Source organism: Miscanthus floridulus, chromosome 1, assembly GCF_019320115.1.
Source record: "Miscanthus floridulus cultivar M001 chromosome 1, ASM1932011v1, whole genome shotgun sequence".
Classification (NCBI taxonomy): domain Eukaryota; kingdom Viridiplantae; phylum Streptophyta; class Magnoliopsida; order Poales; family Poaceae; genus Miscanthus; species Miscanthus floridulus.
The window spans coordinates 116,653,963-116,726,051 of record NC_089580.1 but is presented as its reverse complement, the minus strand read 5'-3'; the positions used below and the strand labels follow the sequence as shown (position 1 = coordinate 116,726,051).

Sequence of the window (72,089 nt, the reverse complement as noted above, 5' to 3'; positions counted from 1 at the left end):
ACAAAATGATGAACAAACAGCACGGGAAGACAGCGAAGCTCACCACGTGGTTAGCAGCGACGGTCGTGGCGTCTGGGAAGGGCTCCGAAGGCTGGGTCAACAACGGCAGCGATCTAGAGAGAGAAGAATGGGCATAGTGAGGGCGAATCCGATCAAACCATTACCAAAACCAAGAAATGGCGGTACCTACGGGCGTGGGGAACAAGGCAAAACTTCAGGACACGTCGACGACGGCGGTTAGGCACCGAAGCAGTGGGGCTATGGGCGTCAGTGGCGAGTGCTTGAGCACGGATGGGGAAAAGGGAGAAGAAGGGGGGTCTAGCTCAGGCTTTAAAGGCGGGGCGAGGTGCGGTAGAAGGAAGGGGAGTGGGAGACGGGCGGATTTGTTTGCCTTCCTTGCATGCGCGGAGGACCGGCGGCTTGCCATAGGTGGTGCGCCATTTGTGGGGGCAAGAAAAGGAAGGAAACAGGGAAGAAAGGAAAGGGGACGGCGCTGACGTGCGGGGCCAGCAGGGTAGTGAGGGAGAAGGGGTGAGGCGTGTGCGGCGCTATGGTGAAGACCGAGCGGGGTGGGGCGCCAGCTGGGCCGTGCAATGAGCAGGAGCGCGTGGAAGAGAAGGAAGGCATAGTTGCGGGCCACCGAGTGGGCCGATGCGAGGGAGAAGGGAAAGACGGGAGGCATGCGGGATTGGGCCGCCAGCGGGCCGAGGCCGGAAAGAGGAGTAGAGCAAGCCAGTGCGGGAGGGAGGAAAGAAGCAGGCCGGCGAGAGGAAACGTGGGCCTTTGGGCCAAAATGAGATAGAGGAGGTTTTTCTTCTTTTTATTTTGTTTTCTTTTATTTCAAAGCACTTTTCAAACTCAATTCAAAAGCATTTGAATTTGTTTTGAATTTTGATCAAAACCACACATCATAAAAAATAAAATGCAACAACATGTATGCTCATACATGTTTCTACCTTATGATGAATTTTAATTTAATGAAAATTTTTATTTTCTTATATTTCATGTGCACAAAAATTCATAAATAAATCATTTTAGCTCTATTTTAAAAGAGGTAAATTTTAGGGTATTACAATTCTACCCCCCTTAAGATGAATCTTGTCCTGAGATTCAAGAAAAACTAGGGACAAGGAAGGGAGACAGAACTAGGAATAGAACTCCGATAAACATTCCAACATCTCAACTTGCATTGTAAACCAGCTTAACAAGTTACACATGTCTTATCTCCAAAGCTCAAGAACAAAAAGATTTGGCTACACGGACTACCCCCATCTTGACTTCTAACATGATAGTGTTACACCTCAAAGAGATGAGGAAAATCTATCTTCATTTGATTCTCATTTTCCCAAGTTACATCTTCCTCTAAACTTTACACACATTAAGCACTCTTCCCTTAAGAGTTCCCTGGGCTATTTCTAAGATCCTAACTGGATAATCACCATCTATCAGATGGAGCTCCTCCAAGGGTGTTTGTTCCTCTACACCATCATCTAGAAACTCACAGTCCACTTTACTATCCTCAGTGTTCACACCTTCTATTAGATCATTCCCATTGTCATATTCCTCAGGTGCAAGTTGAATACCCTCATACTCAATTCTTTCTCCTGATGGTGTGGTTAGAAGCATCGAACACTGGGCATACTTGATCACTCCTTTACATGTAGACATCCATCACATTCCAAGAATAACATCAATGTCCACTAACTCTAACACAATAAGGTTTGCTTCAAATTTTACCCCCTTTATGTCAAGATTAACCCTTGGGCATATGCGGTTTGCCTTCATTTCTCCTTCTGGGGACTTAACTATCATTGGTTTCCTCATTGGAAGCATAGTTATCTTATGTTCTTTTACGTATGCACTAGAGATAAACGAATGTGATGCACTAGGATCAAACATCACCATAGCAGTGGCTGAGCTTACTGCAATCAATCCATAAATGACCTCCTTAGCTCCATGAGTGGTAATCATATCCACACTGTTCAATCTTCAAAGGATGTAATTCCATTTTAACTTATTTCCATGCACCTGCTTCCCATGGACATTCTGTTCTAGCTCTTGAGAGCTGACCTATTGCACTTCATCATGGGGTTGCTGATACTAATTCTGATTTATACTCACAAGTAGATTCATAGGATGTGACTGATATTCTAGTTGCGTAGCGTACCGAGGATGAGTGTTTCTTAACTGGCATTGAAGATCACATTTTCTCTTCTTCTCTTCCATCAGCTGAGTCTGTGTCATCAAAGCTTGCTCTATAGTTGGGGATCTTGATGGCGATGGGTTAGAAGTGGGAACATTCCTTCCAACATCTTGTGAAGCACTTCTCCTGGTAGAGGCCATCTGTTTCCAACATTTGTGCATTAGGATTCAGTCATTCATAGCATTCTTTACAGTAGTTTCAAGAGACGATAAGATAGGATTGATAGTATGAAAGACTAGAGAAAACCCCAACCATTGAGATATCCTATTCTTCCACATGAAACACTAGAATGCAAGAAAACTTCATCTTGCAAACCCTTCAACTTGGCTACCCCCCTTAAGATAAGGTAAAGTAGGGGACACCAACGTATAGCTTGCATCGTCTTGTGATTTTTTTCTAACTTTATAACCAAAACAGATATGAGAGCGGTTCTTGTGGTCACAGAATGGTATTGAAGTCCACTATTGTCCAAAATTTTCTCATGATTTATGATCATCCAAAATTAGAGATATAAGCTGAAGAGTACAGACTGCTCCAAAAAGACAGGATAGGGAGAACAGAAGAAACCAAATCCCAACTATTTTTTTATTAATCCTTATACCTTAGACCTATAAACCAAATGAAATTGTGGGAACTCCCAGCAAGATCATTGCAATCATTACAAAGATTCAAAACAATCATAAGCATAATGACAATTCAACAAGCAATAAAGATGCACAATTCAATCATTGACTCAACTTGCGATACTATCATTTTTATTACATAAGGGCAAAACTCCTATTCCTTATCTAAGGATCTTGGGTAGTCTAGCATGACTTCTTCATTCATCACTCCCACCGAATGCTTCTTTCGGGTTGGGTATCACTAACACTTCCTGGTGGCAGTCTGGTAGTGATCTGACTCTGGCTACTTCCATGGTGTAATTGTTGATTCTTCTGTGGGCAAGATTTAACATAATGTCCTTCCTACCAGCAATGATGACACCTTCTCTTAGCTGGGTCTCTTGTGATGTCATACTCAACGGACTTGTTGCTTGGTGTTTTATCAGCTTTCTAACTCTGAAGATTCATCTTGGTTTGACTGATTTGTTTTCTAGCTTGCTGGGTCTTTCAAGGTTGAAACTCCTTGTAGGTGATAGTCCACCCATCTATGCATACCTCATGTGAAGTAGTTTTAGCTTGAGAAGCTTCTAACTCTTTATAGTTTAGATTCATCTGATTAGGGATCAGAGCTAGATGTGACAAATCCAAATATTGATTGCTTCCCAATACTTGCTCTGTTGAGACCTCCTTTCTCTTCTTATCCACATTAGCTTTACAACTCGGGTTCACCTTAACTTCCCTCTTATTAGACTTATACTGAAGACAGGGAAAACCATAATGTTTATAGCACTGACATGGATCCTGACTTCCAAGAGTCTTGCTATGAACACCCTCATTGGACTTCATCTTCTTCCAAGCTTCTGCCACTTGTCACTTCACTGGCCCCTCTGGTATGTTGCTCTGATCTTGCGACAAGCACTACCGAGAACTTCTAGGCTGATTCATTCCTTCTAGTATTTGCTTTTGCACAGCGAATAGCTTTTTCCTTATCAAATTCAATCAAGGGTGGCATAGCTTGGTCCTCCTATTCTCTGATGTTGGCAGTTATCTCATTACGTTCCATCTAATAGACCAAGAGAGTAGATTTCAAATAGAGACAAGGTTTTCATAACAGAACAGAGGCGGAAGTGAGCATAACTTTTCACAAAATAACAAGGTTAGAGAGAAAGCAAGAAGTAAGCAGAGATAAAAGCATGCTAATATGTCTAGTTCTATCTAGGCTTGTGTCCTACAGTTAGCAAGAGGGGCTCCGATGGGTATGATCTCGGCCTGCCAAGTGGGTGCACTTGTTAGTCACTCCTTGGAGGGGAGTTTATGCTTATTGATGGGGAAACCTTAGCAGTCCTAACTTGTTAGACGAACCTTTGAAAGGCTTCATAGTGAACCCTACCGACCTTCCTTGGAAGTGGGTCAAGAGATTAGCTACCTCGGGTGAAAGGGTAAATCACAACTCACAGTGAAAGTGTACAACCCCTACAGAGTGTAAAACTATTATAACAGCCGCGCTCATGGACATGAGCGACCTTGGACCCTTACGAAATAGATTATCATTAATGGCTAATGATGATGCTAATAATCAATTGTTTATGCTATTCATTAATCATGTTTACCTGATCATGTGTTTATGGGAATGATAAATTCTTTGCCACTCAATTGCTTAAAAAGATGACCTATAAAAGCTAATCACAGTTAAACCAGTGTCATCCTTTTGAGCCTCATGAACCCCATGTTATGTTGCTGAGTACGAGATGTACTTACGCTTGCTTTACTTTTCTATACTTTGGATAAAAATCCCGAATGCGTACCAAATTGCTGGTTTGGAGGAGTTAGGCTTGTGGTCAATCAGTCAGTCGTCCCTATGGACTTGGAGTCTTTGCCAGAAGATCGGAGTCGACTTTCTGTTGTCTATACTCTGAGGTTATATTCCTTTTACTAATACATTATGTAATAAGTATTGTCTCTTGATATTACCCTTTTTGTGGCTATATGTGAGATTTGACTTACTGGGCTCACATATAGTGTGTATCTGGTTTTGTCTTTAAAACTAGGTGCTACATTCATGAATTGACTAGAGACATTTGTCGAGATGGCACCCTACCTAGCCCTGTGAGAGATTGCCCATGGCTAGATGATGATAGCCATGCTAAAGAGGAGCCCTCTGAGCTACCTAGCCCTATGAGAGACTGCCCATGGACAAATGATAATAGCCATGCCAAAGAGGATCCCTCTGAGCTACCTAGCCCTATGAGAGACTGCCCACGGCTATATTATCATAGCCATGCCAAAGAGGAGCCCTCTGAGCAAACTCCCGTCTCCACCCACCTGCAGAACAAAGAAAGTTGCCTAGGTTGGTATTACCTTATTGATGGGATGTCTATCAATCAATTCGCACTAGCTATTTGATATATATGTTACTTTTCTAACAATCTGAATGTATAAAAACTTTATAGTACAATTGCCGAGAAGTGCAAGGAAGCAGAGGCCTCAAACTAGTGGAACTTTGCTTGACAAAATGAGCAAATCAATGGGAGGATTAAGGATGCCCATCTCTGTTGCCAAGGGGAATAGAAGGCCAAATGCTCTAGTGCAAGCTACCAAGTTTGCCTTAGAGGCAGGTGTACTAGTCAGGCATCAAATACCAATTTTGACACATTGGAAACATTACAAGAAGCCCTTTGGTGTCGTCCATTATAGGAATTTTGTGGACAGGCTAACTGTATGTATGGGTATCCTCTCTTGACATTCAACTCTACTTTGAGCAACTTTAACGGATTCACTTTTCATTCACACTACTATGTGCAGTTAAGGCTAGACATTGACAAGGCTCACCCACCAACACAAGAAGCTTGCTAGAATGTATTGCGGTGTGGGGTACGGTAGGCATGTCATAGGTTGAAGCAAACCTACTTCAATGGCATCCCTACTGATCAGATCCCTACAACCTTGTTGAGACTTAGTCTAGTGCTAAGAACAAGGTCTGTGTGAACCCATCGATTTCCTGTCTAGTCTTATTATGGTCTACTTGGGTTGCAGTCTAACATAAATGATGCTATAGGAAACATCTGAGACAAACAAGCGAAATCATGCAAAAGTGAAGTACCACCAGTCTACAGGATCTCGCTCCTATGTTGTCTAGCTGCAAACATTTGTAAGTGATGGTTGTGTTTTATTGTTACTCTTCCCTTTGTATAAATATAAACAGAAACTCATGTGCAATGTGAACAGAAGGAGAACAAGAGGAAGGCCACAGAACACAATCAAGGACTTGATGAACAACATGATGATCCAGGACTTGAACAACATGGTTGTCCTAATGAAGAGGTTAATGTTGTAGAAGTCTTCAAGGACTTCCATACCAGTACGGAAAAAGGCCTGAGCGATGCTACAAGAGCAGCAGTTGTAAGTACCTTCATTTGCTTTCCTTGAAATCTACCAAACCCATTGCCATAAAAGAAGGAAACGCAGCAGGAGCCTAATGTGGCAACATCATTTAATTTTGTAGTTGCAATTTTACACCATTCAATATGGTACCTGTACATTGTGCTTATGTAATCTCTACTGGCAGTAGGCTGCAAAAGACCTATGCATTATGCTTATGTAATCTCTATCAGCAGTCATCTGAGGAAGTCCTATGCATTACTTGTTATGAATTAATCTCTTGGGTTTTCAGTTGAAGTCCTCTTCCACTATCTATAACCTAATGTTTTACTGATTGAATTTTGTAGGAAGCTATGGAAGCTATGCAAGCAGAACCTATTGCTGATGGGTAGCAACCAATGACTAGTGTTGATGTTGTTTCCAAGGTTCTCTACCTCTACCGGGGCAAGCGCCCCTCTCAGGCAAGCAGCAAAAATCTTTTTTTGAAGAATACTAGTATCTTGAAAAGCTCCACCAGAGCAGAGACATCAGCAAAGATGACACTTCGAGAGTAGCTTGCTAGTGAATAGGAAAGTACATCTAAGCTCATTGAACTAGTGGATGAACTGAAGGTAAGGATAGAAAAAGCTAAAAGGGAGCTTGAGAAATTCAAGCAACAGCAATAGGAGTACAATAGGCTCAGTGAGCTAGTCTTGTGCTTAAGCTCTCCTAGTAATTAACTCTCTATCTTCAACTCCTATAGCTTGATGCGGTGAACATTTGTGGTCTGTTGTGTGGACGCATGTGATGGTTTGATGTTGTGATACTCTGTCAGTGGTTCAGTGCTGACATGTGAAATGTTAATTGTGGTTATTTGATTGCCAGACTAAATTGTTATGTAGTCAATCTATGTAGTAGTAATGATCTCGAATTACTTCTATGACGAATTGATTGTACTCCACGTGGTAGAACCAGAACAGGCCATGTGATCAAATAAAGATGCGACATGTGGAGGACCAGTGCATGACACATGAAATAGCCAAAGCGCGACACGTGGGCTATTAAAAATATGACATGTTGAAGGATGTCGTCAAGCCACGTGGCCGAATAAAAATGTGAAACATGGACAAACAGTGCCGTGACATGTGGTCGAATAATAAATGACCACATGGGCCAATAAAAATAAGCCACATGGTCCAATGAAGAAGTGACATGTGATCCAACCACAACATGACACATGTGCCCATAGAAAACTGACATGTGGAACAACAGGAACATGACACGTGGTCCAATAAGAACCTAAAACATGCAAGAACTAGAGATGGTCACGTTGTGCAATAAGAAAGTGACACATACCCAAACCGTCTCCAACATAATCGGCTATAGCATGTACATGTGGAAAGCATCTCTAACGGAAGCACCCACCAGCGTGGTAGCCCCCCTGACACGCATGCCAAAACAGTTCTATGACATTCTATTTTTTGTCACAGATCAAGCCACTTTTATGACGATTTGTGAAAATCATCATAGAATTTCAAGTATGACGCGACTTCTATGACGAACCAGTTTTCATCATAAATTCATCATGAAACTGAATTTATGACAAATTTGGCTCCTTCAGTGATGAAATTTGATCATCATAGAAGTGGATATTCCTACTAGTGAACCCTCAAGCTCACAACCTTGGTGTTGGTGGTGTCCTTGAGAAGAGGTGGGAGTTGGAAGAGACTCAAAGCCTTTGTGGCTCCATCAACAACATGGACTTAGGCAAGCCTTGGTGGCGAGCTAACTCACACGATAAATATCTTGTCTCTTGTGTGTTGTGATTGTATTGCCTTCACTTGTGTTTGAATTGCTATTCTAGGGTTTCCACCTGATCTACTTTGTTCACAAGTTCTAGGTGAAACAACTACTTTGAGAAGCTTCACACAACCCCAGGAAGGCTAGTATAACAACATTCATTTCAAAGTTCATTCACTCAAAACTTTTGTGTTTAGATTTGTGCTCTGTTGCGTGGAGGCTCTATGCATCTGTTTGGAACCTCTACGGCATGGAGAATCTGCAAGGATATGTGGAGGCCCCAGGATCTGCTCATAGTTTTGTTTGAGATTGTAAATTTTATAAACCAGGCCTATTCACCCCCTCTAGGTCATTGCTAGTTCCTTTCACATACCTTTTACCATTCAGTGCTTGCACGCACCATTATTGTACATCGAAGGGGCTTTTAGTCTTACGAGACCACACCAACCACATTTGTGGTGTGGCTGCCACTATGTACTAGAGGGAATGAGGCCCAAAGAGGTTTTGTTGGAAGCTCGATAGTGAAGACAACAGGGGTAGTATAGGAGAGGCCATCTGGGAGACCCACTTGCATGTGGGGAAGGCTCAGGTGCTGTCCATGGAGTTACCCAACTAGGAGCTTGGCCCTTGCTAGGGCTTCCTTGAGTGGGGCTCCCAAAAGGATTGGGGGAAGCATGAGCTTCTTAAAACCTCAGTAAAAATACCAAGTTGTCAATGGGAGTTTGCATTCTCTACCCTTAAGTTTCCACATTTATATTGTGTACTTAGGTTGTGTGCTTACATTTCGAGTTTAGCTTGCTAGGCTAGTTGGTAGGATTGAAACATAGGTTGCATAACTCTTTTGTGGTAGAGATAGAAACACACCTAGCTAAACCTTACTTGCACATCTAGATAGCTTACTTTATTGAATAGGTTTTGACTAGGTGGAAATGAGAGGCCATAGTTTAGAGTAGAAGTTTTAAAAAGTCTAATTCACCCCCTCTTAGGCATCACATTTCCTTCTGCAAGCACCAAGAGTAAGAAGAACACCAAGGCCATCACATTTCTCTAGTTCCACGAGATACAAATCAACTATGCAAATGCACTAGAACACTCTCAATCTCACTTGATTGAAATCTTTTGTGATCAAAGTTAGTGTGTTTCTCAAGGTCTTAAGGGTGTTAGCAACATCAAGGGGTTCTAGGAGGGTGACCAAGGCTAAACACAAGGTCTATTTATAGCCCCCACTCAAGTTACAATAGTTACCCACTGGAGATAGCTTCTGCTCTAGCACTAGAGTTCTCTGGTGGGTGCACCGAAGCTTGCACCAAAGAGATCCCAACTGTCAAATTCGAATGGCTCAAAAACTAGTTGTTGTACTATTCATTCTCCGGTGACCTTTCTGGTTTACCACTAGACAATTCTGATGAATGTTAAGGCCCAAACATGCTAGAAAACATGCTCTCTGGAGTATCACTTTGGTGGAGCTTCTGGTGCCACCACTGGACATCCGGTGAGCTTCTAGTACCATCACCGGACATATTCATTGAGCTTACAATGCCACCACCAGACATATCTGGTGCACACTGATAGCTAGAGTTTTGATTTGGCTGTGCATTGTATATACACTTTAGTTCTACATCTTTAGTGAGTACTTGATATTAAGGTGTAGTCCTTGGGTTATTTTCATTCAGTGAACAGTGCCCAACCAAAGCTCTGGTGACCTCATTGGACTTATTTGGTGGCTACTTGTCAGTTGAACCAAGTTACAACAGCACTAGAGTCGAGCTGCGATGAGGCTTCTGGTGCCACCACATGAGGTATCCGGTGAGTGCTAACACATTGCACCACACCACTTTCTCACCCTCTTCGCAAGCGTGCTAACAAGTGTTTCCAAACATTGGGGCACTAAGTTAGCATTTTCTGAAGTGTTTTCAAAAATATTTTCACATGCATCTCACCACACCACTAGGTCTAATGCATATTCAAGTTAATCGACACTAGTGGAACTAGACAACCATAATTGTATTAGAGTTCTCCTCTTAGTAGTATTGCTATCTATCCTAAACCTGACCATGCGATCTATTGCATTTTAGGCGATGAAATGAAAACCCCTAGCTTATACTTTTGCCTTTGGGCTTGTTTTCATCTCCTATTCTCCATGTGTGAGCCTTTGCTTCATATGGCATGATCTCCATCACCACCATCTTCTAGCCTTGCTCATCACAATCATGTGGACACTAGCTCAATCACAACACATTGAAAGCATTAGTCCACTAGTTGTCATTCAATTATCAAAACCAAAATTGGGAATCACGGCCAAATCGCCAGCCCAATTGAAAGTAGGACCCCCTTGTGTATAACCCTTCCACTTTGTAGATCAAGAAGCAGAGAAAACTAATCTAGTGATGGATTGAAGGAATCTACCTTAGGCTCATTGGATCCAAGTGAACTATGGTTAGTTTGGCTTAGAAGGGGATGATAGCACGAGGAACATATTAGGGGTGACAATCCCACCTCACCTGGATTTTTCCACATTAGAAGTAACTAAAGGCCTAGAGCCTAACTTCTACTTCTGATGTCTCTCGATCACTCTTAGGCTCTCTTTGGCAGGGATTCATAGGAGCTTCAACTTTAGTTTCTTTGGCTTCTTGGGTAAAAACTCTATCAAATGCTAGTTTATGAAATAGAGAAGTTGTTTTTTTACTAGAAGGGTGATGCCATCTAAACATGGCTTCTATAGTTTCTTAGGTGAAGCCATTTGACAAAAACAAAATCCACCAAATAGGAACTTATACCAAACAGCAAAAGGCTTGTCATCCTTCGAAAGCTTGGCATGGATTAAGGTATGAAAGAATAATGACCCCCGCATTGTCTCATGAGGCGGCTCGGGGGGGCAACCTGCCGCCGCCATTGAGGACCTCACCACGCAGCTCTTCTAGCCACCATCGTTGCTCCCTCCGGTGAGAGACGACGGTGGGCCACGGCGGCATGCTAAAAAAGGTAGGCCCCCATAGCTAGCTCCCCACCTCTTGCTTCCTTTCTTCCCCCTTCTCTCACCCTCCCCAAGGTTGCCTTCTGTCAGCAGTGGGTTCTGCTTCGGCTTCTGGTTCCGTTCAAGCCTCTGCCCATCCATGAGGTGGGAACTCGTTGACTTCCCTGATCTGCCGTGGCGGGATCCCTGCCTAGATCTGCCGTGGGAGCCACCAGCAAGGGGGTTGGTGGTTGTGGTGCCGCTGTCGTAGGTGAAGGCCATGCTGGTGATGGGCTCGATGCTACATTCTGGTCGTCCCTCATCTGGGCTAGATCCGATGCAGCTGCACTCTCTCGTGGTGGCGCGGCAACGCTCCCATGGTTGACACGGGCGCGGGGACTGTCGCCACCTTCCCTAGGCTCCACTACTTCTCGTTGGTCGCCAGCCCAACCCGTGACCACCCATGCCGGTCTAAGCTCTGGCCTTTCTATATTGCAGCGCCGGTGCACTAGCGCCGGTCATCCTACATACATGTGTCCTCCTGCACTAACTATTGTAGAAGCCCAGGGGCTGCTTTCAAAAGCATTGGGTTCCGAGCGAAAGCTCAACCAGGCTTTGATTGGGCTGACGACGAGGATGCCTTGGGTGCCACATTCCTTCTTGGGGCGTCGTTGAAAAACCACATGCTTCAATCTGGTTTGATGGTGCTAGATTCTAGGTGTAAGCCCCACCTTAGATGCCTCTACGGTCAGCGGCGGTGGTGTCCACAGTGATACCCTTGGGCATCACTACTTTCCTAAAGGCGTCGCTGTAGAATCTCCTATGGCTCATCATTTGCTCCCCTTGGCTCCCCTTGCACACCGATGGCTACCTACCCCCATGTGGTTGCTGCCATCTATGGATCCTGCCATGCTCTTGGTGGAGTTTCTTGTTGTGCCTGCTTGTGCATATGTTCTTCCTCGTAATGGTTTGTCGTGCAGTGCTTGACCTTGCTGCCATCATTTGGCTTTCGTAGTGTATACTTTGCCACCATCCTCTCTCTCAATACGGATGCTTGGCCATCTTTGTTTTCGCTGGTGGATGCTTTACCGCCGTTGTTGTTGGTCTCGTCTCTGGCAGATGCTTTGCTGCTGAGAGTATGATGGCCTTTCCCCTCTACAGATGCTTTGCCGCAATGGGCGTCTTCACTTCTTCCCCCGGCGGATGCTTGGCCGCCGATAGAATCCTTGGCGGATGCTTTGCCACCATTGGCTCTTTGGTCCCTCTCTGGTAGATGCTTTGCTACCGAGAGCGTGCTAGCTACTTCTTGGCTATCATGGTCGCTTGGTCTTTGCTAGCAGATGCTTTGCCGCCGTTGCTGCTGGATGTCAGTCTTCTCTGGTAGATTGCCTACAAAATACACCATTGCGTTGTTGTATCCTATTCTTGCAGGCTCAGTTGGGGTTTTGGGTGTTGAGAGCAGTAGCTCTTTCCTTCCTTTTTTTCTTACATTTATTCCAGATCACTCACACTAGTTTAGTGGTTTGTAATCAATGTTATGCGGGTTCTCTCGTATACATGTCGTGTAATTCTCTTTCTTTTAATAAAAACGAGCTATATTCCCCTATCAAGAAAAACTTATACCAAACAAGCCTTATCTCTGCACTAGCCCTCTAGTAGGATCGCTTTTTTTAGCCTTACTAGGCTCGCTTTTAGTGGTGCATAAACTGAAGTTAGGCCTTGTTTAGTTTCAAGGTTTAAAGTTTTGAGGTGTCACATCGGGTGTTACATGGGGGTGTCGCATGGGGTGTTCGGATACTAATAAAAAAACAAATTATAGAATCTATCAGTAAACCGCGAGACGAATTTATTAAGCCTAATTAATTCATCATTAGCACATGTGTTACTGTAGTACTTTATTGTCAAATTATGGACTAATTAGGCTTAAAAGATTCATCTCGCAAAGTAGTCGCAATCTGTGTAATTAGTTATTTTTTTAGTCTATATTTAATACTCCATGCATGTGTCCAAATATTCGATGAGATAGGATGTAAATTTTTTAGGAGAAACTAAATAAGGCCTCATTATTGAGGATATATACCCAGCTTACCAAATTCTGGCCCGTCAGGTCTCTTGCGAGACTCTTTATTTTGTCTTGCACATAGAGAGAAGGCGAGCAGTAACTGATGGTGAGCCCACCTGCCATGGCCATGCGATGCCGGATGCGGCGTAGGAGTAGGAGTAGGGGTAGGACCATAGGCTAGGCAAGGCAAGTGTTAGGGTAGGGACGCCATGGTAACAAAGATTGTAGCGCCAGTCGGAAACCGTCGAAGATTGAGGACAAGGTACGAGGGTGAGAGCTGGCATGATGGAGAAGGCCACCCAGTCAAGGCTTTTGGGATAGTTCTTAGTTGAGTCAGCGTCCGAGAAAAATATCTTATCTTCCTCGTCCTCGGACCATCCCTCGTGTACAAGTACAATCCATCCCATAGTAGTATCACGTAGTAACTAGGTATAATTTCACCATCTCCAGTACTCCGGCAACTCCAGGCCTGTCTCAAGACATTTACCCCGCCGGTGAAGTATCTGATGTTAATAATGCCGGATCATCCGACAATACATACAATTTAAATCTCCCAAGCTAAGGAAATTAAAATACCCTGTTAATTAACTTAACTGAATATATGCAAGGCGCCTAAACCCCTAGTAGAGCAGCTAAACAGGGGCAGTACTGCATCTGCATGCATGAGGCCCAAGCTCCCCTTTTTAGAAAATTAGGCGGTGGCTTCCTCTAAGTAATGCTCCTTGTCTCCCTTCTTGCTTGCTTGCTTTATTTATGTGGTGTGTGTGCATCCATCCGCTCCTCTGAATAGTAGACACAGCGCGTCCTATCCCCAACATTGCCTTTATTTCTTGCCTCTCACCTGCACTGCACGGCTGCACCATGCATGTGACAATCCTAAGCCGAACCTTTTCCTCTTCGTGAAGGATACATTGGATCACTTTCTTAACTAGCGTTATCTTGTTTGATGATAAGCCGGTTTCGTTTTGATATAGGAAAAAGTCTACTTAACCCCCCATCTATCATACTTGGTCTACTTCACTCCCAAACTATGAAACCGTCTGTTTTACCCCCTGAACTATCTAAAACCGTCTGTTTTACCCCCTGGGCGGGTTTCAGCGGGGGGTTGCTACAGTAACATTGGTCTATTACAGTAACGGAGGGTTTGCTACAGTGCCCGTGTTTTGAATTTTCTTTTTTTTATTTATTTTCGATGATTTTTGAAAAATCATAGTAAATCATAGAAAAATAATAAAATGAAAAATCTAATTTTATTGGACTCCACATGAGTAGATCTACATAGTGAATATATAATACGGTATGCTTTAGTACAAAATTTGTACTGTAGCCTTAGATTAATTAGAAAATCTAATTTTGTATTCAAATTAATTGGAATAATTCATAGCTGCAGCTTCTATTGTCCAATTATGGTGAAATTTTTATGGTACGCTAATTATTGTATGCTTGAACTATAGTAAAAATTTCGTACTCATTGGACTATGTATAACTTAGTTATAGATAAATTCTAATTAATTACAGACAAAATTGGATTTTCCAATTAATCTAAAGGTACAAAAAAAAATTTGTACTAAAGCATACCGTATTATATATTCACTGTGTAGATCTACTCATGTGGAGTCCAATAAAATTAGATTTTTCATTTTATGATTTTTCTATGATTTACTATGATTTTTCAAAAATTCACCGAAAATAAAAAAAAAGAAAATCCGGAATCATGGGTACTGTAGCAACCTATCGTTACTGTAGCGAACCGCCGCTGAAAAACCGCCCAGAGGGTAAAACAGACGGCTTTAGATAGTTCAGGGGGTAAAACAGACGGTTTCATAGTTGGGGGTGAAGTAGACTAGGTGGGGGGTTAAGTAGACTTTTTCCTTTTGATATATATGCTCCAAATTCAGAGCCTGTTTATGTGTCTCTTCACATATTTGCATTTCAACAACACATATCCCCTTCAAGCTATTTATCCAACAAGCTTGTTGCACATTGGAATCGGCTGCAACATGGTTTTCCATGGGTGGTCGTTTATTTTTAGAATTGGATTTCAACAATGTACAGTTCTTTGGTAAACTTTAGTCGTGATGATTGCAGTCAAAACGTTTTTTTCATTATTGAAAAAAGAAGACATGTCCTCCATCTTCATCCATATGGCAACATTCAGGACACCGGGTATCAAAGATAGCAGATCTCCTTTCAAGTCATTGCTTCACACGAACTCTTGTTGCATGGAGGCTTTCGTCTGAGCTACCTACCGTACAAACCCAGAATCTCACAACAAACGTGCATCCAACCAAGTCTAGATTCAAATAGTTGCTCATGCTACTGACATGATAATCTCCATATACTTTGATTGCTCGTTCGATACAAATTAGGAACGATCACGCAAAATCATTGTGGGTTAACACTTTAATTGTCTCTCGAAGCAAAGATGATACAGTCATCACTGTTGCTGAAACACCTACTCTCATATGCATGTGGGTATATGTTGCATTTCGTTGAAGTGGACGTGGCCCACAAAACTAAAATCTTCTCACTGCCCACAAAACATAGAAGTGACCACATGCAACATAATATAAACAACCAAACATAATTTTACCAACCACAGTTTACATGTGGATGACAATCGAACACAAACATATTGCATATATTTATATTAACTTGGGCCGACCTAATGGAAGGGTAAGGCTAATACAAGCAACTAGTTACACATACTGAACACCTTATTAACGAATGCGCGCAAACCTTTGGACCCAAGCACATCATCTACCACATAAAAATAATAATTAGCTACAGATCGTCCTACCATTTGAATAGAAGTTGACTGCAAAATACGAACATGTGTCCTAAGTCAAAAACTTAAACCTAGACATACAGGTTGAAGCAGACTAATTTATATGCTCAAGCTCAATGCCACAATTTAGGGTCATATGATCGTCGCAACGGCTTGTTAAAGTGGAACAAACCTAGTCCCTCATTTTGTTTTTACAAAATACGCATAATTTAAGATTAAATTTATTAATATTTAATTAATATTAGTCCATAAAAGTATCCACTATAAAAATTTACACAGAGTTAAAAACGCTTCTCTTTATCTGATGTTAATTTCCCTGTCATATCAGCAATATATCCCAGAGACCATGCTCGGTCAAACTATATTACTATACCCTACCATTTTGAAAAGGAAGGATCAAGCCATAGCAAGTTTTACACGAGAAGATAGCATATCAAGTCCACGAGAAGATAGCATAGCAAGTCCACGAGAAGATAGCATGTGCTCCTATCCCTTGCCGTATGCCGTAGTAACTAGCAGTCTTATCAATCTTTAATCTGCAGCCATAGCCCATAAGTCAGTCGACTCACCATGTGTCCCTAAAACGACGGAAGAATCCAGCCTGAGAACTCCACGTAAACTCAATGTTAATAACTTTATAAAGTTTTTGTACAAAACTTGACTAAAAAAAAACTGTTTTGTTCCCAATAGAGCACTATATATCTATCAATCAGTGTTATCCGCATCCAAATATCCGTATCCCTTTGATCACCAAAAAGACTGCTTGCCAAAATTCAGCTGCTGCAGATTGCATAGAAGTTGACCATCCATGCTGATGTTAGCACTTTTTTTTAGCGAAGATGTCAGTACCTTTTCTTTTCTTCCTTTTATTAGGAACTTATACGCCCAACAAAAAAAAATCGTATGACATTATTATTCACTGTGATGCTTGTGTTCGTCCAAACTGGGCGGCGACAATGGTGGAACAGCATGATACATCAGTATCCCTGAAGGCAAGATCAACGGATTGCAGTATCTTTCTAGCAGATGCCTTAGAATCAGTAGCTCCAACCACTCTTGTCAAGTCCCCAGGTGTGGTAACATTTTGGCTCTGCTCATTGGTTTTCTTGGGTGAGAGTTTGGCATTCACAGCAGGTTGGCCAGCTGCAATGGCGGAAGTGAAGACACCAGATTCGCGCAGACTCTGAACAATTGACTGGCAGAGAAAAGAGAACTACTGTTAAGCATTAAATAGCACAGAAAATGATAGTGACTTCACACGGCAGCATTGTTGGTACCCACCATTGGGGTGTATATGCGAGTCAGCACTCCTTTCCTCAGAAGCTTTAAGTTCATCTGTTTATCGTTCCACACGACACGTTCATTGTACCTAGCCAAAAAAAGAAACAAGAAACAGTTACAACAACAACAACAACAACAAAGCCTTTAAGTCCCAAACAGTGGTAGGCTAAAACAAGAAACATTACAAGAAAAAAAAATTAGCAAAACAACACTAAAATCCATTTCTATGTAAGAGAAAAAAAATGTAATGCCACAACTTTAATGCATTCAACTGGCACCAAGAGGCAGCTGGAATAGTGTGTGTAAACATTAGATCTTTCCATGAAATAGTCCAGTGTAGTCTGATTGTTCCAGATTCAGGGCAAATGCTGCGGTGTAAGGTTTGAGCCAATGTCTCTAGTCCCAGTCTGATTCACCTTAACGCAATAAATTATGTTTCATGTATTCTGTCATAAAAAAGAAAACAGTATCTATTCAACAACCTAATAAGACCTTGGGCCTTTTGAGTTTTGAGTCAAGCCTTCTCAAGCTGGTCCAGACTTGGGCCATGTTTTCTGGTGAGGCATTTGAGGACTGTCTCGGTCTGAAAACCCCAAGTCCCCAACATGTGATTTCATTGAGGTTACTATCTTGACCCTATAGGTTGCAACTTGGGAATTGTTATGCATCCACTTGTTACCATGTGCTTGAAGTTAGCAAGTTATTTCATTGTTGAATGAGTAACCACCATACCAAATGATGGCTGTACTAGTATAGTATAGGTAGACAGACCATACCTGAGGAAGAAGACACGAGATGGAATAAAAAACTATTTTAACCTTCTAAAACCCTAAATCCTGTTTGATCGGGGAAAAAAATATAGTACAGTGTGATCCCTTTTATAGGAGTGCTTAGAAAACTAGCTATTTACGTGCCTGAACCTTGATTGCTTCTGCTGGGTTTCAACTCTAGCCTACCCCAACTTGTTTGGGACTTAAAGGCTTTGTTGTTGTTGTTGTTGTTGTTGATCCCTTTTATGAGGACATTTTCGATTTGAATAAACCCTTAAGAAATAATCTCTAAAGTTAAGGAAACTCATCTCCAAGACTCCAACACAGATTAAACCTCTTATAAAAAATAATCCAAATACGAAAACTGTTAATATATCTAACTTCCATGTTCCAATCAATCAAGTGCCATTCTGAACTGAGTGAACAGAACTGCAGCGTCTCTAAAGCATTACACAATCACAAAACAATTAAGCAATGAAAATTACCAGCGAAGCATTTCTTCTTCACTAGCAGTCGATGCAATTATAAAAGCCTGCATAGCAAATGTTTAAGTTAGTGGTAGAAGGGACAGTAGCTAGCTGAGTCATCCAGTGGGAAGCACCAAGAACAGCATATATTTCTTGAGCTTCAGAATTACATATAAAAGCATCTTCACTTACTGCTCTGTCAAAATCCAACATGAAACATCTCTTAACATCTTCTTTTGTAGGCTTGCATCCACAGCGATCGCGTCTAGATGTCAAATCTGAAAATTTAGTGTATGTATAGTGCAGAACTGCAGCCTCCTCCAACTTGATCTCACTGTTAGTGATGTGCCAGAATATTGTAAGAATAACTCTTATTCTGAGATGTACTCCCTCCAATCACAAAAAAATTTACATATTGGATATTGACAGGTATCCAGATTGAACTTGTTGAGACAGATAAGATTTTCATGTTCTTGATACCAAATGATGTCTTACTAATAATTTAAGACACAAGAACTTGTGACCAGAGGTAGTACTGATGAACATATATGATAATGTCAAATTGTATGTTGTCAAAATATCCTTACTTTGGGCTCTTTGCATAATTATGCCACCTGTGTGCGCCATTAGGGCGGAGATGGTCTTGAATTCGTGCAGCAGATTTTCCATTACCATAAGTGAGAAAATAATTAGGATTTCCACGCGTCGCTTCCTTATACATGCCAAAGTAAGTATCTTTAGGGAGATGATCATAATTCTTCTTGAACATAGATACCTGGTAAGATATTGCCATGCAAAAAAAAGTTTGTCATGATAAGATCATTATTCAGAGGTACTGCTCGCCTACTACAACTCCGCCTATGTTGGGGTGCCTATGGTGTTCTAGCATAGCAGGTCCTGATAAAAGAGGAGGGTTGTGTTAGGCTTCGCGAGCCAATGTAAAAACTTAGCCACTAGTATGGAGATGAAACCCAAAAGAATCCCGCTAGGGCGTAACCCTCTTAGCGACACTGCCATGCCGGAACCCGGGTATGGTGTTAAATGAGCAAGGGCCGGGCCGTCACCCCTGTGACGCGCCGTGTCGTGATCTGGGCACGGTGTCCTGAACCGTGACTAGGGGCTCTTGGTGGGTTTCAACTCTAGCCTACGCCAACTTATTTGGGACTGACAGGCTTTGTTGTTGTTGTTGTTGTACTGCTCGCCTACTACAATAGCTGATGAAGGTTCACAAGTTGCAACTGGTGCAGTATATGAGATATTTCCCTTGCTAAAAATGATAACAAAAGATATCTTATAGTATAGATAAACACATCTACAGATCCCAACAGAATCTCTTGATCTGCTGTTGTTCTTGGGCATGCTAGGGCATCATGACTTGTTGCCCAGACACTGCATCCTCTATTTTGCCACTTTTCTTTTTCATGACTAGATAACTGAACATGCATTGTAACAGACCTAAGATGATAGTACCAGAAGTTGTAAGCTTCAAAACAAGCTGCATGATTTTGCTGGCAGAAATCTAGTGGGCTCTTGGTGCTTCAAAGAAACTTAAAAGTAGTACTAAAGAAGTGAACAAAGCAACCATGGAAAGTTCAGAGCGCACAAATAATTATCCTTGAATCCAAAAAAAAACCTTATAAAATTGCATCCTATCTGCAGGCCACCTAAAATTGTATCATAACACATGTGTGCACATAGGCATAGATGACCCCAACTTATGCAAAGGTGAAGCCATAGTCGCCAGAACCAACTCATTTTTTCTAAAAATATACAATTTACTGAACTGGCTAAATTCCATATACACTTGTAAAAAAAAAGGGCATACCCTAGTGCAGAGAGCTCCCGCTCTGTGCGGGGTCTAGGGAAAGGTGTTAGTGGCAAGCCTTACCCTCACCTGTGCAATGCGAGGAGACCGCGACTCAAACCCGGGATCTTCCGGTCACAGGCGGTAAGACTCTACCGCTTGCACCAGGCCCGCCCTTCCCATATACACTTATACAGTACATAATTAAAATACCTCAATTTTAATTAGGGATGGCAACTGAAATGGAATTTCAACAGTGTTTGCAAATCTTCCTAAGTGAAAGTCTGAATGAGCAACAAGGAATGCAAGTCCCAATTAATTTTCAAGCAAACGTAGATAGTCACAAAGTACTTGAGTAGGACTCACTTCATGCAGGAATTGTAAGCAAGGAACAACGAAAATCTGAATAAATGCATATAAAATATCCAATAATTTAAAAACAACAAATTGAGCTTCCACTATAGATGCCTTATAAACATGAGCAGAAACTAGTAACTACAGCATGCAATCATTCGCAAACAAAACTAAAATTGCATTGCACAAAATGAACTAGTTAGGTGCCCACAATTAGAGGAATAAGTTGCCCCCAGTTTTGTATGTGATTGTCAAAATGAAAAGAAAATGATTGCATTAACTTCATGGTGTATAAAAGTTTCATGATGAGTAGTGGTGTTATTCTCAGATACACAAAGTTATGTTAACATGTGGTTTGCAAACAATGGTATATAGGTTGGCGCTTAAGGGGCGAAAAGAAATTAAAAAAAAAGGCTTACTTCACTGAATGGATCTTTTATATTGTCACGCTCAACACTGCTTTCCTGAAGACATTTAAGTTAATTAGTCATCGAAATTTTGTGGACAGCCAGACATATGAGTAGCAGGGCAAAACTTGATTCTTGGCTTTTTTTTACTTACATAGTTTGGAAAAATAACCATGTCAACATCACGAGGGACCTCAGCTAACAAACGTCTAACAGAATACTCAGCAGCTCCACCAGGATAGAGTAACTCATCAGTGTCTAGATGTATGATCCAATCCATGCCACCATCCTTCAAAAATTAGCATTGTCCTTAGTGTATGAAATGCCTAAAGAAAAATCTCAAAGAAAAACTAGAAACCTACATTGTTGCATAGCAGTCCCAGTGACTAGCTAAAGCTACAAATGAAAAGCTCAATCATTCATATAACAGAATAAACAGCAGATATAACAGACAAGAGACATACCCGAGCCATTACAATAGCCATCTCCATGTTGAGTGATTGCTTCACAAAGAGTTCATAGTTGCAAGGTTTATAGAAAAATCCTGAAAGCCAAGTCTCGTTCCAGATTCGACTTGAGCCCAAGCAATAAAATACATCAGGAAGGCGACAGAGATGAGCGAAAGAAACTCTATCAAAGAACATGCCAAGCCAGACATTATGCCATGCTATGTCCTAAAAGTGGGTTACTAGTACTAGTAGGCATGGAAAAATTCTCCCTTCATCCATCATTGTCAATGGTTGGGTGCGGTCTGACTTAATTTTGTCTGGCTACACCAGGAACCGTATCCTTTTGATTCTCACTTTCAAAATTGAAACGAAATGCAGAAATCATTATGTGGTTATTCTTTATGGGATTTTTTTTATTTAGAATTCTAGGGCAATTCTTTATGGGATTTATGTGGTTCTTAGCAGAAAGGAAATGGCACACAAAAGTATGTTATCGAAAACAGCGGACTGGGAATACGAAGCTGACCTCCGTGCCTGCCGCTCCTCAAGATCCTTGGTTCTGTACACCACTTTTACCCCCTTCCGTAATCAATCAATCAAGAAGACAAACAAAGGCACTGAAATTAGCGCTGGAACTGCGGAACATGGAAAGGATCAAGAACACAAACGCACAGAGAATTCTGCCACCCACAGGAATTGACTCGAGGACTCCCGCGACATTGGGTTTGGCCGCCTTCCCCTCCACAAAGAGCAGGAACTGCGCGACGCCGACGACCTTGTGGTAGAAGAGCCAGGGCAGGATCTGCTCAAGACCCGCGGAGGTGCTCGTCTGCACGCACACCTTGGGCTGGAGATGTTCCTCTACAGAAGCCATGGTCTGGATGGCAGCGCCCGAGTCGGAGGGGAAGGACCAGCCACGGAGGTAGGGGAAGGCGGGGGCGGAGGATCCCACGAGCACATCGTTGCAGTCGGACGAGGGGAGGGACGGCGCGGTGGGCTCGGCCATGCCGGGGAAGGCGTGGGAGGGCCAGCGCGTGGTCGGGTCATCGACGCCGCCGCCGCGCCACTGGAGCACGAAAGCCAGCGCAGCGAGCGCGAGCGGGAGGACTGTCAGGAGCAGGAGTAGCTGGCGCCACGCGGCGCCGCCGCCGGAGGGCGCCTGCGCCGGCGGCATCGAAGACGCCGATCTCTCGAGGCCGGTTGTGGTGGGTTTTCCGTTCGTTCCGCGTTCCCCACTTTGGGCCGGCCTGTTCGATTTTGGGGGGCTAATAAAAGAAGTGACGTTACCTCACTCAATTTCGTAAAGTTCGTTTTTCCTCCTCCGACTTCAGGACCGAGTAATACACCTCATCCACTTTCTAAACTGTTCATCTTACCCTCGTTATAAACGGTTTTGAAGGTGTTTTTGACTTTTTCTTTTTTATTTATTTTAGCTGAATCTTTAAAAAATCATAGTAAAAATAATAAAATAGAAAATTCAATTTTATTGAACTTACATAAGTAGATCTACACCGTGAACATATAATATGGTATGCTTTACTATAGAGTTTTTGCTATAGCTTTAGATCTATGCTTTTCTGTAATTAAATAGAATAATTCATAGTTGTAGTTTCTATAGGTCAAATTGTGGTGAAATTTTTATGGTGTACTAATTATTATATGCTTAAACTATAGTAAAAATTTCATACTCATTGGATCATGTATAACTTAGTTATAGATTTTATTTAGATTTATGCTTCTTAAATACAAATAAATCTATAACTAAGCTATACATGATCCAATCAGTATAAATTTTTACTACAATTCAAGCATACAATAATTAGCCCACCATAAAAATTTCATCACAATTAGGACCATAGAAACTACAGCTATGAATTATTCCCATTAATTACAGAAAAGCATAGATCTAAAGTTACAACAAAAAGTTTGTACTAAAGCGTATCATATTATATGTTCACTGTGTATATCTACTCATGTGAAGTCCAACAAAATTGAATTTTCTATTTTATGATTTTTCTGTGATTTACTATGATTTTTTTAAGATTCAACCAAAATAAATAAATAAAAAGATAAAACCATCTTCAAAACTGATTATAACAGAGCCAGGGAGGTAAGATGAACGGTTTTAAAAGTTGAACGAGGTGTTTTGCCCGATTTTAGAGTTCAGGAAGGAAAAGCGGACTTTCGCGAAAGTTGAGGAGGTAATGTGGACTTTTTCCGTTAATAAACTTTCGTCTCCCCTCCTCTGCTACAGCTATACATGGCCCATTTTTTCAGAAGGGGTTTCCACCCTCGAATCCGTGATTTTGAGTATTATTTAACTTCCATGAAATTGCATTCAAACATTTCTATATTATGAACAAAAGATACTAATTATTGATCATCCACAAGCAGTAGGAAATAATTATTCCTCTATCCACAGTTGCATCCCGCAAGCTAGAGGAGAGTGAAGGCAGCAAATATTCTCTTTTATCATGGGCTAACAAATATTTTCTTTATCATGCAAGCACGCTAGAGAAGAAAAGGAACTTTCTCAAAAATGGAACAACTAAAGAATTTAGCGTGGACTGTAAAGCCTAGTGTAAAAGAAATAGGAGTTGATCAGATCAGGAAAAGGCAGCTCAAGGTGTTAATTAAGAATATAATAAACCTTGAAGGTATAATTATTTCCCTTTTATTTTCCATAACCGTGAGATTTTGAGTCATTTTTGCGCATGATCTCTCGCTGTCACGACGAGATTGGCATGTGAATTTCCCCAATATATTATAATAACCTTTTTCAGTATTTTTGTCGATAAATTGTTTCCCTTTTATTTTCCATAACCGTGAGATTTTAAGTCCTTTTAACGCATGATCTCGCTGTCACGACGAGATTGCTATGTGAATTGGACCAATATATTATAACCCGATAATACCCACGCGTTGTTGCAGAGATTTTATAAAAATACATTACTATAGTCTATGTAATAAATAAGAGCTATAGACCTTTAGGCACTCAAAATAATTGGCCGATAATACTGCTGTACGGGAGGGTGGGATGAGGTTTTGACACCTGTAACAGTTTGAACTTCAGTAACATTCAGTTAGAACTTGGATAGTACTGAAAATAGAAATTTCAGAATCAGAATAATATATAGGACAACACTTGGACCTAAAGACATAGCAACACAAAATTTGCCTCCGTTCTGATTGTGACAAATTGCTTCCTCTCTCCTGCACATAACAGTGGCGCATGAGCTGATGAGCATGGGAGAAAAAGGATCAGCGAAAGGATGCGTGGTAATTACCTAGCGATAGTAAGCAAGTGAAAGAATGGCGCGCCATTCAGAGCAATAAGTCAATGACGTTAAAATACATTAATTGACACGCTCATTTGTGCTTGATGATGGCCGTGGACGACGCCTGCCGCTGCCGGCCCTGGTATGCGTCGGCGTACTCTTGCGTGACGTACCGTCCTCCTCTGGATCGATCTCTCAGTCTCAGAACGCGAGGCTGCAATTGTCCTTGTGAGGGCATGTAGGCTCGACTGTCCCGCCGAACGCCCCGTGGGCGGCTCAGGCTATGCGGGGGATCCCGCCGAGACGACGCGTGACAGGCCTGATTGCCGTGCCCTGCCCTGGGGCAGCGACGAACGCGAGGAGGTGACAGCGGGCGGGAGGCACGCCATGCTTGCCCGTACGCTGGCTCGGTAGGAAAGATCCACGCTCGCGCCAGAGCAAGTCGAGGTGCACGGGTTATAACCTGACGGATACACCGACGGTTGAGTTCTGGATTGGTAGTGGAAAATCCAAGGCATTCGGAGATGACGATAGAGGAGGAATTGAGGCCCCGCCCCGTTTGGAACCGAGGTTTCTCAAAGGAATTTTACAGGAAAGCGGTTCCTTTGGTTGGCTGACGTCACATACGGTTTGGATCGAAGGAATAAATCCTACTGTTCCGGAGGAAAGGCTGGGTGGCCTTCACACAGCACTGGAACCAGAACATCTACTCCGACTCAAATTATTCGCGGAAGCCTGAGGCAAACGGGTGCGACATAGATGATCAGATGAGCACATGCCTTTTCAGTGGGCCCCACGTGATGCATTTGGTCCATGAGCCGTGTAGGCTGCTTCATTTTTTTTCCTAATAATTCATGGGACCATACGATTAGTAATGTTTAGTCGTGTCATTTCAAGGCTTAGAAGATACTTTGACATTCATTTCCAATTCAATATATAATTTCCTGTTCCGTGCATTCCAAACAACCTCTCTTATGAAGTTCCTTGTGTTTTTTCGATCCTCTATTTTACTCCTACCATACCTTTCTATTTCTATGTTTTCTTCCTTTCCTATGTTTCTCACTCCTGTGTTCGAAACAGGCCTGAGAAAGGGAGAAAAGATCGAGGCACACTAGACTGAAGAAGAGTTTGGACCCATATACATGAAGTGGCTTCATAGAATCACAGGAAAATATGGTAGCGGGGAACTTCCGTTTCCTGGTTACTCTGGAAGTCTGGGTTGCTGATCGACTTACTGTAATTTTTCATGCAATCTTTGTGTCGACTGTCGAACGGAGACACCTCAAATTCCTGCACGTACGGCAGGATGGTACTACGATTTTGTTAAGACTGAAGTTGATGTACGGCAGGATGGCTCACACGACTCTTCCATCCGTACCCAAGTACGTAATAACTGGTCGTACCCATAGCAGGGTTGACCTGATGCACTTAGAACTTTCATGCAATACATGAGAATTGAGATTCAACTCTGCACTTGTCTTTACATTCAAGATCGCCGTACAGACTAGCATAACAAAGCACACAGGGTGGAAGTGGAACCATCGAATTGTACTCCTATTACATCCTCAAGGTTACGGCTGCTCAAAATCACTCCTCTTCTTCGTCCATGTCATTTTCACTAACTAGATGGCCAAGGCAAACTTTGGCTTTTTTTGCTCCCGGCGAACTCGACGCACCAACCCCTTCACTTTTCCTCTTCTCGGCCTGCCCTGCATCCTCCCCATCTTTCATAACCTCGCCTGAAGACTTGCTATCGCCCTCTTTCTCGGCAGAATCATCCTTCTTCTCCGATGGTAGCTCGGCTCCCTTCTTCATGGACTGCTCGCACTCCTTCAGGAACGCACGCACTTCATCATCCTCAGCGACATGTAGAGCTGTCTGGCCACCTTTAGTCTTTGCTGTGACGTCGATACCTTTCTTCACAAGGTACTTCACAAGATCCAGGTGGGAATTCTGCGCAGCAAAGTGCAGTGCCGTGAAGCCTTTCCGATTCTTCGCTTTCACAGAGGCCCCAGATGCCAGCAGCTCACGGACCACTTCTACATGGCCCTTCTGGGAAGCAAAATGAATCGCTGCAGTGTCGTCCATTGCTGCAGCTCCCACATCAGCTTTGTGCTTGCAAAGGCATCTCACAACATCAACATGCCCAGCCCATGCAGCCAGATGGAGTCTGAATGAAGAAATAACTTGTGTCAAGGAGGCAGTAAAATTCAGAGAAAAAGTGACAGAATTCTACTGCAGCAACATCACATCCTGCTCACCGAGAAACTACTCTGCCTCTATCTTTGAGACCATTAATTCAGCAAGAATGATATGATACACCAAGAAAGTTAAAAATTTACTTGAATGAATGCTAACAGAATGTTCAAGCAAGCTCAACATCATATACTGTATTTTCACATAATTGTCCAGTCAACCCCTTTCCAAAAAATAAAGCCACGAGTAAAGACAGCGACCTGTTGCCCTGGATTAGCAAAAAAAAAATTCAGGAACTATATCTAGTAGATAAACGAGTTTGTTGCAGGCTAGTTTGAGAAGGAAGAGTTTATCAGTCCCATAGTACTGATAGATACTTATCAGAATACATGCTACAAGAAAGGGGCAAAAAAAAAATCAATGGTACATGACAAAGCACACCATCTGTCAGCATATAAAATTATGGGTGTAAATATGTTCCAATAAAGCAAGATTATATCTATACTGTGCCATATCACTATTGCGGAGATAAACAGAAGGCATTGATTGGATATGTTAGGGAGAGATTGTGTAGTCAAAGACCAAGTAATAATGAATTATCGTACCAATGAATCAGTTTGCCCCCAACTCAAACGATTCATAGATGCAGCAACAATGGAAAAAATTACACTAGAGGAGACAAGCACCAGACTTGGTCTTAACCTCTTAGGACTTAAACTCAGGTTGGGTTGGGGATGGTACAGAGCATTGGCCTTAGGGTTTCAATGTGGTCCAGTTTGTAAACCTGGAGAATTCTAACGCTGCCTGCAAATATTCCAGGCTTCCAGCATACGAAATGTTGAAGACATTCAATTCACTACAAGCTAGCGAAATATTATAGTATGCTCAACAATATTTCTTGTGTGAAATAATAAGGGGCAATGATGTACAATGGCTTATACTGTCCATGAATTAGCAGAAAAATTAAGGAATAGCTATATCACTTTATGGATGAGATGATGCACCATGCCATTCATATGTAAGGGAGGGAGGAGAGATCCAGATGCCGGATGAACAGAATTTGTGCAGTGTTGAAGGCTATTTCATTTTGTGAAAGAAAAAACAGTGGCAAGTCAGCTGCAACAACAAAAATAACAAAGAGCCGAATTATATCCATCAAAAGAGGCAGCAGGCGCAATTCGCAGGCTTGTTCTATTAGGGTTTAGTGACCAAGGCCCAATGGCACACGTATAATTATATATACACACTCTTAATAAAGAAATTAAAGATGCTAACGATCCGTAACGCAAGGCACGGCTACTCGGCGCTTCTCTGCTGATAAGATACAGAGGAAAGGAGGGAGGGAAAGGGGGATTTGAAGGGATGGTGTTCATACGGTGTGCGTGAGAGGCGGTCCCTTGAGTTGACGGCCGAGAGGGTTGGACTCGCACAACGACTCCACCGCTGCCGCATCACCAGACCTTGCGGCCTTGTGCAGAGGAAGATCTTCTTCCTCATCTCGCCCACGCCCTCGCCCTCTTCCGCCTCCGCGGCGGCCGCCGCTGCCGCCGCCGCCACCGTGACGCCGCCCCATCAGTCTCGCGAATCGGTCAGGTAACTGGATCGATGCCTTGGACTGCAGCAGAAAGGGAGAAAATGGGAATTTTGTCATCCTCGGGACCGGGCTTCGCTACTTTTCCATCGGATTCGGATGAGATTCGCTGTTATCGAACACAGCCAACACACTAGAATACCCTATCAATCCATTTGATGCTTTTGTACACTTTCTGTTCCACATTTGCCCTTGCCCCTTCATTCTAAAGAGATCGGCTCTTCATTGTATAAAACAGATCGATTGTGTTGTTGAGGGGAAAACGAACGGAGTGACAAAAAAGATCGGCCAAGCTCCCAGCCTTACCCCATCGATGCCTCTCCTGTCCCTTCATCCTGAAAGATTTTTTTTTTTTGCGATTTTCATTGTGAAAGTCTGCTATTTCATTCTCTACATAAAATCAACAGCATAATTGATAAAAAAAATTGGACAGCATATAGAAGTTCATAAAAGGTCATGATAAGTAGTCATACAACTCAGTTCACAGTGACATAGGTTTGACGATGACTAAAGTTCATACAGACACAGGTTCAGACAGACAATGATACAAGTTCACAACTTTAGTTGGTCTTCATTTTCCTTGGGATCAACTTCCTTGCAATTCTCTTCTTTCTTGTTGTTGCATGAGCCTTGGTGGGCTGGGCACTTGTTCCTTCTCCCATGAGGAATGCAAGACGGCTGAAACTCATGTAAAAATAATTAATAGATAGGAAGAAGGCAGCTAACATCATTCTCTATAATAATATTACAATGTTTACCTTCTTGTCAACCTAATGGGCTCTCCTGTTCTAAACTCAATCATGGAACTATTCTACGTTCAGGCTCCAATCTCCAATTGGTCCCAATCAACACCGTTTCCATTACCACCAGTAGCACCAGCATCGCTAGTTTCTCCTACAGAAAATATTCTATGCTCAGGCTTCACATCGAGCCTAGATAAAACCAAGAATGGATGAACAAGTTAGAATACTACTCGCAGAGCTAGGTCTACTGGCTTCCCAAACGAAGTTAGATGCCTATGACATTGGAAGAAAGGGAGTACATACGGAGGAATAAGATCACCCCAACTGCAATCCATGGGGTTTGATTTGAACCATAGCAGCTGCAATCCATGTGGCGAGTCCGGATGTGGAAGAAGTGGGGCAGGATGACTGCGCTAGCGGCACCGGCTCTCCGCGGCGGCGGGGGCCCACGGGAGGCAGCAACGGCGAGGGGCGCGGCGTGTGGGAGGCGGCGCTGGCGAGCCCTGGGCGCGGCAGCGCCCAGGATTGACGAGGCCTGGCGGCGGTGGCACTCAGGAGGAGTGCGTCGCTCGCTCAGCTCAATCCGTTTCCAGTCCGTCTCCGTTCCGTCGGTCCCAGTTGGACATAGACAGGGGTAATTGTGGAATAGAAAGTGTACAACAACATCAAATGGGTCGATAGGGCATTCTAGCGTGTTGGTTGTGTTTTATAATGAAAACAACGAATCCCTTGCAGCGATGGCAAAGTAGCTCCGAGAATGGCGAAATTCTCATTTTTTCGCAGAAAGGAATAGGCCTCAGCCAGCCCAGACCTGCAGCATCTAAAATGGGCCTCATCGTTTTTAAGTGGATTTCGGCCTTCACTCTCATTTGCTCCAGAAAAACAAAAACTCAACTTCCGCAGTAGATTAAAGTCACAAGAAAAAAAACTTCCGCAGTAGATTTCCTTCCCTCATTCTTAGAATCAGATTTTTAACTCTAAATTGTTAAAAACCACTAGTATATTGTCCGTACTCACGCTACGGTAACATTTAGGAAACACACATTAAACAACCAAAAATGTATGAATGCTTCGATGATTTTGAAAAATCAACGATCACATATTATAATATTAGAATAAAAAAGTATGATTCTCATGATAACCTGATACCAGATAAAGATTAATTGCATGATAACAGTGATATCAGAATATAGTGGATACATACACAGCCTTTCGATTTTTAACATATAACAAAAAATAGTTTGGCAAACATCGAGAATTTACATAGCCTGTAACCTCGGCGATGCTTTAGATTTTACTCCGCACGTGGTCTCCAGCGTCTCCTCCTACGGCCGCGCTACCCGCAGAGCCCGGCTACCTGCAATGCCAGAATTCCCGTTGGTACCCAATCAAACAAATATCCGTATCTATATGTTCGTTGATTAAATTTTTAACAAAAAAAAGGCGCAATTCCTAGAAAACAGAATTGCCAAAGCTTAAGCTTCTGAAGACTTTTCAATCGTGCTGAGGATTGCAAAAGCGTGTGACCAAGATTGTTACCATCTGGGCTTGGTTTTGGCCGCCTTCCAGCTGAACCTTGCTGAGACCAGCGGCTTCTCCCTGGAGTTGGTCACGTCGGTGAACGGCGGCACCTCAGTCCCCACATCCGTGGCCACCTCCGGCTCCGCGCGAGTGAAAGAAAAGAAAAAAAAGCAACATGAGATCTAAGTGCATTATCTAGTGTATTTGGTGTTCCTATTAAACTCATGACAGAGAAGAGAGCCTCCAAAACAGAGCAATTGTGAAATGTCGATAACTTTTTTCAATATATAGAAAATAATCAATTTATCATCTTTGTTAGCGTATACAAGCTCATTGTTTCTTTAACAACAGATTTAACAATCCAACGGTACATGTGGTTGGCTATCAGCTCCGTTCCTCAAATCCAATTTGCCATGGGGCCTACCTGTGCTACAGACCCCATCGCCTGTACTTTGCCGTCTCTCTAGTAGGGATGAAAACGGTACGGATATTTTCCGACCGTATTCGAAACCGAATCCGTTTAGAGGGGTTGAGATCTGTCCGTATCCGAGTCCAAATATCCAACATCCGTAACCATTAACGTATCCGAATACTCAAATCGCATATTTATGATGTCGATATCCAATCGTATCCTATCCGACATAGTTGACACTATCCGTATTCGAATCCGAATCCGGACAGAAATATGAAAACTTAGGAGGAGAGGTTATTAGTAGTGATTTTGCTACTGCCAAGAAAAAAATAAAAGTCTATGAAAATAAAAGAAAAGGAAAACAAACATTAGTTGTTTACCATCTATGAAAATGCCAGGAAAACAAACAGAGCAATATTTTTTGGGGTGTGTTTAGCAATGAACAGGAAACCAAATATCAACCATTACAGCCAATGCATGTCAGAAAAAAAATTCCACAAAGAAGCTGTTCCATCACCGAAAACAGGACTACTGAATATGACTTAAACATACTAAAAGGCAAATGAAAATAAACTAATTGAGCAACGCACCGAAAATGATATCAAGAATTCAATGGCATGAGTCTCCTCATGTGAGGTGAATGTCATTTGAATGTGATGATACCAACAGTCATACAATAGATTTTTATTTCTCTTGTGAGCACATTAGAGATCTCTGGAGGTCTGTTGACATCATGACTAACAATTCCTACAAGGTCCTTGAAGGATAGGACATCCCACACTATGTTTTGATCATAGTACCCTACTGCCTACTAAAATTTAAACAAAATAAAAACACTGAAAGCCTCAAGTGCATACCAGTCATGAGCCTGCACAATATTATAACTGATAGAAGTAACCTTGAGGATTTGGGCAACCTGAGAAACTAATTAATTTGAAGTATACTATTTACCCTTTTTTGCAAGGATCCAGTGCATAACACCCATTCATTTCGGCAAGAACTAAAACAACAACTAAAGCATATACTTGAAATTCATTCAGTCCAATAAAGTAGCCACAGACATGTGAGGCACGAGTATGCATGCCTCAAGAGTTACAGCCTGTTCGTTTCGCTGTGGCTCGTCGTAAACGATCGTAAATTTCCAGCCGGGACAATATTTCTCTTTCACACAAACCAGCCAACAGTACTTCTTTACGAACCAGCAATGATACGAACCAGCCAACCGAACAGGCTGATCGTTACTTACTTCCCCTTGCGGACCTTCCCAGTTTGTCCCCAACGAACATCATCTTAGGATCAACAAGCAGCTCCCTATCGATTCAGGACGCCAGATATCAAAGTAATTAGATTCTACAAAGAATTGGGCATTAGAGGAAACAGAGCAATATTATTGTTATAATATAATCTGTACCTGTAAATAAAAAGGCAATTCCTAAAGCCAGTTGTACAATAAGAGAGAATTCTATGTGAGCCATTATAAAAGATGCAACTTCCTCATCAGCCACTTAAAAGTTCATCTTCCCTCTCAACCACTACTTCGATTTTTTCGACCCAGTATGCCACTGCCGTCAGCTCTGGGAGGAACGGCAGCTAACAGAAGCTTGAAATGCCCCTTTTGCCCCTCTTACAGGTGGGCCCCACGCATCAGCCCTCTTCTTCATCTTTCCAGCCTTCCCACCTCGCCGGCGCAGCCCGCCTCAGCCGCCATGAGTGCGCTTCGGGCCTCCCTCCTCCTCCGTCAGCTCCCCTCGCCACTGTGCCCTGCGACGCAGGCAGCCGCTCCTCTCCGCCTCCACGCATTGGTCCTGGCGCGCCACAGCCCGACGCTCTCGAACCGCCCGTGGCTGCATCCTCAGTCGCCGCGGTGCAGCCCGTCGACCGTCGCGATGAGCTGGAAGGAGGAGCTAGAGGACCTGGTGGAAGGAAGAGGAAAAAGATGAAGAAGGCTATTTCTTTTTCTTTCTTCTTCTTCTCCTCCGATGAGCAACCTCCAAGGCCGGCGAGCTTTTTCTTTCTGTCCTCCACTCCCGCGCCACCCGGACCTTGGCCTGGCGCCGCCGTGGGCCGGCTCCACCCACGCCCCCACGCGACCCTCACCAGCACCAGTGGCGCAGCCCGTCGGCCGTCGCGATGAGCTGGAAGGAGGAGCTAGAGGACCTGGTGGAAGGAAGAGGAAAAAGATGAAGAAGGCTATTTCTTTTTATTTCTTCTTCTTCTTCTCCTCCGATGAGCAACCTCCAAGGCCGGCGAGCTTTTTCTTTCTGTCCTCCACTCCCGTGCCACCCGGACCTTGGCCTGGCGACGCCGTGGGCTGGCTCCACCCGCGCCCCCACGCGACCCTCACCAGCACCAGTGGCGCAACCAAGATCCGCCTCGCCTCCCCATGGTGGCTTCCCGCCCGAGATCCACGACGCTGCGGCGTGTCGCGCTCCTCTTCTAGCCCACAACTGAGCTGGCTGCGCCTCCGCCCAACCCTCGCTGGCGACTGCGTCGGGCTGCCTCCTCTCCAACACCACTAGCCGGGACACAGCTCTCCTTTGCACATCCGTGGCCATGGAGTGAGGAAGAAGGACTGACGCATGGGTCCCACTTGTAAGAGGGGTAAAAGGGACATTTCAAATTTCAACCTTCTGTTAGCTACCGTTTTGACGATAGTGGCATACAAGGGTCGAAAAAAATCAAAGTAGTGGTTGAGAGGGAAGATGAACTTTTTCAGTGGCTGATGAGAAAGTTGCATCTTTTATAATGGCTCAAGGGGAATTCTCTCGTACAATAAACCCTATGTTTAGTTCATATTCAGATACCTTAAACCGATCTTCGACTGGAGCTGGTCCAGCTCATTCTTGTGTGGCCTCGGCAGCCTCCTCCACCCTGAGCGTCACCACGGCTTGGTTGTTAACATGCATAGTTAAGATGACAGAAAAAAGATATGACAAAAACTGTTGCACGGTTAAGATGAAAATGCATTGCACTTTACCTATGTGATGTATATTAGTTTGCCAAGGTGAATCAAAGAGCTCGCACTAGACCAAGTGTAGTATAATTTTTCTGAATTTTATTCATGCTGCACCAGGCTAAGCAAGTGCACGGAGCAGAAGCAGACTATACACGGTAGTACAACAGAACAGTAAGAATGGCGTCGAACAGGGACAGACGCAGCTACTACACCATGGATTCAGTTACAGCAGCATCAGAACAGATCACAAATAAACCACGGACCTGACTGACACTCACGACGACCTTCGGGCGGGGATAGGGGGACAGTGGTTAGGTGAGGGGCGTGGAGGACACCTCGGCCTTGTCGAGCCGCCACAGCTGCCACGCGCGTAGCGCCAGGAAGGCGCCGAGGACGACCTGCATTGCAACAGCCACACCGACGAAGGTGATCCTGAGCCGCTCCCTGAAGTTGAGCCACCGCCGCCGCCTGGGCAGAGGGGGCAGGGCTGGGGGCAGTGGCCGGTACCTCCAGTGCCGGCGCCGGTGCCGCAAGGGCGCTGTTGCGCCGGAGGGGACGGGGTGTCAGAGGCGGACGTGCCAACTACTGTGTTGCGGGCACCGCCGGCGGCGAGGGGTAGCGGCAGCTGAGAGGGATGGGGAGGCGAGGAAGAGGAGCGGGAGGAGGACGATCAGCGTCACGGTTCAGGCGGGTGGGGAGGGGCGTGGGCGTGGCACCATGGGAGGGGGCATAGCATCAAGGGTGAGGCCAGGGTCCGGTTGCTCTTCTACGCGTGAGTCCAAAGGCGAATAGAGAGCTCCTCGAGCACTCCTAGACGACCAGACCCGATCCGACCGACATGATCGGACCCAAGAGTCGAGTCCAACCCTCACAAACTTTCATGCACCCACGCTCCAAACCATTTAGGACCAGACTCAGTCACTCCAACTGACTGGACCCACTCTTCCCCAGGTCCAATCGACTCCAGAGAGGCCAAGACCTGACCGGACCCAGTCCGATACTCATGACTGGACCTGAAGCCACAGTCCGGTTCACAACAAGCTACCACATTGCCACCTCACGCACATCACTCACCACTACGTCGATGTCACCACCTAATCGGACCCTCGCTCCTGGGTCCAGTCACGTCGCGCGCCCGAGTCTGACGCCCCCTCGCGTCAGACACAAGAGAGACTAGGACTCTCCGTGCCTAGGTCTGATCATCCCAAGACCTAGGGTCCAGGTCCTCTAAAACTCCTTTTCTTCTCCTAACTTCTCCACCCTTGCTCAAATGTGCTAACCACCAAGTGTATCACCTTGTGCACGTGTGTTAGCAACTTTTCACAAACATTTTCAAGGGTGTTAGCACTCATTAGAATCTAAATGCATATGCAATGAGTTAGAACATCTAGTGGCACTTTGATAATCACATTTCACGATGAGTTTCACCCCTCTTAATAGTACGGCTATCGATCCTAAATGTGATCATACTCGCTAAGTATCTCGAATCACCAAAACACAAAAGCTCCTATGGATATCACCTTTGTCTTGAGCTTTTTATTTTTCTCTTTCTTCTTTTCCAAGCCCGAGCACTTGATCATCACCATGGCTATCACCACCATCATCATGACCTTCATCATTTGCTCCACCACTTGGAATGTGCTACCCTATCTCATGATCACTTAGAGTAAAAGGGTTCAGCACCTAGGGTTTCATCAATTCACCAAAACCAAACTAGAGCTTTCAATTTCCTCCTTTTTGGTAATTGATGACAACCCTTTCACAAAGATATGAATTGAAATTCATTTGAATCCATGTTGCTTGTCCAAGCATTTTTACCATGTGTAAAGGATTTAGACAAGTTTCATGAACCCGAATTGGTAGCATTTGCTCCCCCTACATGTGTGCTAAAAGTTTAGATTTGAAGCTTGCACATATGTATAGATTTGAGTTGTGGGAGAGTAATATCTACCAAATGATGCTAAGGTATAAGAGATGGACCTTTGAACCGTGATACCAATCGGAGTGTACCTAATATACCATCCTTAGCACCATGGTTAGTTAGATACCACATTGAAGTTACTTGCAAAACACAAACACTAGATACCTCGTGAGATCACATTATATACAAGGTTCTAGTACCACTTGAAAACCAAACAAGTAAGCAGGGTATATCTAACTATCATCCTATGCATGCTAGTTTTTTATTTCATCATTCAAATATACAACTAGCATACACCACACAAGCATGGAATTTTAATTTAAAACTTGTGCCATGCAAGCATACATATGTAATGCACATTCAAATGCATCAATTAAGTTTATGAGCTTGCTCTCCCCTACTTGTGTGCTTAAATTTTAATTGATTCCCTTACTTTCATATATCTCTCCCTATATCAAAGTTCTCCCTCTTTGTCATCATTTCATTATCTTTGTGCACTAATGTCTTCTCCGTTGTCATCAATGACCACAAAGGTTCAATTTTAGATAGGTTAAGATTATCAATATCAATCAATGGGGTGAGTATCATTTTTCCAAATTGGGTTCAATCTAGAACACTTGCCAAAAATATTTAACTCGGTTTGATCCAAGGACAAGCTTCTTCACACCTCATTTCAAGGGTTATCTTGACCATGTTGAGTTAAACACTTATGACTCATCTTCTAGATCAAACACTAGGTTCACAAGCCCACAAACTATGTCATATGCTACCACTAGATCAAGTCAAGCATAGAAGCAATAGTGGTATCATATAAGCATCAAATTCATTTGATTTTCATGAATGAGCCTATTAAATGCTGAGGAATGACTAGATGCACTAAACAAGTCCTTAGCAAATAATGTATGCATGCCAATCAACTTTACCTTGGATTGCTCGAAGGCGAGGCATGTCATATAAGTGGGGGGTGCATCAACACATATTTGAGAAATCCAATATGTTCAACTCATTCCTTAGCTTGCAAAACCTTTTCTCATTCCTTAGCTTGTAAAACCTTTTCTCATCCAATATGATCCAAGGACAAGCTTCTTCACTCCTCCAAATAAGGGTTATCTTGTACCATGTTGAGTTAAACACTTATAGCTCATTTTCTAGATCAAACATTAGGTTTACAAGCCCACAAACATGTCATATGCTACCACTAGACCAAATTAAGCATAGAGGCAATAGTGGTACCATACAATCATCAAATTCATTTGATTTTCATGAATGAGCCTAGTAAATGTGAAAGATGACTAGATACACTAAACATGTCCTTAGCAAGGATGTATGCCATGCTAATCAACTTTTATCTTAGATTGCTCGAAGGAGAGGCATGTCATATGAGTGGAAGGTGCATCAACACATTTTTGAGAAATCCAATATGTTCAACTCATTCCTTAGCTTGCAAAACCTTTTCTCATCTAATGGCTTGGTGAATATATCGGCAAGTTGATCTTCGGTGCCCACGCTCTCAATTGAAATGTCCCCCTTTTGTTGATGATCTCTTATGAAATGGTGGCGGACATCAATGTGCTTTGTTCTTGCATGTTGAACCGGATTGTTGATTAGCTTGATTGCACTCTCATTGTCACATAGCAATGGCACTTTCTTGAACTTAATTCCAAAGTTATTTAATGTGGCCTTCATCCAAAGAATTTGTGCACAACAACTACCGGCGGATATGTATTCGGCTTTGATGGTTGATAATGCAACACTATTTTGTTTGTTTGATGACCATGAAACAAGTGATCTTACCAACAATTGACATGTGCCTATGGTGCTCTTCTTTTCAGCCTTGCATCCCGCATAATTCAAAGTCTGAATATCCAACTAGATCAACCTTTGCTCCTTTGGGATACCACAAACCAACATTTTGTGTATACTTCAAGTACCTCAATATTCTCTTTGCAGCATTCAAATGACTTTCTCTTGGTGAGGCTTGAAACCTTGCATACATGCACACACTAAACATGACATCCGACCTTGATGCGGTGACATAGAGTAGGCTTCCAATCATAGAGCAATACAATTTTGATCCACCATGTTGCCACTTGTATCACTATCCAAATTGCCATTTGTTCCCATTGGTGTACTAATGGCCTTTGCTTCATTCATGCCAAACTTCTTGAGCATGTCTTTGATGTACTTGCCTTGACTCACAAATCTACCATTCTTCAATTGCTTGATTTGAAGACCAAGAAAGTAACTTAACTCTCCAATCATGGACATCTCAAACTCATTAGCCATCATCTTTCCAAACTCTTCACTAAAGTCTTGATTAGTTGATCCAAATATGATGTCTTCAACATAGATTTGCAACACAAACAAGTTCTTTTCAATCTTCTTGGTGAAAAGTGTGGTGTCAACCTTGCCCATAATGAATCTCTTTGAGAGTAGGAAGTCCCTCGACCTCTCATACCATGCTCTAGGTGCTTGCTTCAAGCCATACAATGTCTTCTTCAACTTGTGCACATGGTTTCTTGTCATCTTCAAAACCGGGAGGTTGCTCAACATATACTTCTTCATTGATGTAGCCATTGAGAAATACACTCTTGACATCCATTTGATAGAGCTTGATATTGTGGGCACAAGCATAGGCTAGCAAGATTCTAATTGCTTCTAATCTAGCAACCGAGGCATATATTTCTCCAAAGTCAAGACCTTCCACTTGAGTGTAACCTTGTGCTACCAATCTTGTTTTGTTCCTTACCACTATGTCATCTTGATCTTGCTTATTTCTAAAGATCCATTTGGTTCCAATCACATTATGGTTCTTTGGTCTCTCAACTAGTTCTCACACTTGATTTCTTGTAAAGTTATTCAATTCTTCATGCATAGCATTCACCCAATCCAAATCCATCAATGCTTCTTCTATCTTCTTTGGTTCAATGGATGACACAAATGAGAAATGCTCACAAAATGATGCTAATCTTGATCTTGTTTGTACACCTCTAGAAATATCTCCAATTATAGTGTCCAATGAATGATCTCTTGCAATATTGGTTGGTTGGAGTATTGGAACTTGATTACTTGCACTTGCTTGATCATCGGGTTGAGATGATGTACTAGCCACTTGACCTTCTTCATTATTATGAGAGCCACTTGTACTTGCTTGATTAGTGTCAACTTGCACATTTGAGTTAGAGATCACTTCACTTGATCATCTTCATCATCGATCACTTGCCTAGGCCTCAATCCACCAACATCCATGTTCTTCATAGCATTTGAAAGTTGAATGCCTCTAACATCATCAAGATTCTCATTCTCATCTTGGGAACCCTTGGTTTGATCAAATTCAACATCATGAACTTCCTCAAGAGTACCGCTCCCTAAATTCCAAACTCTATATGCTTTGCTAGTGGTTGAGTATCCAAGCAAGAATCCTTCATCACACTTCTTGTCAAACTTGCTCAATCTAGTGCCTTTCCTCAATATGTAGCATTTGCAACCAAAAACCCGAAAGTATGCAATGTTGGGCTTTCTACCATTCAAGAGCTCATAAGGTGTCTTCTCTTTTAATAGGTGACAATATAAGCGGTTGCTACAATAGCAAGCCATGTTGATTGCTTCGGCCCAAAAGGATTGACTCACATTGTACTCACTAAGCATAGATCTTACCATGTCTGGTACTCATGACTCCAAAGAGGCCAAGACCTGACCAGACCTAGTCTAGTACTCATGACTGGACCTAGAGCCATTGTCTGGTTTACATAAGCTGCCACCGTTGCCACCTCACGCATAGCACTCGCCACTGCATCGACGTCACCACCTAAATGAACCCTCGTGCCCTCCCACGCTAGACACAGAGGAAACCTAACTCTCCCTGCCTAGGTGTAGTCATCCCGATACCTAGGGTTTGGTCCTCAAAAACTCCTCCTTTTCTTCTCCAACTTCTCCATCCTTGCTCAAATGTGCTAACCACCAAGTGTATCACCTTGTTCACGTGTGTTAGGAACTTTTTACAAACATTTTTAAGGGTGTTAGCACTCACTAGAATCTAAATGCATATGCAATGAGTTAGAACATCTAGTGGCACTTTGATAACCGCATTTCACGACGAGTTTCACCCCTCTTAATAGTACAGCTATCGATCCTAAATGTGATCACACTCGCTAAGTGTCTAGATCACCAAAACACAAAAGCTCCTATGGATATCACCTTTGCCTTGAGCTTTTTGTTTTTCTCTTTCTTCTTTTCCAAGCCCGAGCACTTGATCATCATCATGGCTATCACCACCATCATCATGATCTTCATCATTTGCTCCACCACTTGGACTGTGCTACCCTATATCATGATCACTTAGAGTAAAAGGGTTAGCACCTAGGGTTCCATCAATTCACCAAAATCAAACTAGAGCTTTCAGCGGTGGCGGGCAGGGGCGAGAACAAATGGGGATATTTTACTCTATACCAATCTAAGGGGGTCATCCGCAAATATAACAACAAGAACACTTGGTTAGCACCATTTATGGACTTAAACGACACCATAACATAGATTTGGGACTCAAGTAGTTGTTTCGAGAGTTCATGGACCGGCCTGACATAGGCCAACAAATTTAGGGGCCAGCCATGCACTTTGTTCCGAGTTTAATTATACTTGTTTAGTATGATAAATATTAATATCTTGATTCTAGAATGCTTTTTTTATCGGGTACACCTTGGATGCACACAACCCACACACTCCACACTCACACCACACGCACACACACGCATGCGCGTCTGTACACACACAATGTCTTTTTTAGACATAGAGAGATAGAGAGAGTATGTATCATCAGTGTTCGTTGTTTTTTTAAAAGTACCAAAGGCCTCTTGAAGAAAACCAAGGGCGCGTTTGCGCACCTGGACCAGCACGGCCTAGCCAGCCCAAATAGACCAGGCATGAGTAGGCCTGCCCCAACTGCTGCAACGCAGCTTGTTTGCGCACCTGTACCAATTCAGCCTGGCCCAGGCGAGCTGGTGTTTGTGACCCAATACTCAGCTGGGCTCAAATGCCAACCGCCATCAACTGCAGAGCACAGATTGTGTTTGCCAGCTGCTGTGCTCGGCCTGGCCCAAAGAGAAGGAAGAACAACATGATCAATAGAGAAGCAAACACTTTGAATGAAAATGTACAAAAGACATAGGCCTCAGACTAATTCCATTTAATAAACACATACATTGCCGGCTACATTGCATAATCAAAGAAGCAAATTAAGAACAGTAGCAGAATTAAGTAGTTTGGCAAGCCGAGAAGGGCAACAAGTTAATAGAAAAGAGAGTACATGAATCAAAGTGGCATGTAGCCAGCTAATGCAGTCATCCTATTGTGTCATCATCGGCCTAATTAAAACAACAGCTATGGCACATGAACAGCTTGAGTGACAGACCAACTACAACCATAAACAAGATCAAGATGACAACATTTTTGCAATAGCCTTGCAGCCTAGGTGAATGAGGATAGATTTCAGAACCTTGAGCTATCACCAGTTCATGGGATGCTGATGCATCCCCATGAGGGGCATCAATTGGTAACAGCAAGGGTTCTTGAGGTACCCTTGCATTAAAATCTCTAAGAGCATCATCATAGTTGTTGTACTTCTGATAGATAGCCCCTTCTTCCCTAAGCACTTGCTTAGCACACTCATACCATGTAAAATAAATCCTAGGTTTCTTCCCTTCAAAGACCACATAGCAAGGAGGCATTCTCTGAAACCAACCAAATGTAGAACATGTAAGTGGTCTGAATGACATGCCTCAGTCGACCATTCAATTTGAATGATGGTGAACATCATCGGCTACTTGATAAAAAAATTAGCCTCAGCTTAGTAGTTTGGTGGTTTTTTTCCTTGTTTAGTCATTGGTGGCTACCAAGAATTGTAAGAACCAAATAAAGAGGCAAATAAACAACAGTTGCACTCACTGCTATATAGACCTTTTGATCAGTTGCACTCACTGCCATCAGCCATCACAAGAGGATGTTGTTGCTATGGAGTACAACTGAGCAAAAGTGTAGAATGGAAGGATAGGCAAATAAAGAACAAAGCACAACAACAAAACCATCAAAACAAGAATAAGGTAGCCACCTCATGTTTGTTTTATGCATCATAGGCCTTTAAATCCCATAGTTACCATCAGGGCATAAACAACACAAATAGGCAACTAGTTATCAAATAAAAAGTAGCCAACAGAGGCTACAAATAAGTTTCTTACAATACCAAGTTCAGCCCAAGAGCCAAGGGCTCAAATGTTCCCAAATCCTTGCCTATTGTTAGCCACCCTCCTAGGCAAACTACACCATCAAGGTTAGGTGTCAAAAGAACAAGCAGACTACACAAAAGCTCCTGTTGTCAAAAGAAGAGAGAGTGGGTGAGGGGGGTGGAGGAACTATACATCTCTACAGTCAACCCCCTCCTGGCCTTCTAGCCCTTCATGTGTAGTGGAACTACACATAGTAGTTTTTGGCCAGGAAGGTCCTAAGCCAAAGGGCCTTGTGGGCATCACTCATGTTCACAAAGCCCCTACCTTGGGCCTTATTGTCCAGGAGGAAGGTGTAGGCAACAATAAGTGCCTCCTCACTGAAGCTAGGCATCTCCATCACAGCAAGGTACATATTGGCATCAACATGGGCAGGTCCAGTCTCCCTAAGAGCATTGGCCACATTGTTCACAGCATCTAACATGTTAGTCAACATGAGCATCTCCTCCTCAGAGAAGTTCCCTCTCTTCCTCTTTGGGCCAGCAGCTAAGGAGGTAGGAAGCAGTTCAGTGGCCTTGTTATCCCCTCCCTATTCACTAGGAACTATGGTGTGGGTCAAAGGAGGACCATCAGCCTTGGCACCAACACTGTCAGCCTAGTTCTGCCCTAAGGCTTCACCAGACCTAAGTGCAAACTTGCCTGTGGCCATGGCATTAGCAAAGATAGCCTCCATCTCAGTGTAGAACCTAATAGGGCAGTTAAGAAACTCTGCATCTTTAGGATGGTCCTGCAGGGTTGGGCAAATGTAGTTTAAGAAAGGCAAATGTAGGTAGTCAAGGCAAAGATGAGATCAAATTGCTACCTTGCAGTGGCCAAGGTAGTGCTCTTGCTCAAGCATGATAGCATGAGCCTAGTCATCCCAAAGAGCACCACTAAGGTCCTTCAGCTTGCTCACCCTAGCCCATTTCTGCCTCCACTTCCTCAAGTGGTTGTACACTTGAGTTGGGCTAACAACCTCCCCACAGAACAGCTTGAGGGCTTTGGCCACAGAATTCACATCTTTGTCCTTGAAAACCTTGTCAGGCCTGCTACCATCACTAACAAGGGCAGCCATCCTCCTTAGCACAAAGCCAGAGGTGGTGTTGGTCCACCTCATTGCCCTCACAGCCCCATTCCCAGCCACAAGAGCAGCAACATCAACAGGGTTTGCTGCACCTGGAGCAGCACTAGCACCAGCACCAGCTGCAACAGGGGCAGCAGCACTAGCACCAGCACTAGCTACAACAGGGGCAGAACCACCATTGATGAGCTGCTCCATCACTGAAGTACTAGCAACAAACCCACCCTCAAATGCACCTGAATCCATCCTAGGGCTGGCATGTAATGAAATCAATAACAGAATGAATCAAGAACAGACTGATAGCAATATTAACAGTTGCATGAATAAACAATAGACTAACAGATCATGAAGAATAGAATGATTCAAGAACAGACTGACAGTAAGATTAACAACAACAGAATGAATGAAGCATAAAATTGGTCTTAGCTTTGTCCACCAAATTATTACATCACCATGACACACACATGAGTTCCCGGTACAAAAGCTAAATTTAAGAACATATTACATCAAATAGTGTTTGTTCCCCTCCCTTCACACATAGCATTGCAAATGGCATCCCTTATTTCAGCCATGTCAACAGAGTCTTGGTCCAGATGGGCTGGGGGCAGGTTGGTTGGATCAGCAGAAGTAGTGAAACCTTCCTCATCAGGCACTACTTCATCAATGCCAAAACCTAGGATCCAGTTGTGCAAAATGGCATAGGCAACTACAAGCTTCACTTGTGTCCTATACTTGTGGAAGGGTTTGTTGTCCAAGATCCTAAACCTGCCCTTCAGTGCACCTATAGCCCTCTCCACAGTCACTCTAAGTGATGAGTGCCTAAGGTTGTAGAGCTCCCTTGCATTGGTGGGCCTGTTCCTTGGGCCATACTCAAACAAATGGTACCTAACCCCTCTATAGGGAGGTAGGAAACCATTTTTGCATGCATACCCAGCATCTACCAAGAACATTTTTCCTACACAAGACATCTACTGTGAGAGTGTGTGTTAATAGGCCATGGAATATGTAATTAGTGTTGGTGTGCAATTACCTTCTGGCAAACTCAAGCCATCTTCCCTGGCTACAGCATCTGCCAAAACAGTTGCATCATGGGCAGAGCCCTCCCAGCCAGCCAGGACATAAGTGAATTTCAGATCACAATTCACAGCTACCATCACATTTTGGGTGGGATCCTTTTTCCTACCCCTAAAAGCTTGTTGCATGCGCCTAGGAACCCATGCTAGGAAATGAGTGCCATCTATAAAGCCAATGACATCCTAAAAAGCATGGGTCAGTCATTGCAACAGGTCTAATGTAACTAATGAACCCAGGGTATACAATTACCTTAAAATATAGATTCCATGTATGGCTTCCAAGAATCTTTGGGTGAGTGGTAGTGCTAGCTGGCTTTATCATTTCATTCCTAAGCTCACCCACAGCATACAACACCTAATGGAAGTGCTTCTGGACAGTTTGGATGGACCTCCTAAAGGACTGGTGGATAACCCTAAATCTTTGGTTGTGCCCTACAACATGTAAAAACATGGCAACCTGCTCTTCTACTGACACCCCCCTCCCTATCAGTGACAAGGCTCCTCTCTCTAAAAGTTCTCACTAACTTAAAAAAAGCAGCTCTCTTCATCCTAATCATAGAAATACACTCTGAATCAGTGGAGTTGTATATCATTCTCAGTGTTCTATGTCTGTGCTGTTCATTTTCATCCCTAATCAGGGCCAGTGCTATAGGATCAGGCAGTGGGGTTTTAGGTTTAGGGGTTTTCCTTTTCAGCCTAGTGGATACAAAGGAAACCATAACAATAGTCAAGGCAGCTGCCTTCCTACACAGCATGTCACGGCTCAAAGACAGATCCATCTACAAGCATGTAAAAATGTAACATGATTTCAGCTTAATGTACCCTGCTAGGCATCAACATGAATGTGAAATGAATGCATATGAACAAAAGCACGACTGCATCTTGTATGTGATGCCTCCTAGTGCTAAATTTGGACAACATCATTGATCAATGATGGAACAAAAAACTCAGAGCAATAGTAATCAGAAACAGATCAACATCCCTAACAGATCAAGAATAGCAAGGTACAAGTAACACTAACAACTGCATCAAACAGTTATGAATAGCAAGGTACAATACTAATCTGAAACAGATCAACAACCCTAACAGATCATGATCCCAACAGATCAAGAATAGCAAGGTACAAGTAACCCTAATAGGAGCATGAAGCAGTTATAACAAGTATGAAACCCTAATAGATCATGAACAGCAACGAACAAGAAACCCTAAGAACTTCAAGAAGCATCACAAAAAAGAAGATTGGGGGTCGATTTCACCTTGGCTCAGGGTCCAAACAATGGAGAGGAGGCAGATCTAGAAGTAGAGGATGCAGATCGGGAAGAAGATGAAGCAGATGCGGACGAAGAAGAAGAGGAACATTGCCGCCATGGAGTCCCAGCAGCAGCCGGAGCGAGGACGCGGCGAAGAACCTCGGCGCCGGTGACCAAACCCACAACTAGTCGAAGGTCACCACTGCCACCACGCACCACCACTCACCGCTGGTCTCTCACAAGGGAGGTGGAAGAGCAAGCACCGAGTGGAAGAAGGAGAGAGTGGAGAGTGGGAACCCATATATAAAGGCTGGTGAAATTGCCGCCATTTCGCTTCGCGCGTGGCGGCTAGAGCGGGAGCGGGGAGCGGGGATGCACACGAAGGAGTTTCCCCTTCCTGCTAGAGCCTGCATGAGCCACCCCGCCGCCGCCCAAAATCGCCTGCGTGTGCCGCCACGAGCTCGGCTCCAAAGAAATGAGGGTTTTGGTCGTTTCCAGAGGGCCAGGCGGAGAGGGCGTTTTTGGCTCTGGGAAGCCAGGCTCGCTCGCGGGCCACGACCACAAACATGGCAAGTTGCAGCCCACGAGCATAGCCAGGCCTCCAGGCCAGGGTCGCAAATGCGCCCCAAGTGATTTGTTCATTGTCACCATCTCATGTTCACATTTAGGGTGCTGGATAGGTTACGAGCCTCTTTGGATTTGGATTAAGGCTCCGAAATTCAGGTTTAGAGAGGACAAAATGCCTAGACACCTAGTAGATGGACCTTCCCTTTTGCATCCTAGGTTCCAATCCTACTTTAGCATGGCAATTCTAGGAATGTAAAGACATGAAATGAATTTCTCAAATGTAAATGCTCAAAATAAAGAGGGAAAGGAACGTGGCAATATTTTCCCGAGGTATCAGAGAGTCGCCACTCCCTACTAGTCCTCATTGGAGCACCTGCGCAAGGGTGTAGCTCCCCCTTGATCCACGCAAGGATCAAGTGCTCTCTATGTAATAGAACCAACCAATTTACAAGAGCACAAGTACAAAACCAATCACCGGAGTGATCAAACCGTCATACTTGAGCCCATATAAACCCGGTAGTCCGCTGAAACCACGAAGGATTTCAAACCAACTCGCATACAACCAAGATCGTACATTATTCAACATAACAAGCCACATGCTACATCCATTTCACAAGTAGTTCATAAGTATCTTGCATACATCGGAGTTCACATAATTATTACAACATGAGTTCACAAATAGCGAAAGCAAAGTAGTTGGAAACCCTCACACACACTTAGTTCAAATACAAGCTAGTTCCATAGTCATATCCAGCAAAAGTATCATAATAAGATAACATAGGAGATCATGCCCATGATCTAGTCTTCATCATCAACAGGGTGGAGACAACACTTGTAGTAACCGTTATAATGCACGTCATCTACAACAAGAGGGAATAAACCCTGAGTACGAGAATGTACTCAGCTAGACTTACCCGTCGTAAACCAAAAATAAATGACACCAAGGAGTATGCAAGGCTTTATCAATGGATCTCGCTTGACAACCATTTTGCATAAAAGCTTTAATGATACAAGAGCATAATTTAACTTTTTAGTTAAGTAGCAAGTTACCAATATTAAACCTGTCATCTAGATTAGCACCTGTACTAAAGCAAGCACTTGATTAGGATCCAAACATTAGTAACCATATCTAGTGTAATGTTGTGACATCATCATCATCATTATAACCATCAAGTTCCATTAAGTGTCTCTACGTTGCCGCTATTGAGGAATTATCCGGGAGAGACAATGACTCAAATCGATTCCTACCCAGCTAAGGAATTATTCCTAACACACACCCAAGCAACCTGATCAGGGTCACCTCGGGTCACCTTTGGTATAGCTCAGGAACAAAATTTGTGGGCCCAAGCAGCACCAAACTCTCAGGGAATCCACTCTACCAGGATGTCAATCTGCCCTCGGACTTACACCAATGGCTCCCCACACATCCTTACTACCACCAAAGTGCACACTTTCACTTCCCAGCTTCCGGCCTGAGTTGAGCTACTCAGCTTCGTGGTTAGAATGAGTTATCCGACCAACTAAGTGATAGGCATGCGTTCAACATGACATGAGAACGTATAACGAATTGGTCCTTAACTGACACAGATGGGGATAGATCCACACCCAAGACCTACATACCTTGTTGTTTCTCTATCGACATCTTACCCGGTCTCCATTCATTATTAACACATAGTTATTTCCACGATAGCAAATATAGCCAACTGTGACTAGATATTATCCTATCTTGCAGGTGACAGGAAATCACCTGACTTTACCAGTCTAAGCATGGCTAAGTATTGATTCACTCCTGAACCTAAATAGGATTCAGGGTACATTTACTGGACAAGGAAGAGATAGGTATGCAACAAGTGTTTGCATCCAACTCCTATAACTTAATGCATTAAACATATAAAGATACTCAAAGTAACATTTTCAAAACATAGGAGACTTAGAATGCTTCAGGGCTTGCCTTTCAGAAAAGAGGAAGGTTGGTAATCTGGGCACTCAAGCAGTTCTTCTTCGCTGACTCCTTCTGGGGCCTGCACCTCTTGCTCCTAAACTTGCTGCTACTCCTCCGAAAGTCCTTGTTCGAATTCTATAAGAGTGACTCCCTCTGGAACACCTATTGCACGCATATGCACAGCATAAGAGTCATGAATGCAAAAGAGATGGAAGGTGATGATAAAATGTACAACCATATATAGGTGGACACATGAATGACATGATGATACAAGATTAATATTTACTTTACTGAGTAGGTGCATATCTCTTCTTGAAAACAAGAACTACACACTCACCAAGCTCTAACAACCTAAGGTAAAGTTGTTCATCTTTAGTAAGAGGTCTAGCACCTACAACTAACAACTTATCTTAATCAGCCTAAGCATCTAAATCATCACATTAACTCATATAAAGCAATCAAGTCATTCACTGCATTCAACAGATTCAGGGCTGTAGATAGCAGCTTCTAGTTTAACTCATAACTGGAGTTGTACTGACCCAAAAGACATGCAACAAGACAATCAGGAAAGCTTATGAAGTTAGCTACAATTCATATTTAATAATCTCTGCATGATTCCCAAGTTAATAGGGTCAAACAGCCACATTTCTCAAATCTATTCCAGAAATTCTAGAGAACAACTAGTTCTGAAGACTAACTTTGAACAGTCATAACTCACAAATCATTTGGCCAAATGCCATGAAAATTTAACCGAGCTAGATAAGTGAGTTATCTACAACTTTGTTATAGACAAAATTCATAGCAAACATCATCTTCACCATGTAATTTGCTTAACTCTAGAATCTGTCCAGAAAAGTCACTATAAGTGAATTTTAGAGAAAATAATATTTCACTACATACAAGAATAGTACTTTGAGCACTACCAATATTACCAATAGTTAACATACATCAAATGAGTACTAGAAAATATAGTGGCCACTCCTAAATAAATTCTTTTCATGCTTTATTAATTCATTTAGATAATTAGGTAAAATAATAAACATATAGCAAAAGTGTACAGTAAATTCTACAAAAATTACAATAGCTTATGCACATCCCCAATAGGCTACTATATAAATTTCACAGCATTTGAACTAGTAGAACATCCTATGCAAAAATGACAAGCTAGCAGGGTGAATAATATTATAAATAGGAAATCCTATTGAAAAGTGTCAAACAATAGAATTCATATTTTTCTTAGCCTCATCATAGCACAAGAACACTATGCAATAAATTTCATGCTCATTGGATACATGTTTTTACCATGAAAAATAGCACAAGAATCTAGCATTTATTCAAGATAAATATAAAATTCCTATTTCTAGCAAGATCACTGTGCAACCAATATTTTCCAATGGTATTACATGACAAGACAAGACCAACAAAATTGGAGTCACATTTTTATCACTTTCCTAGCTCAAGTTGCATTTTACAAGATTGGAAACATTCAAAAAGCATTTATCTAGCTCTATTTTATTGTCCAAAAAAATACTAGAAACAGTGCATTTCATATTTTTATCAAATACTACACTTCATGAGGAATCCAACAAAATTTGGTTCACTCAATTTGGACACCCATAGCTCCAGATATGATTTTCAAAACTTAGCACAAAATTTTGGAAAAGAATAAAACAAAACCCTAAAGCTATGGCCGCTGACGTGTGGGACCCAGAGGTCAACGGACCCCACTTGTCAGTCAAACAGAGGTAGGACACTATGGTTGACCGGCCACTCCTTGTCGACGAGGAAGGCACCAGCGGTGAGGTCACCACCGCTGCACTCCCCGTACCCTCGGTTTGGTCGGAGGTCCACCAGAGCATGCTCGCCGATGGTAATGGCGAACAACGGAGGGTGCATGGTGGTACACCGGCAGTCTCCATCCACCATTTGCTTCAGTGATGAGCTCTACGGCTCCGTAGTGCTTCAACAGAGCTAGTTAGGGTGGTTCGGGATCCGGCGATGCGACGATGAGCTCTGCCCATGTGTGTGGCCGCGCGGTGGCACACGGTGCACGATAGTGTTCTCGCCGTCCAGCTAGACAATGGTGAGAGAGAGGTCTCTATCATGCCATTAGGTAGGGTTAGGTCTTGTCGGGGACCTAATACCGGGGTACCCAATAAGGTGGAACTAATAACCATCGAACGTTGACGCTTCCGGTCAGACAATAACGCTACTATGCTTCTTGCCCAAACGACGAAAGATTGGTTCCGCCTCGCCCGACCCCCGAGGGCTGGCTCCGCCTCGCCCGACGTCTGAGGGTGGGCTCCGCCTCACTCAACGGCTGAGGGCAGGCTCCGCCTCGCCCGATGACTAAGGGCTGGCTCCACCTCGCCCGATGTCCGAGGGCTGGTTCCGCCCCGCCCGATGTCTGAGGGTGGGCTCCGCCTCGCTCGACGACTGAGGGCTAGCTCCGCCTTGCCTGATGACTGCACCCTGCTCCTTCATGCTAACAAGCATAGGGTACGATAGGACATTCGAGTCAACCGCCATACCGAGGACCATGCCCTGCATGCCTGCAGGAAGGTACCATCAGGGTACGATGGGATGGGCGCTTTAAGCCCTTTCTGACCTAACAGTTCTCGAATAGTGTTGTAGGCGCCGACTTTTATCCCATAGTGTTGTAGGCGCCGCCATCAGCCCTCGGGCACGGATACTAACATAGGCATATGATAACTGTTAGAATCCAAAGAAGAACTCACATCATCTACAGTGACAGGCATATAGTCATTTCCCCGTCTACTCCCTGCATAGTCATGGCTCGATGCCCTGACACACGGCACCGCACCGTCGGCCGGGGGAGGATGGGACATGACCACTCACTGAAACAAAGTCAAAGCCCGGTCCTATCAGGATCGGCGGAACATGCTATCCTAGGCATGGTCTGCCATGCCAGCAGGGCAGGCTCAAGGGAAAAGGAAGACCCGACGCCCTCGAAGGACTTTCTCTGCCTTTGGTTTTTCCTCTTTCTCCCATCTATAACCCCTGCTCCCCCCTTGGTCTATAAAAGGGAGGGCAGGGCACCCACTAAAGGGACCAACTTTTGATGGATCAATTCAATACAACACACAGCCAAGTAGCAACCGAGCTCTTGGCGTCCTTTGGACCACTCCATCAGAGACTTGGGACCTGTCCCTCTCTCGACCGTTTGTATCCCCTACTACAAACCTTTTTTTGGTACTAATAACACAAGCAGCAGTAGACTAGATGTTGGGACATTTAGCCTGAACCAGTATAAACCTTGTGTCCTTTAGTGCACCATTCGAGCCTAACGCGCAACAATTATAAATTTACTTGCCGGTGTTTGTTCTAAACACCAACAGTTGGCACGCCAGGTAGGGGCCTTTGTGCCTTCCAAATCAAGCCTCGGATGGCTAGCCACACAATCAGCTGGGTCTCGGGCGCACACGTGCATTTTGGTGACCTGGACTTCATTGTCATGGTGGGAGGAGAGTTGGCGTTGGCCCACGCCACCATCCAGTCTCTCCCCTCCGTCAGCTTCAACTGTGGGAGGCTTGAGTTCTAGCCCGACATCTCCCCTAGACCCCAACCATCCAGGGAGGACCCGCACTACCTCACCCCCTCTCTAGAACACTCTGCACAGAGCGCCTTGATGGCGCTTTTGTTCGGTCTCCGCAATGCCACGACGACCGTTAGCCACCTTGTGGCACAGCGCATGATCTTGTCCCCCGCGAACAATGAGTTCATGGGGATGATCAAAAGCATCACAAAATCCCTCCATGGCCTCCTCATAGAGGGACCAGTGTCAGACTCTGGCTCTGACTCCAGCAGGGGAAGCCATCACCCCTCCTAAGAATGTTTCATGGCGGGTACCCCCAAGGGACATGTCGAGATCATCTCCATGGATGACGCTACCCTAGCAGGCAACCTCGGCAATGGATCCAAAGGGGGGACAATGGCCCCACCTCATGTAGGGGTGGAGCAGCTGAGAGCCCAAAAGTGGGACATAAATGAAGCCAGACAACAGCTTGTTTAGGAGTACGCGGAGGTCAATTGAGAGATCGAACGCCGTGGAGACGGTGGGTGCGCACACGCTGTGGCCCACGACGTGAACTAAAGGATCATCACCGACGATGAAACCCTTCCTCACTTTGCTTAGAGAAGCCAGAACATCTCTGCCATGATGGCTCTACTCCATGGCCTTCCAGAGGCGAAAAGATCGTTGTCTCGGTGACGCGAGCCCGACACCAGCTAGCGTACGCCCTCGATGTGTCCTGCCAGGGATGCATCAGTCCACCAAGCACCACAAGGCACCGGGCAACGCGTTGTGATCCTAGTACATCAATGTCTCGTCCACAACCATGACACACGTAGCACCATCGACACGCGCAGACACGCCTACCATGACCCAAGGGAAGGAGCCCACCACGGCTATCATCCTCAACACGGCGGTTGCTACGATAGTGGCAAAGACTAGAGCCTGAGCCCCGGCCTGCTAGGGCCTCAGGCCTTCAGTTGGCACATCCTCAACGCCTCAATTTCCACCAAGGTATCGACCACCTACTAATATCGCTAAATACTCTAGAGAGACAAACCCTAGACTTTGGCTTGAAGACTATCGACTTGCCTATCAAGCCGGTGGTGCAGATAATGATGACCTAATTATCCACAACCTTCCACTATTCTTGGCCGATTTGGCCTAGGCGTGGTTGGATCACCTGCCTTCCAACACAATCCAGAGTTGGGCGGATCTGAAGGAGATCTTTGTGGGAAACTTCCAGGGCACGTACAAACGCCCTAGGAACCCATGGGACCTCAAGAACTACCATCAGAAGGCTGGTGAGACCCTCCACGGGTACATCCGGCGCTTCTCCTGGTAGTGCAACGAGCTCCCTAACATCGCCGATGCTGATGTAATAGGAGCCTTCCTGTCCGAGACAACCTACGAGTCCTTGGTTCATAAGCTAGGACGCAAGGGCCCGCAAACCACCAAGGAACTCCTGGACATCGCCACCAGCCATGCCTTAGGAGAAGAAGCAGTCGGAGTGATCTTCGATCGCCTCGAGGGCAAGGCAAGGCAGAATGAGGGTGCCGACAAAGGCACCTCCAATCGTTCCACCAAAAGAAAGAATAAGAAGCAATGGCACGAGGACTCCCTCATGGCTACTGCTGACCACAAGGGTGGTCGGAAGCCCATGGAGGGCGCTCCAAACCACTTTGAAAAAATGCTCGATGGGCCATGCCCGAACCACGCCTTTCCCATAAAGCATCCGCTCAAGGACTGCAGCCTCATGCAGAAGTTCTTGTCCGAAAGCTCCAACAAAGGAGAGCAGGGGAAAGAACTAGTCCCCACTATGGACGACACTGAGGAGAAGGATGATGACTTTCCAACACCGGATGGCTGCCTTATGATCTTTGGAGGATCGGTGGCCTATGACTCCAAACACCATTAGAAGGACACACGCCGCCAAGTCTACATGATCCAACCGGCCACACCTCCCTTCCTTCGGTGGTTGGAGTCTGCCATAACCTTTGATCAGACCGACCATCCGGATGCCGTCCCACACTCGGGAAGATATCTGCTTTTGTTTGACCCGATCATCGCCCCAAAGCGCCTCACCAAAGTACTGATGGACGGAGACAGCGGCCTCAACATCATGTACGCAAAGACGCTCGACGTAATGGGCGTCGACCAGACGCACCTCTGCCCAATCCAAGCACCTTTCCACGGCATCGTGCCTGGTAAGTAGGCCATGCCACTCAGGCAGATCAATCTACCCTTTACCTTTGGGGACCAGTTCAATTATAAGACTGAAACCCTCACCTTAGAGGTGGTTGGGTTCCTAGAACCTTCCACGCGATCCTAGGATGACCATGCTACGTAAAGTTCATGGCCATCCCCAACTACACATACCTCAAGCTCAAGATGCTGGGACCCCATGAAGTCATCACCGTCGGCACCTCCTTCCAGCGGGCCTACGAGTGCGAGGTCGAGTGCTGCGGCCACACCACAACAATCATCGCCTCTAGGGAACTCGCTGCCCTCAAGGAGGAGGTCACCGAAGAAGCACCTGATGCAAAGAAGTCGATCAGGTCATTCGCATCGGCAGAGGGCTCCAAGGAGGTCCTCATAGATCCCGGCAGCTCTGAGGGTAAAATGGTACGCATTGGTACCATGCTCTCCTCTGAATAGGAAAGCGCACTCGTCGACTTCCTCCGCGACAACAAAGACATCTTTGTGTGGAAACCCTTGGATATGCCAGGAATTCTGAGGGAGGTCGCCGAGCATACCTTGAAAATCCATCTAGGCTCCAAGCCGGTGATGCAACGCCTGTGTTGCTTCGACAAGGAAAAGTGCAGGGCCATCGGTGAAGAGATAGCAAAACTGTCGGCCACGGGATTCATCAAGGAAGTACACCACCCAGAGTGGTTAGCTAATCCCGTTCTTGTAAGAAAGAAGAGCGGGAAATGGAGGATGTGTGTTGACTATACGGGTCTCAACAAAGCATGCCCAAAGGATCCGTTTCCTTTACCATGCGTAGACCAAATAGTTGACTCTACCTCGGGGTGCGAAACCCTCTGCTTCCTTGATGCGTACTCTGGCTACCATCAAATCATGATGAAAGAGTCCGACCAGCTGGCAACATCTTTCATCACCCCCTTCGGATAGTACTGCTATGTCTCAATGCCATTCAGTCTAAAAAATGCTAGGGCTACGTACCAGCACAGTATGCTCAGATGCTTCGGGGACCTCATCAGGCAGACCGTTGAGGCCTACGTCGATGACATCGTAGTCAAGTCCAAATGGCCTGATCACCTCGTCGCTGATCTTGAGCAAACCTTTGCGTAACTCTGAGCAAATGGCATCAAACTCAACTCCAAAAAATGTGTTTTCGGGGTCCCAAGGGGCATGCTGCTTGGCTTCATCATCTTGGAGCACGGCATCGAAGCCAAGCCGGAGAAGATTTTGGCCATCATGAGGATGGGCCCAATTCAGAACATAAAGGGGGTTCAACGAATCATGGGGTGCCTTGCCGCCCTTAGCCGATTTATCTTGTAACACCCCAGGTGTTTGGCTTCCACATTTGCACTTGCATTTCATAAACATGAGCATCATTCATCCATTCATGAGCTTAGAATTGTATGAAACATGCTTTTGAAACATTGCAACATATTGTTATATTCTATGTGTGATTGTTTTAGGAAATGAATAGTGTGTAACACTCAAGTGCAACATGTGCAACTCACTTTAGTGAAACATGGTTAGCTAGGACAATGCCACAAACTCATGAAACACATGAAACACGGTTTTGAAACAGAAGTAACAAAGTCACTTGTTTTTCCTTATTTCAATACATGTGATGCTTGATTTTGGTGTGACCAAGGTGTGGTGTGGCTAATTATCCTCTCAAGCAACTTAGTTGTACTTAGAATGTCATTAGGAACAATGTTCATGTTAATCATTTTGCCTAATTAAGTTTCCAAGTCATGGTTTGGACCTCTAGAGCTCCTTGGTTTGACTATTTAAAAAGTATAGCTTAGAGTGTTTGCATGTCTAAGGAGCCTAAAGCAAAGTTGTAGCAACTTTTATAAGGAACAAACTTTGTTTAGGAGAGAAGTCATGAAAATGTGCAGGACATGCTCAAATAGGGCCCACAAGCCAGAAATTAGTGCTGTTCCAGCACTTAGAAATTTTCTAAGTGTTGGAGCTGTTTTTCCAATTTCATGAAGGGGACTTTGGAGCCTTGTAGATTGAAATCCATGGCGAATTAGCTCAAGCTCATGTTGAGTTAATTGGAGTACTCACCTAGCTCTATCACATAGTTCAACTGGATTAGTAATTGGCTGAGTCGATTAGGAGATAAGCACCATCGAAGATCGCCTGTCAGTCGGCTCCATCAGGCTTGATGGTCGTTCTGATCAGGCCAATCATGGCTGACTGAGGCCAGAGGGTGGACGTTGCATGGATGCCATGCGCCCGGCTTGCCCTGACGGTGATGCATGCTGGCCGGCTAGATGTGGAGGATGCCCTGCTGCCTCTCCACTCACCCACACACGCCTTGCTTCCTCCTTCACCTCAGCGCAGCGTCCGCCGTGACAGCTGGTATCAGAGCTAGATTCAACACTAAACATGTCATACGAGTATTTAAAACAAAAGCTTTTGTTGTGAAAATGATTTTCCAACTTATAGTTATATATAAGTTTTTAAAAATCTGAAATTTTATAGTGTGCTGGTGATCACATCCCTTGTAGCCTACTTAAGGACTTCTAGGTGGCTTATATAATTACTAACTTGGGGGAAATTGATTGTTTCTATTTCATTGTCCATGCGGCGTGCTATTGCATGGGTGCCATTCGCTTGAATGATAATGTATGGATCAATTGCCTCTACGCTAAGGTAAGTGTGAGTTGTGAGAGCATGACCGTCTAACTGTCGGTCTAGGGGAGAGTTAGTCGTGGTTACTAGAATATTTACATGTTGCATACATGTACATATGAAGGTACTTAATTGTGGGTATATCTGTCGGGTAGTTTGGATACCAAAGTATATATATCTGGGGATGTATATATGGAGAGTATCTTAGTTTACTACTTTCATTGTTAGCATTATATCTTGTTGGGTTGGGCTGTAATGAAATTTTCTGCAGGTACGCTAACAACGCACCGTGTAGATCGACTAGTTACCGCTAATTGAGAGAACGTATGTATGCCACCATATATTCCGCTATAACTTAAATTTTCTTAGGTTTGTGAGGACGTACGGAACGAGCATGCATCATATTCACTCATGTCATCCATATTGCATTACTCCCTCCCTTATAATTGCTTATCCCAATTATTAAGTTCCATCTCTCAACAAAATAATCCTCTCACGAGAGTTGCATCCCTTTTTGATATAGATGGTCGCGCCCATGTTTCCTCCTGGTAGCAGCACCTTTTTGGACCAGTTTGGTACGCCTACCTTGCTCTGGAGGGTGCTAAGCTCAGTTGGGTACCCAGAGGCACCCCGCTACATGTGGAGGTAGACGGTGCCATTGGGAGATGTGCCTTGGTACATTGTGACCCTAATAGTGCCACAGAACCCCACGAGGCCATTGTGGCATGGGTGGAGCATCAAGACTGATGGGCAAAACCCATGGGAAGCCGCGCAAGTTGCTGCCCTTGATGTGCTTATAGACATAGCATAGAGTTTCAGAGATGAATTAGTGGGTGGACCAGCTGCATCCATTCCTCGAGTGGCTCCTATAGAGGCTGAGTGGACTCAAGAAGTTGGCCAGGCCTTGGTTTGAGGCCATGGTGAATGTGTTCAGAGTGACAATGTGGGAATAAGTGCTATGATGGCCATCTTGAAGCTTTGTCGAGTCAGGTAGGACACCCTCTCTAGTGTGTTAGGAGAAGCTGACAAGGCAATGGCAGCCCAACACAAGTTCAGGTTGCATGCCCGCAAGTATCACTATAGGGCAGAGGCATGTGGGCGAGCTCAGCTGGAAGTAGATGAGATTCGAGGCATTGCAAATTATCGCCTACAGCAGTGGGGGCAAACTGCACACGAGAGAGATGAGCTTCATAACCAGCTTATGAACCTCACCATAGAGAGAGAGATGAGGCAGTACAGGAGTTGGATCATGTGACCCATCATAGAGATGCAGCCCTAGAGTTGGTAGAAGAAAGGCGTCAGGGCTAGATCATGGCTAACCACAATGCTTTTCAAAGGGAGCATGAGCTCCAAGAGCAGCTTGAAGAGCTTTAGGTTGAGCACCATCAACTGAACAACCGTCTGTTTCCTATTCCTCACCCCATTCCAAGGTATCCTAATGTGGGTGGACCTTAAGTGATTGAGGCCAATGAAGAAGAAGAGGATGTGCAGATGGATGTCAATGCAGCTGAACATGCAAATGAAGAGGAAGAGGAAGATCCTAAAGAAGTCCAGGGCATTTCCGATGTGGACAGTGACCACTTCGATGAATAGTTAGCTAGCAAGTCTCACTAGTTTAAGCTTTTGCAGCCATTGGTGTAATGGACTTAGTACTATGACTGATGTTGGATGTACCTTGTAATTTGAACTTGGCATGTATGTACCTTAATCCGCTCCCTTCGGGATGCTTATCTTGTTGGTTAAGTTTAAAACTTATCATGTTAGAATGCACTGTGAATGGCGCTAGTAATCAATTGGTGATGTGGAGATTGGAGAATGAATTATTACCTCTATTTTATTGCATGAATTTTTCATTCTCTCTAGTAAATTCAGTTTGGCGTAATTACATTGTTCCTCTTCAATGTGCTAACATCACCAATACTTGCTGGTTGTGCATTGTTGCAGATGCCTCGCACTTGTTCCACTGGTGCGGCGGGTGATGATGATGATCTCCCACCGCCACCACCGCCCACACCAACAGAATTGATGGCAATTCTTGCACAAGGACAGCATACTATGGCTGAGGCTCTCCGCACAATTGCAAATCATGATGGTCGTGGTGCACGCCAAGGACCAGAACCAAATCAGTATAGCGACTTCAAAGATTTCCTTGACACTAAACCACCGATCTTCAAGGAGGCTGAAGAGCCCCTCCAAGCTAATGAGTGGTTGAACACTCTCGAGAAGAAATTCCATCTGCTTCGCTTGACTGAGGTGCTGAAGACTGAGTATGCATCTCACCAACTACATGGGCCAGCTGGTATTTGGTGGAGTCATCATCGGTCCACTATGCCCGCTAATGCCCAAATCACTTGGGATCAGTTCAAGTCTGCTTTTAGGGGAAATTATATTCCTCTTGGTCTCATGGCAATCAAGCATACGGAGTTCATGAAGCTGACCTAGGGGAACAAGAGCTTGAATGAATACCTGTAGGCTTTCAATAACCTCGCATGGTATGTTGCTGAGTTTGTTGACACTGATGCCAAGAAGATCGCTAGTTTCAAGCGGGGACTTAGCCCCAAATTGATGAAGACCATGGGAAATTGCAAGTGTGCTCATTTTAATGAGTTTGTTAGTGATGCTTTATCTCAAGAGAACAACAATGCTGTATATGCTGCTTCGAAGAATCGCAAGAGGGCCTATGAGGCGGGTGCCTCACAATCCAAGGCTCCAGTCACACATAGGGCTCCATTCCATCCTTCAGCATCAGCTGCTAAGTTTCGCCCATCGCTGAAGAAGAACCCAAGCAAGACTGGATTTCATAAGGCTTTTACAGTTGCTCTTCCCAAGGGCACTACCAGTCAAGGTAGTTCCAATGTTCCTCCAAGCAACATGCCGTGCTGGAATTGCAACAAGCCAGGTCACTGGGCAAGGAAGTGTCCATACCCTAAGAAGAATAACTACCAAGGTGGCCATCAGGGATAGGTGAACCACACTAATATTGCTGATATCCCATCTAGAGAGGTAGTAACGGCTGTGTCGACGAAATATGGTCGGTAGTCTACCTAGGGGTATGCCCAAGGTAGTAGATTGTCGACAGACAGATGCGCAAGCCACAAACAAGACGGTGACGCAAGACAGACACGAGGTTTTATCCAGGTTTGGCCGCCAAGAAGGCATAATACCTACGTCCTGCGTCTGATTGTATTGCTGTATGTCAATGAGAGCTATTTTTTGCGGGGTCCCCTGCCCGCCTTATATAGTCTAGGGGGCAGGGTTACTGATCTGGAAACTAGTCCTAGTCAGTTACAATTGCCATAGGTGGCCGGATAAGGATTCCTATTCTAACCGACCAGGATCTTGCTTGATCACCAAATCTGCCTTGACTCCTTGCGCGGGACTCCGAACAGGTTGGCCAGGCCACGCGTCGTCTTTTGGTGGACCAGACCCTCTGATCCAGGCTGGCCCAAGCCTAGCCGTAAGGGTATAGGGGTTAATACCCCCACAGCTAGTCCCCGAGCACCATGTATTATGCTGTGACACACCATTTCAACCTTCTCCGAACAGTGAGGCTTGAATTCTTGACATCTCTGACCACCGTTATCGCCGGAGAAGTAGGTTGTCTGAAGAATATATGGTGCTCTTAAGAAAAAAGAAAGAGATTTCCATTCTAGGAAGTGTGCCCACTTGTATTTCTGAAAAGAAATGTAAGTGCGTCGTGAAGCGTTGCATCGTTGATCATCAGAGGCGTAAGGGTCGAAAAACAAACACATTCACCACAAGGTGAAGTGTGCCCACTTAGTCCCTGAGCCTAGTAGTAGGTGACATAGGTACGTGGTGCCAGGGTCTAAAAGGAATTCCTAATTAAGTTGAGAATCCAATCGTCATACAAGCGATACGAAATGCACCGGCAGGTGCATCATACCGATGTAGTCCCCGAGCTTGCTGGAAGGCGAGGTATGAGCCTTATAGCAAGGTCTAAGTAAATGTCTCTCAACTGTATGTGAGTACAAATCACATGTAGCTGAGGAGAGAGGTCTCGGAGCAGTGGTCGGGATAGTTCCCGAGCATGATAGTAATCCTGACAATAAATCAAAGCTTAGGGGTCGATTAAATAAACACATTCACCGCAAGGTGAAGTGTGCCCACTTAGTCCCCGAGCCTAGTAGTAGGTGACGTAGGCACGTGGTACCAGGGTCTAAAAAGAATTTCCACTGAAGTTAAGAATCCAGTCGTCGTACAATCAATACTAGATGCACCAGCAGGTGCATCGTACCGATGTAGTCCCCGAGTGTGGGGGGTATGACCCTGGATACCCATGGCAGGTCACATGGGCTATGCCTCCAGGGGTGGCCCAGCCCGCAAGAAGGAGCCTTGCGGGGTACAGTTCTGCTCGGTGACCCCCGCAAGGCACAGAGAGGATATCCTGAAGATGTTACGAAATCTGATAGGATACATACGATCCCATGTTTCTTATAATCTGTTATTACTTTCCGGTTATCTCTCAGATCTAACCGACTTGTAACCTTGCCCCCCAGACTATATAAGGTGGGCAGGGACCCCTACGAATTCACGGCAAATCATACGATAGCTAATACAAACCAACAGACCATAGGAGTAAGGTATTACGTCATACTGACGGCCTAAACCTGTATAACTCGTGTGTCTCTGTTGCCTTCTTGTTCTTGATTACACGCTCCTCTGCCGATCAATCTACCATCACGGGATACCCCTCGGTGGACTGCCGATGATATTCTGTCGATAGTTGGCGTGCCAGGTAGGGGTGTGCGTGCTGTTTCCTTGTTGAACAAGATGGTTTTTTCCGTAGGCTCTTCGTCCCTCCCGCAGCCTGGCTAGATCTTCACGATCGGATCCATCACGTGGGTCATCAACGCCGATGGAGTTGGAGAGCTTCTCGAGCCGGTGCAGATCCATTCTGCGCCGACCACCCTCACACCTACAACCGCAGATCCAATCTCAGAACCACTTCTAGGGTCGACTCCATCAGCCACTCACCGCTCGCTTCCTCGCTACCAGAGGAGGCATGTCAACAATGACGATCTAATCGAATCTATCTATCGGGTCGGCCTAAAACTCGCCGATTGCCTCTCCATTGCTGAGTCGGCTCTAGACACCCTTATTCAGCACCGAGCACCCTCCGATCCCGATCTGTCAATGTCTAATGCTCGGCAAACTCCAGGGCTCGCTACCCTGCCCTTCGGGCTCGCCAACACCGCAGCTACATATCAAGATGCCCTGAGGGGCAAATTCGCTGACCAGCTCACCGACCAGCTTCCACCAACCGTCAACATGCTGCACGCCGGCTGGGGTCTCGGAGCATCTCTCCAAACTATCCTTGAGGAAAATCCAGACTCCGAATCTCAAGGATCCACTGAGCCCCTCGCCGAGACCTTCACCAAGCAACCTCCTCTCCTGCCTTTCTGGGGTGGCGCAATCTTCAACGTCAGTATCGACAGCCCCCCTCGGAACGGCGAAACAGATGAGGAACATGCCGCCCGTGAAAACAGGAACACCAACCACGTGCAATGGCGTGATAATGAACGTGCCATTGCGATGGCTGAGGCTGCTCGTGATAACCAATTCGATTCATAAGGAAGGCCCCTCCATTGCAACCTCAACGAAGAATTCCTCCGCGTTGATGGCCATGACGTTTTCAAGACTCTGAGCGCTAATCTGGCCATGGCCGCCAATGAACTTGCTCACCTCCCACAGACGCCCGAGCTCACCAAGGTCGCCACTGTAACACCCCTGGTGTTTAGCTTCCACATTTGCACTGCATTTCATGAACATGAGCATCATGCATCCCTTCGTGAACTTATATCACATGAAACATGATTTCGAAACATTGCAACATGTTGTATATTTCATGTGTGTTGTCTCTTTTATGAAATGTAAAGTGTGCAACACTTGAGTGCAACATGTGCCACTCACTTAGTGAAACAAGATTAGTTAATACTATGCAACAAGATCATGAAACATGTGAAACATGACTATAAAACATTTGCAACATTTCTTGTGTTTTTCATTGTTTCAGTACATACCTTGATTGATTCTTGTGTGACCAATGCATGGTGTGGCTAGAAATGCTTGTAAGTAACTTAGTTACACATAGAATGTCTTTTGGAACATTGTTCATGTTGGTCACTTTGACTAATTAGGTTTCCAAGTCATGGCTTGACCAAATTTGACCCCTGAACCCTTTTGTTTGACTGTTTAAAAAGTGTGGCTTAGGATGTTTGCATGTCTGAGCAACCTAAAGCAAAGATGTAGAGAATTATGTAAGGAACAAAAGTTATTTTATGGCCATCTCATGAAAATGTGCACAACATGCTCAAAAATGGCCCACAAGTCAGATTTGAAGGTGGAGTCAACACTTCAAAAATTTGCTAAGTCTTAACTGCCATTTCAGTTTGATTGAGCCAACTTGGGTATGATTTTACTCTCCATCCTTTGCGAATTAGACTTTGGTCTCTAAATGAGTTTTGTAGCTGGAACATAGGGCTTCAACTTTGATTTAGGGATGTTTTGCTAACTCGCCACCGATTTTGAGTTTGAACGCGTTGAAAACTCGCTGTCAGTCGGTTAATGGAGTTACTGAATCAAAAACTTCAGCCGATCATGGCCGACCGTGGCCAGGAGGTTGCCGCCGCGTGGCCGCCACACGCTCGACTTGCCCTGACCATGCCACGTGCTGGCCGGCTTGAAATGAACGACGCCCTGCTGCCTCTCCACTCGCCTGCACGCACTCTGCCTCCTCTTCATTTTCTCCGCTCGCCCGCTCTCGCAAAGCCGCTGCTCCCCATTGCCGACGCCGCTCGCTTTGCCACCATAGCTCACCATCGACACCGTGCTGTTGGCCAATCCATCTCGGTCATCACTGCATCTTCTTCAACTCCACCTCCCGGACCTGTCGCTCTACTCCATTGAACCGTTGGTAGGGCACATTTTCGATTTCTGCCGTCGGAAACTTCACCGGAGCACGCCGTGCTTACGGTTCACATGGCCGTGATGCTCCACCGCACCATGAGCTACCTTTTCCTCTGGTCCGCCACCGCACTAGCTTGCTGATTCTTTGGTAGTAATATCTCTAGACGCTACCGAGCGTGTGCCTGGGAACGCCCGGTGCACCTCACCCTGTCCGCCATGGCCGCGAGCACGAGCTCCTCATGGCCGGCCGCCTTGAACCTTTCCTACCTCCTTTAAGCGCACGCATGAGGATCCTTATAAGCCGTAGTACCTACCTAGAAGACATAGTCCTCAGATTCGCCGCCGTTGAGCCAGAACAGCCATGCCGCCGTGATGCTCGGGGCGCCGCCATGTGACCGTGCATGCGGTCAAGCTCACCGGCGCTACCCTAGCCGCCCTAACCTTAGGTTATCTCGGCGTGAGGTCTCTAGGTAACTCCAGCGCCTTTCGCTGGGTGATATCATGGCTGGAGTTGGCCGGCGTGCAGTTGGACGTCCTCGCTGTCCGCCATGGCCGCCGCCGTCCATGCTCCGAGGGGCCATTCGCCGTGCCCAGTACATCCCTCAACGCGGTTGAGCCCGAGGATGGCGACGGTGGTGATGCAACCGACTGAGGCCTTCACGCCGGCGAGGTGAAGCTCACCGGAGCACCGCGGCAGTCCCTCCCCTGTTTTCGTCTCGTTGACGGGTGGGGTCGGCTGACAGCCGGGTCCCACACGTCAGTGGCTGTTGTTCTTAAGGATAGTTCAAATTTTCAGTTTTGACTGCAGTTTTGTAAATTTTGTAATTCCTAAAGTATAGACCCAAATGATATGATTCAAATTTTGTTAGACTCACAGTAAGGTCTAGTATTTAACAAAAATATGTCTTGAGCACATTATATAGAAATTTTGGATGAATTAAATAGGAACTTGAAAAGTGTTTTTGAATGCATGCAAACTTGTTTAAATCATATCTTGAGTTTCTGTGATCTAAAAATTATGAAATTTTGTGGGTAAGCTAGTCTTGTATAGTAGAAGCTCTGGTTAAAATTTGAGAGTCATTGCATGTGTAGTTTTTGAGTTATAGATTTTCCTTTTATCATTGGTAGATACTTGGGTGAATTTTAGTAAATTATTTATGAATCCTTTGACCATGAAATTTGTTGGAGAGCATCCTAGTACCCTAAGGATGCTAGGAAAAATATGAAATCTGTTACTTGACACTTTTCACTAAGGTTTCCCAATTATGCTATTTTAAGCCATTTTGCCTTACCATTTTTGTGTAGGTTGTTATACTTACTCAAATGGTGTGAAATTTTTATGATAGTCTACTTAGGACATGTAGTGTCTACTGTAATTTTTGTAGATTTAATGGTGTAGTTTTCATATATGTTTACTATTTCCACTAATTAATTAAATAAATTAAGAAAAGTATTAAAAGAAATGTTTTGGGGATGAACACCCTACTTTCTGGTGTTCTTGTGATATGTGTGATATGTCAGTAAAGTTGGTTTTGTCCAATTAAGTGTTTATATCATAAGTTAATAATTAATTGTTTGCATTATGTCCCTCTGGACAGATCTGGGGACTTTGGAAAGTTCCCCATGATATTTTAGTTTTCTGTGAATGGGATGAATACAAAAGTTGTAGATAATTTATGTATCTAGCTCTTATCAAAATTTGAGGGCATTTGGCCCAGTGGTTTAGAAACTACAGCTGTTTAAAGTTAGGTTCCAGTTTTGCTTACTCTCTGCCTTGTGAGGACAGAGTTCTGTTGATTTATGAATTCGAACTGGTAAAGGTTTGAATCATGCTTCGAGGTCTGAAAATGAATTGCATACAATTTCATAAGCTTTCCAGATTGTCTTGTTGCATGTCATTTGGAATTATAAATCTCCAGTTATGGCTAGTTTACTGCACCGCTACATAGTATTCATTTTGCTGAAATACAATTGCTTGAGTGTATGTGGTTGCAATGTTCTCGTTGATTGTTTAGGGGTTAGCCTAACTTGAGAATATGCTTAGGTGCAGGTGCTAGGTCATTAACGGAAGATGAGCAATTATACCTTAGGTTGTATAAACGTGGTAAGTGAAAGTGATTTGAATAGGGCTTTAGTTGGAATATGCAAACTACAGCGAACATGTGCATTCCCCGAGCATCCCCGACATTCGTTCATGTGCATCCATGATATGTATCTTGCGCATTCATGCAATAGGTGTGCCGGAGGGAGTGACATTGCTGAAGTTCGAGGGAGCCAACTAGGAGGAGGAACCCGAGGTGCAGGAAGCCGACGAAGCAGTCGCCGCGGAGGAATTGCCCGAGTGCCCTGACCACCAGCCTTCCTCGTTCCTAAAAGGCAAGCCCCGGAGCATATTAAGCCTCCCATGTTTTTACAAATACATTGAGTATCTTTTATTGTTGATGATGCATTAAGTATAGGAATTGGTTGGAACCAATTGCTGCATTATATATCCTTCCTTGTCCAGATATCGCACTGGAATTCTATTTAAGTTCAGGAACAGGTTAAATGCTTAGCCATGCTTAGTGTGGTAGAAGTCAGGTGATTTCCTGTCACCTGCGAGCTTTAGGATGAGGTGGATCACGGTTGGCTATATTTGCTATCGTGGAAAAGAACCATGTGAATAATGAATTAAGACCGGGCGGGGTCTTGTGTAGGTTTGAACATAGTGACTCCGTCTGAGTCGTTTAAGGACTGATACGCTGTACGTCCTCATGTCATGTTGAACGCAGCCTAACACTTAGCTGGCCGGATAAGTTGTTCCGACCGTGAAGCCTAGTAGCTCGACTCAGGCCGGGGACGCGAGCAGTGGCGACATTCTGGAGGTAGTAAGGATGTGCGGAGAGCCATTGGCATAAGTCCAAGGCGGGTTAGAGTCCCGAACAACCTTGGCAGAGTGGTTCTCTGAGAATGTCGATCTGTTCGGACTCGCGACTCCTGAATCGTACCAAAGGTGACTTGTTGCGACCCTGATGGGGGAAGCAGGGTTTGCGTTTAGGAATACCCCTCCAGCTGGATAGGAATCGATTCGAATCGCTGTCTCTCCCAGATAGTGAGAACTTGACTGAGCAGCGGCAACATAGATTCAATTAATTTAACGACATGGTTAAATGGATGATGATAAGGTTGAATACCTGATATGGTTATTAATGTTTGCACCCTAATAAAATGATTGCTTAGTACAGGTGCTAATATAGATGCCAGGTTAATGGCTAAAAAGTCACTGCTAGTTCAGGTTAAGAGTTGATCATTATTACTTATGCTTTTCTACAAAAAGAAAGTGTCAGCCAACTCCACTACATTAAGCTATGCATAATCCTTGGTGTCATTTGTTTGGTTTTCGATGGGTAAGTCTAGCTGAGTACATTCCAGTACTCAGGGTTTATTCCCTCTTGTTGCAGATGACCTTCTATATCAGGGATTCTGCAAGTATTGTCTCCACCCAGCGGGTGATGAAGACTAGATCATGGGCATGATCTCTGTTCTCTTATCTGAATGCTTTTGCGGTCTGTGATCAGCAAACCAGTATGTGTATTGGAACTCGGTGTGTGAGTTAAACTAATTGCTTCCGCATGTTTACAAGACTTGTTTTGTAATAACAATGACTCTGTGATGATGTAACCTATTTACGAACGTATGCGAAATGTTGTAACGTACGATATGTTATGTTGAATTACTATGATCTTGGTTGTATGCAAGTTGGTTTGAAATCCTTCGAGATTTCGGTTGACTACCGGGTTTATATGGGCTCAAGTTCGAGAATTTGATCGTTTTGGCGATTGTTTTTGTACTTGTGCTCTTATAAATTGGTCGGTTCTGTGACAGCTGGTATCAGAGCCAGATTCAACATTAAACTTGTCTTACGGCTATTTAAAACAAAAGCTTTTGTTGTAAAAATAGTTTTCAAACTTATAATTATATATATAAGTGTTCAAAAATCAAAATTTTTATGGTATACTGGTGATCACATCCCTTATAGCCCACTTAAGGACTTCTAGGTGGCTTATATATAATTACTAACTTGGAGGAATTGATTGTCTCTATTTTGTCATCCATGCGGCGTGATATTGCATGGATGCCATTCGTTTGAATGGTAATGTATGGATCAATTGCCTCTACGCTAAGGTAAGAGTGAGTTGTGAGAGCATGACCGTCCAACCGTTGGTCTAGGGGAGAGCTAGTTGTGGTTACTGGAGTATTTACATGTTGCATACATGTATATATGAAAGTACTTAATTGTGGGTACATTTGTCGGGTAGTTTGGATGCCGAAGTATATATATCGGGGGATGTATATATGGAAAGTATCTTAGTACTGCTTGTGTAATTAGCATTATATCTTGTTGGGTTGGGCTGCAATGAAGTTTTTTTGCAGGTACACTAACAATGCACCATGTAGATCGACTAGTTACCGCTAATTGAGAGAACGTATGTATGCCACCGTATATTCCGCTAAAGCTTAAATTTTCTTAGGTTTCTGAGGACGTACGGAACGAGCATGCATCATATTCACTCATGACATTCATATTGCATTACTCCCTCCCTTATAATTGTTTATCCCAAGTATAAAGCGCAATCTCTCAGCAAAAAGTTGAGGAGATTCACAGTATTGCAAATTATCGTCTGCATCAGTGGGGTCAAACCTCACTATTGAGAGAGATGAGGCTGCACAAGAATTGGATCGTGTGACCCATCACAGAGATGCTTCTTTAGAGTTAGAAGAAGAGGAATACCCAGAAGAAGTCCAAGGTGTCTCCGATGTGGACAGTGATCACTTCGACGAGTAGTTCGTTAGCAAGTCTCACTAGTTAAGCTTTTGTAGTCATACTTGTAATGTACTTTAATTCGCTCCCTTCGGGATGCGTAACGTTATGGTGAAGTTTAAAACTTGTCATGTTGGAATGCACTGCATATGGCGCTAGTAATCTACTTGATGATGTGGTGATTGGAGAATGAATTATTGCCTCTGTTTATTGTATGAAGTTTTCATTCTCGTCAGTAAATACAGTTTGGCATGATTATATTGTTCCTCTCCAATGTGCTGACATCATCAATAATTACTGGTTGCGCATTGTGCAGATGCCTCGTACTCATTCCACCGGTGCGAGTGATGATGATGATCTTCCGCCACCACCACCCACACCAACGGAACTAATAGCAATGCTTGTGGAAGGACAGCGCACTATGGCCAAGGCCCTCCGTACGATTGCGAATCGTGATGGCCGTGGTCCACGCCAAGGACCGGATCCAAATCAATACAATGATTTCAAGGATTTCCTTGACATGAAACCCCCAATCTTCAAGGAGGCTGAGGAGCCTCTACAAGCTGATGAGTGGTTGAATACTCTCGAGCAGAAGTTCCGTCTGCTCCGCTTGACTGAGGTGCTAAAAACTGAGTACGCATCGCACCAACTTCATGGGCCTGCTGGCATCTGGTGGAGTCATCATCGGTCCACTATGCCTGCTAATGCCCAAATCACTTGGGATCAGTTCAAGTCTGCTTTCAGGGGAAATTACATTCCTCCTAGTCTTATGGCGATCAAACATACAGAGTTCATGAAGCTGACTCAGGGAAACAAGAGCCTGAACGAATACCTGCAAGCTTTCAACAACCTTGCAAGGTACGCCACTGAGTTTGTGGACACCGAGGCTAAGAAGATTGCTAGCTTCAAGCGGGGACTTAGCCCCAAACTGATGAAGACCATGGGAAATTGCAAGTGCGCTCATTTTAATGAGTTTGTGAGTGATGCTTTATCGCAAGAGAACAACAATACTGTATATGCGGCTTCAAAAAGTCGTAAGAGGGCCTATGAGGCGGGTGCCTCACAATCTAAGGCTCCCGTCGTACAAAGGACTCCATTCCATCCTCCAGCGTCAGCCACCAAGTTTCGCCCACCGCAGAAGAAGAATCCCGCCAAGACTAGGTTTCGCAAGGCATTTATAGTTGCTCTTCCCAAGGGCACTACCAGTTAGGGCAGTTCCAGGGCTCCACCAAGCAACATGCCGTGCTAGACCTGCAATAAGATAGGCCACTGGGCAAGGGAATGCCCTTACCCTAAGAAGAATAATTACCAGGGTGGCCGTCAGGGACAAGTGAACCACACTAATATTACTGAGATTCCTTCAGGAGAGGTAGTGACTGCCGGTAAGTTTCTGATTGACCAACACCCTGCAGTTGTACTATTTGATTCAGGTGCTTCGCATTCCTTCATTAGTCCATCATTTGCATCCAAGTTTATGCAGAAAACATATACTGTTGAGGGTGAGGGTTATTGTATAAGGGCTGCCAGTGGTATTATCCCAACCAAGCTAGTAGTTGGGGATGTACAATTTGTGATAGAGGGGCAAAGTTATCAGGTTGATCTGGTAATTTTACCGGGGCTAAGTATCGATGTGATATTGGGAATGAACTGGATGAGCCGTCATGGAGTGCTTATCGATACATTGACTAGGGTAGTTATGCTCAGAGATCCTAGCAATCAGGAGGGTTTTCTAGTACAGTTACCCAGGGACATCAATCTTTCTTGCACGACCAATGCGGTGCAAGCAAAGTCTCTAGCAGATATCCCTGTCGTGTGTGACTTTCCGGATGTTTTCCCCAATGATTTGCCTAGATTGCCCTCGGATCAAGAAGTAGAATTCAAGATAGAGTTGCTTCCTGGTACAGCTCCCATCTCTAGAAGGCCATATAGAATGCCTCCCAATGAACTAGCTGAACTTAAGACCCAGTTGAATGAACTGCTAAAGAAAGGCCTTATCCGTCCTAGTTCATCTCCGTGGGGGTGCCCAGCCATATTTGTGAAGAAGAAGGATCAATCTCTATGCATGTGTGTAGATTATAGACCCTTGAATGCAGTTACAATCAAGAATAAGTATCCTCTGCCACGCATAGATATCTTATTTGATCAGTTGTCTAAGGCAAAAGTCTTTTCCAAGATTGATTTGAGATCTGGGTATCATCAAATCAAAATTCAGCCTGAGGATGTCCCAAAAACCGCATTCTCTACAAGATATGGTCTATATGAGTACCTGGTTATGTCTTTTGGATTGACCAATGCCCCCGCACATTTTATGTATCTGATGAATTCAGTGTTTATGCCCGAGTTGGACAAATTTGGGGTGGTATTTATAGATGATATCCTGGTCTATTCTGAGAATGAAGATGTAACACCCCTGGTGTTAGTCTTGCCTAATTGCGCTTGCATTTCATGATCATGAGCATCATTCATCCATTCATGAGCATATATCACTTGAAACATGTGAAACATGACTATGAAACAAAAGTATCATTTCAATTGTTTTTCATCGTTTCAGTACCTTTAGTGCTTGATTATTGTATGACCAATGTGTGGTATGGCTAAATATACTGTTAAACATCTTAGCTATGCTTAGAAAGTCATTAGGAACAATGTTCATGTTGATCATTTTGCCTAATTAAGTTTCCAAGTCATGGGTTGACTTGTTTTGACCCTAGGACTCTTTGGTTTGACTGTTCAAAAAGTACCACTTAGAATGTTTGCATGTTTGAGCAACCTAAAACAAAGTTGTAGAAAATTATATGAGGAACAAAAAGTATTTTGTGACCAAGTCATGAAAATGTGCACAACATGCTCAAAATGGTCCCACAAGTCAGAAATTGGGTTGGGTTCAACACTTAGAAATTTCTAAGTATAAACTCCATTTTTCAGTTTCTTGAACACAACTTTGGCATGATTTTACTCTCTGTCCTTTGCGAATTAGACATTGATCTCTAAATGAGTTTTGTAGCTAGCATGTAGGTGTACAACTTTTGTTTTGAATTATTTCGCTAACGATCAACGGATTAGGAGATAGAGCACCATCATTTGGCGCTGTCAGTCAGTTCCTTGCTCTCTGAATCGAGCTATAGTGTTCTAGTTTCAGTCAGTTCATGGCCGACCGAGGTTAGATGGTGGTCGCCGCATGTCCGCCACGCACTCGGCTCGCCCTGACCACGCAGTGCGCTGGCTAGCTTGAAGAGGAGCGCGCCCTGCTGCCCTCCGCACGCGCTCTGCCCTCATTCACCCCTCTGTGCCTTCCACATTCTCAGCCGCAGCTCACCACCGATGCCATCAGCTCTGCCGAGCTCGCTCGAGCTCACCGTGGCGCCACAGCCACCACCATCCAAACCGTAGCTCCGCCATCACCTCATGGACCTCGTCAGTGCCCTCACGGTGCCAGCCAAGCTGTAGGTGAGCGACATTGCCAAACCGTGCACCACCGCGGCATGGCCGCCATGGTCGCCGCCGGTGATCTCACGCGGTCCCGCCTGACCGCTTCACCATAGCCGCTAGCCGTAGCATAGGAAGGTCCGCCTTGTTTACCAAGAGCTTACGCGCGCCTTGTATGGCCACCAACCATCGGGGTTCGCCGGAGCACTACCGTGCGCCATGGCTGAGCCGCCGTGGGCCATGGCCGGCATCCCTGGAGTCCACTAGAGTCTAGTTTTAGGGGTGCTATGGATGCGGGAGGCCGAGGTGAGCACGCCGGTGCCGTCGGGTTCACCGGAGAACTCGCCGTCGGTGAATTCTGCAGCTGCCGCGCCGTCGTCCCCCTCCGTCCCCTATTTTCTCTCGCTGACGCGTGGGCCCCTTTTGTCAGCGCCGCTGCTGCGAGGGAACCGGAGCTGGGCTGCGCCATTCTGGGCCAT

General features: G+C 44.4%; 1 protein-coding gene, 1 long non-coding RNA gene and 2 pseudogenes across 3 annotated transcripts; all 4 read right to left on the bottom strand.

Annotated features, from left to right (window-relative positions):
- Window positions 1-16,045: 16,045 nt before the first annotated feature.
- LOC136539203 (glycosyltransferase-like At2g41451) lies at window positions 16,046-22,567 on the bottom strand (annotated as a pseudogene).
- Window positions 22,568-26,010: 3,443 nt separating this feature from the next.
- On the bottom strand, window positions 26,011-28,533 carry LOC136491555 (uncharacterized; annotated as a pseudogene).
- A 247-nt stretch (window positions 28,534-28,780) lies between these two features.
- LOC136491542 (uncharacterized) lies at window positions 28,781-33,617 on the bottom strand. Of its 2 annotated transcripts, XR_010768084.1 has the most exons (6): window positions 32,450-33,617; window positions 31,320-32,349; window positions 30,645-31,089; window positions 30,369-30,462; window positions 29,121-29,256; window positions 28,781-29,040 (listed from the first exon to the last, which is right to left on the bottom strand). It is a non-coding gene; the product is annotated as an uncharacterized lncRNA (long non-coding RNA). The 2 variants fall into 2 exon arrangements; XR_010768083.1 differs by lacking the exons at window positions 28,781-29,040; window positions 29,121-29,256 and having other exon boundaries at window positions 30,263-30,462.
- An 8,760-nt stretch (window positions 33,618-42,377) lies between these two features.
- Window positions 42,378-44,452, bottom strand: LOC136461904 (uncharacterized). The gene is made up of 6 exons (XM_066461267.1): window positions 44,281-44,452; window positions 43,788-43,923; window positions 43,591-43,623; window positions 43,086-43,503; window positions 42,830-42,917; window positions 42,378-42,676 (listed from the first exon to the last, which is right to left on the bottom strand). The coding sequence occupies exons 1-6, from the start codon at window positions 44,450-44,452 to the stop codon at window positions 42,378-42,380; spliced, it is 1,146 nt and encodes a 381-aa protein (XP_066317364.1).
- Between the last annotated feature and the right edge of the window lie 27,637 nt (window positions 44,453-72,089).

What these genes read in the sequence shown, in the direction of transcription:
- LOC136461904 (XM_066461267.1), bottom strand. Translation starts at nt 44,452, where the DNA reads ATGCAACAAGCTTTTAGGGGTAGGAAAAAGGATCCCACCCAAAATGTG. An exon ending in TGGCTTGAGTTTGCCAGAAG is followed by an intron (nt 43,924 to 44,280) that starts GTAATTGCACAC and finishes ACTGGATCCTAG; the next exon opens with GTTTTGGCATTGATGAAGTA. An exon ending in GGAGGCAGAAATGGGCTAGG is followed by an intron (nt 42,918 to 43,085) that starts GTGAGCAAGCTG and finishes CCAACCCTGCAG; the next exon opens with GACCATCCTAAAGATGCAGA.